The sequence below is a fragment of the Grammomys surdaster genome, unplaced genomic scaffold (assembly GCF_004785775.1).
Source record: "Grammomys surdaster isolate TR1022 unplaced genomic scaffold, NIH_TR_1.0 254, whole genome shotgun sequence".
Classification (NCBI taxonomy): domain Eukaryota; kingdom Metazoa; phylum Chordata; class Mammalia; order Rodentia; family Muridae; genus Grammomys; species Grammomys surdaster.
This window is the reverse complement of record NW_021604695.1, coordinates 2,804,179-2,875,502: the sequence shown is the minus strand read 5'-3', so window position 1 is coordinate 2,875,502 and position 71,324 is coordinate 2,804,179. Positions and strand designations below refer to the sequence as shown.

Genomic DNA, 71,324 nt, shown 5'->3' with positions numbered 1-71,324 from the left:
TGTAGTGTAGCCAGGACTACAGTCTCAGTGGTGAGTCACTATGTCAGGGTCCTTAGCTGGCTCACGTACTTGGGCTGCTGTTGGAAATTCACATGGTAGACATGACATACACTGTCATTCCCAGCTCACATCTGATGATGCCCAGACAGGAGCACACTCCCTACCCCGTCCCTGACCACCGTGGCTTGTCATACTTCAGCCAAGAGCGTCACTTTCCAACCTAGAAGCAGCTTGTTTGTCGTGGATACGCAGGCACTGTGAAGACAGCAGTGATGTAATGCTTATGACATTAATGGCGCTTATTCCCCACCCCCTTGCAGGACACAGATCTTTTGGCTTCATTTTCTGTGGAAGGCGATAAGCTCATGATCGATGCCAAGCTGGATAAGTAAGAGGCTCTGTGGTGGTGGGCTTCTGCTCCTCAGCACACATCTTCTATACTGAGGCAGCCAGTGTGGCTCGTGCAGGGCCACCAGGCCGGGGTTGATGTCAGCTATGTAGCTGTCGGAGCTGGGTAAATCCAAAAGGCTGCAGAGGTGACAGTGGTCCTGTCTGCTGAGACTGCCATGGGCCAAAGCCAGGAAAAGAGCCAAGAAAACTTCTGTGTCAAGAAGTGCATCAGGGGTCACCACGATGCTGGTGACAATGAGTTGCTAGATTACTCTTAGTCCTTTATCTACATGTTGTGTCCTTAAAGGTCTATGACATCAGGGCCTTCACTCTTTTGTTTTAGAAGTGAGAAACTAGGGCTCAGAGAGGTGGATGTGCTAACTCAAAGCCACCAGAGTGAAGCTAGGAGCCAGGGCTGGTCCAGGTGTCTGACACTCTGAATGGGGAGGCCTGAATCTAGAGTCCAGCAATACCATTCAGATCCAGATGTGATCACTGATTGGCCGTGTGATGCCAGCCAGCTGACTTCTCTGAGCTTCAGTCTTCTCATCTGGCGACAACAGCCTTTACTTCACAAAATCCACGAGAAAGACTGTCATTCATTGGGTGCCTCTGATGCAGACGCTGAAGCTTCTGGAAGTGTCTCTGTTTAATCTTGATCCAATTCTGTAGAAATAAGTGTTGCTATCAACCCCATTTCAAGATTAATGAGATGCTACTTAGGGCTGTCAGTCTACATTTAGTTCAGGATAAATTTTCCTTTTGATGATCCCTGTTTGTGAAGTCCAGCAATGGAAGACATTCATGTGTGGTGCTAGTTGGCTACTCAGGATGGACCAGTGGGTGGGGGAGGGGGTGACCAGCCATGAATAGTGAGAAGAGCAGGCATGGGCACAGAAAGGGCTTCTGGAGAGGAGAGCGGGGCTTTCCACAGTCTGCAGAGTGTCATGGTGTTTGGATAGTGTGTTGGGAGGAGAAGGCTGGGCATGGACCTCAGGATGTTCGGCCTGGAAAGTCTTCACATTGGGAGGCTGCTGCCACTCCAGGTGGAAGCTGAACCTTTTGAGCAGCCACAAATGCTCTCTGCCTCTGGGGAGAGTCTGTGAGTCTGTCAAGGCCAGACTGCGGGGTTCACTGAGACCCTGTTGGTGCAGAGTGTGAACTCACACCCAGGTCTCTCTTCTCAGAGTAGGACAGGAGCAGAACACACAGACTCAGGTTGAATCCTGTTGCCTATCTCTAGCTCTGAGGCTGAGCTGAAAGACAGTGAAGCCTCAGCCTGGGGTCGAGGGATTGCTACGAGGATTAAGGGAGATACAGGCAGTCAGTGTCCACATAGAGCTCTGGCTACGTATCACACGCAGACGTTCCGGCTGCATCATAAGGATCCCTCATCTAGTTCTGGCAGCCATCCCCTCTACGGGAGAGGAAGCTGAGGTGAGGTTCCTAATATCTCACAGCCAGTCTGTGCTAAAGCTGTAATCTCAGGCTTACATCTGTCAGCATGGTGCTTGAAACATTCCTAGTGCTCAGTACAGGAAAATGAACGGAACTATTCAGCTCTGCCAGGAGAGTCTTCCCAGGAATGCTGGTGGAGAGGCTGACAGTTGTTATGAGTTCTGGGCCACTTTGCTCTTAACGGGCCGTATTCTTCCTCCGCAGGACCAGCCTCAACCTCAGAACCTCAAACGTGGGCAACTTTGATGTGAGTATTAGGATTTAGGCGTCTTAATCCTAACTTGAGAGGCCCGTGTCCTCTGGGCCTAGCCGAGCCAGGCAAGGCTGGGGTTCACAGGAGCCTGGCAATGCCTCTGTCGCCCCTTCTCATGGATGGAGGCTGAGGCTGCAGCGCGTGAGAGAAAGGGGTGGGAAGTGAACGCACTGGAACGAAGGGAACGGCTGGAATGGCACTGCTGGTCTTAGCGGATGCCTTGGGACCTCACCCAAGTCCTACTTCTTCAGAAGGAGGAGGCACAAGGGCAACCAGGTGCTAGGGGCCCATGTCTCTTCTTGACGTTGGGGGGCCAGGGCCCATGTGTGACTGACTGTGAGCATTGCCTACTCATGCCGTCTCCATTTTCTCCAACAAAAGGGAACTAGATATGGACTCATTTGTAAATATCGGGCCCTAGTGTGCTGCCTATTAAGAGTTCACAAACCTGAGGTGCTTAGAGTCAAAGACCATTTCTTTTGTTTACTCTTGGTTTCTCCATCTTAGGCTTCGGAAGTGTGCTTACCTCCTCTCTTCCTCCCTCCCTCCCTCCCCCCCCCCCCCCCCCCTCCCCTCCCTCTCTTCTCTCTTCTCTCTCTCTCTCTCTCTGGTTTTGGGCAGACTTGAGTGCGATTTGCGCACACGCTGAGAAAGGCAGGCCCATTCTTCTTGCCACTTATTTGAGCTTCTCCAACCCCAAGCCCTGAAGCAGTGAAGTTGGTACCACCAGCTCAGTTTTAGGTAGAGCGGTCCCCAGCTTCGCAGCTGCCTGGGCAGAGCTCCAACTAGAACAGATGAGGAGGCTCCAGATGGGGAGGCATACCACATCCCATGGTCTCAGTGGATATGCATGGAGTTCCCAGGCACAGCATCAGCTCAAAACTAGCCTTTCCCTCCCTGAATAGCTTCTCTCATATAGTCCTCCCAAACATCTTGTGACTTAGACAGTAAATCCTTCGCCATTTCCAAATAAGAACAGTACACTCAGGGACTTTGCTGACTTACTGTAGGTGATTTTTCATTTATCAGAGACATGGAGGGGGCACTGGGGACTGGGTGCCCACACTTGGCCTGTGCAGAGCCCCATGGTAGGTATTTGCAGACATTGTTCTGATATTCAGTACCACCCCATTTAGTTGTCTACTCCTCTTGGAGGGGGGACCCATAGCGTAGAGAAGTTGAGGACAGTTGTGCATCTAGCCCTCAGCGTCAGTGAGGGACCAGCTCCGGGGCTCAAGATGGCCCAAATCTGTGTATGCTCATGGTCGGTGTGTAAATGGTGTAATGTTAGCACGTGGCCCGAAGTCCTCCTGTTTACTTTCCTTCTGATCTAGATCATGTGACATGTGACTGTGGTCATTATCTGCATAGTTTAGGGAATCTTGAAGAGAAGAAAGACCTGAAACAAATTTAGTGATGGTTAATTTTTGATGTTTTTGTTGTTGTTACAGAGCCTTATAATGTTAGCCCAGACTGCCCTTAAGCTCATGGCAATCTTTCTGCCCCAGCCTACACATAATTCTGTTTTCTAATATTTGCGAAGCATGTTGATTGACTCCCTAGAAGCAGGGTTCATGGGCATAGAGGCCTGACTATGTGACTAGTAGCTGAAGGCCAGGCAGACAGGATCCCCTTCTAATCCCTAGAGTCCTTGCAAGTGGATCCACTGACAAGGTCAGAAAGGTTCAGAGCCTTCCCACAGGCCCCTGGAGGCTGAGTTGGGATGCTCCCAGCCTCCTGGGAGGAGCTAGGTTTTCTTTGCCACTTGCCTCCTAGTCTCCTCCATTGGGTCCTTTTCTTCTCTGTCTGTACGTGAGCAAGTGGATCAAACGTACTGAGGGGCTGTGATCTGGAGCCCTTGGGGTTCTCTCAAGACAGCACTAGGCCTTTACCTTGGACTCCAGGTTCCTCAGGGTCTGTCAGAGCTGGCTGCAGCCCTGCCTGAGCTTTGTTCTTCTTCCTCAGGTGTTCATCTTGGAAATGTTGGTTGAGAAGATCTTTGACCTAGCGTTTATGCCCGCAATGAATGGTAAGAGTGGATGCCCATGCTTCTCTGGGGCATGTGGCTTGGGGACCTAGTGACTACTGGCTTATTGGGTATATTGAGTGTATGTACCCAATAAGGTAGCATTCCCAAGGACTTCTGTAAAAGTAGATTGGCTTAAGTCTGTAAAGGCAAATGCTCTTCAAGATTAAAAATGAATAAGAACTAATTTTAGATTGTCTTGAGACAGGGTCTCATTGTATAGTCCAAGTTTGTGGTCCTCTTGCTTTCTCTGCCTACATGTTGGGATTGTAGGTGTATGCCTCTGTGCCCAGTTTAATATCTTTATCTTTACTTAGCAAGAAACAAATGCGCCCATTTCTGTTGACAGGGTATAGCATTGCTGCCCAGCTCCTGCATATGTTTCATGTTTGGCTGATGGTTATATTATTCTGACTTCTGTCAGGATTGTATGTGTGTACATTTTCAAAACACAGAATAAGTTTTAGAAGATACCATGCAGGGATGGGTCATCTGAACATCCAAACATTTAGCATTTCCTTCTAAACCCTTTCTCTCCATTTCTGGCCCCTCAAGATCACCCCTGACTCTTTAGGTGTCACATCAGTCTAGCGGGGAGAGAGGGAAGTGTCAGGACTTGACACACCAGAGCTGGAGACTCTTGACCTAGCTTGGTACCCTTGAAACAAGTCCTTTTAGTTTTCCCAGATGCAATTTGTTACCTTTAAATGTGAGAGATTTAACTAGATCTATGCTTCCTAAAGTAGGTTCCAAATAATAGTGCCTTAAGAAAAGTGCTCTGTGGCCAAGAGAGACTGGGAAACAGTGTAGTGACCCCTGCAGGGGAGGCTCCAAGCATCCCAGCTGACAAGTCCTGCTGGGGTCCAGAAGGCTACCTTCAGTTAATTCCAAACTCTACCCACTCTTCCCTCTATTTTTCCTTTCCTCTTTCTAGAGCATCAACCAGCAAATCTATTACCCTCTGACTTTGTTTTTAAAGTTTCATTTAATACAACAACAACAACAATAACAACAACAACAATAACAATAATGATGATGTGTGGTCAGTGTATGTGTGAAGTTCTGTGTGCCACAGTGCATGTGTGGAGGTCAGAAGACAACTGTGTGAAGTTGGTTCTCTTCCTTTTTCTTTATATGGGTTCTGGGGATTCAACTCACACACATCTCCAGGCTGGTGCAGTAAGCCCCTTTACCTGCTGAGCCATCCCACCCTCTTCCTTCTTTTTTGATTCTGACATTCTCAAATCAAACAAACACCCACAGCAGTCACATATCAGGGGCCCACGTGTACCATTCTGTCTCTTCACTCAGCAAATATTTCTCCTTGTTTCTGGGACTAGGGACACAGTCTCTAAGGAATTGACATGGGCAAGTGTAACAGGTACAGAAACAGAATTAATGTGTTCTACTTTCTCTGGTGACAGGAGACAGGAGCAGGGCAGGAGTAGCAACTGCCCAGAGTTACCGGCTAAGGTCTACGAAGACTGTAGATGACAAGACTAGGGAATAGCTTCATGGGAGGCTCTGAACCCACAGGAGGGGCTGGGATGTAGCTCACTTGGTAGAGTGCTTTCCTGTATGCATGAAGACCTGGGTTCATGGTGGTGCACGCCTATAGTTTAAGTGCTCCGAGATGGAGGCAGGAGGACCAGAAGTTTAAGGCTATCTTCAGCTACTTAGCAAGTCTGAGGCCAGCCTGGGCGTCTAGTCAGGATCTACCAGGTCAAAAGCTGAGAGGCAGAAAAGACAGCTACAGTCTTGCAGATGTTGGTTGCTTTTGGCCAGGCTGCCACCTCTTGACTTCATGGATTACAACTGACCTGACTTTTTCCACCCTCTTTACAGCTATACTGGGTTCTGGAGTCCCTCTGCCCAAAATCCTCAACATTGACTTTAGCAATGCCGACATTGACGTGTTGGAGGTAAGAAGAGATAAAGGCTGGTTTCCCATTCAGCTCTTGCCATCAACTTGGTCCACTGTGAGAGGAAGTGGTGGTGGGTGGTGGGTGGGGTTTACAGGAGGACAGTGACTTAAGTTGTTCCCTTCAAAGCACAGGACCAGGGCCGAGGAAACAAGGCACAAAGCTGAACACTTATGCTTGTGCTTCCCATTTTCCAGCTGGGAAAGCTGAGACTCTAAGCAGTAACATGTGTGCCAATGAAGTGTGGCATAGTTCACTGAACACCTGCTTTGTGCCGCACGCCTCAACAGGCTGGAAGCGAGTTCAATTCTAGCTCCAACCCAACTCTCCCAGACCAGCAGAGATTCACACTCCTGAAGTAACTGACTCATTATGTACTGATGGCAGGTGCTTTGATTTTCAAATTCAGGGGCTTTCATTTCACTATAAAAGACACTGGGGAAGCATAGTGGAGGTTCTGCCAGAGTATCATTCAGGGAGACATTCAAACTGGAAGTCACCCCATCAGATACCTGCTGGTGTTTATTTGGATCTTTCTAAAAATTCCGCCTTGCTCAAGGTTCTGATGTGGAGGGCACTGGGCTTCAAGAACAAGGACCTCTGCCAGGTTCTGGTTGTGTGGCCTTGGGCAGGTTATATAACTTCTCTGAGTCCCACTTTTCCAATCATAGTCATGAGCCATCGGGTTACTTTTAGAATAAAAAGAGAATCCAAATGGAATACATTTGCACAGCCCTTGGTACGCAGTAGGGCTTCTGGAAGTGCCCGCCTTTACCAGTGCTACCATTATAATGCTGCAGGGGGCGCGTCTTGGGACTCCAAACCCAGAGTTTATCTCCTCAGAACACACTCCCAGAATGGATCAAATCAACCTCTCTTTCACATGGGGAATTTCCCTTAACGAATTCTGGGTATATTTGCACTGCTCTGGGTGTGCAAAGAACACACACACACACGCTAGATCTTGTCAGGGGATCAGTATTCCTTCCACATCTGGAGAGTATTTCAGGGAGGTGGTGGTGAGCTTGGGTGGACAGTGCAGGTCTGGCACCATCCCCAGGAGTGCCTGCCCTGACCCCATCCTTTGAGCATCTACAGGACGGATGCTATCTGAACTTGTTTTCTCATGAGTCAGTGGGGAGTGGCAATTTCCATCTTGTGGTTTGAGGGAGAAATCTCATGAGGCAGCATTTGCTGAATGGCTTTTGTCACCAAAGGACTGGGACACAGAACAGGCCTGGCATAGTTATTGTCCCTGTCATCATTTCACTGTTTGCCAAGCATGGGCCCCATGAGTTCAGTCCCAGACCCAGCCTGGGGCTCAGCATAACTTCCAGCTGACGTTTGGACCCTTTATAATGGTGGCCCTGTAATGGTGGACAGATCACACACTGGAGAAGGACTGAGTGTCAGTGGGGCAGACCACTTACCCAAAGCCACTTTGCTGGAGTTTGCAAGGAAACAATATGCAGTGACCCCAAAAGCTGCCCCTGCATGGGGCTGTCCCCACCCCCACCCCAGGGTTTTGGAACCAGGTAAGAATGGATTTGTCCTTCCTGAACAATGACTCATGACTGTTTTCCTGTCAAATACTTACTACTTCACATAAATGACTTGTCTTTATTTCTCCTTCATATCCCAGTAAGGGAACTGTATTGATTTGTAAATTAAGCTATGTGATTAGAATTTATCCAGAGTGATAAGGGAACAGCACAGTATTGTGCTGATGTATAGACATATATTGGGTTAGTTTAAAGGTAAGGTCAGCTCTGGGCCTGGCCTTGCAGCCCCTAATAATGTTTTTTCTCATTTTAAAAAAAAATCTGAATCTAGCCATTTATTTTATGTTTTTTAAACAACATTTTAAATTTACAGAAATTTTTGAGAAAAAAAAAAAAGCAATACCAGATCACTTGAGATGCCATCTTCCCAGCTTCCCCTCGTCTTGTCATGCTTACACAACTGGAGCCTGCTGGCCAAAGCTGAGCAGTGAGCACCAGTCCACGGCTCCATCAGCTCCCCGAGCGTCCTCTGTCCGGCTCAGGGTCTGCTCTGGGATGTCCCATGTTGCACTGTGTTGTCCTGTCTCCTTCGAGTCCTGCCACCTCATGGAGCCTCACTGTTTCATTGGCTTCATGACTTTGACATTTTCTGTTTGTGTGGGGGGCTTAATCTTAGAGGAAGCTGACGTTGCCTCGTGGTGCAACCAGGATTGTCTCGGCCACTGTCACCTGCCAGGACACAGTGTATCCACTTGGCTTCTCCTGGACAATCTGCCTGGTTGTCACTACCTGGTTCCTGCTAGGCTTCCCAACAGTGAAGCTGCTGTCTGTCCCTCTGACACTCACACATAGCTTGTACAGAAGCTCACAGATGGCTCCATGGCCATCTCACACTCACTCACGTTGGCTCCTGTTAGCAATACTTACCTCTATGTGTTTGCCTGCTGCTATTTTATGCATATGTAATTCCCTTTATGCTTCTTAATCAGAATTCTTACGAAAGAAAGAGCTGTCTCTTACCTGCCATTACTTAAGTGTTACTGAACCATCTGTTAGAGGAGAGACTCAATGGGCATTTTATTCTGGATTACAATCTATGGATTCTTTATTTTAGTTATGTGTCCTGGATTTGGGAAAGCTGTAAACAGGCATACACCCACTCCTCTGACTTGGTTGAAAAGGGAGATGGGAGCAAAAAGGGAATCATCATCACACACTTTGCCCAAAGTCCTCTGCAGGGCAAGATAATGGTCCACAGGCCATCTAACCCCATTCATCCCATAAGATGGCAAGCAAGTGGCCAAGGCTGCACTCAGTGATGTCCACCTGCTCACCCTGTTCTCTGATCTTCCCTGAAGGACCTTCTGGTGCTGAGCACGTGAGTGACAGAGGTAAAGGACATGAGAAGACGTCAACCAGCTTCGGAGAGGATTGTCCTAGACACCATCCTGGTCCCAAGTCTCTTCAGCCTTCCCCGCCCAACCCTCCCACCCTTTCTCCCTCCTGCCTTCAATCTGGGAAAGGATCCAGCCACTCCCCGTTGGCCACCAATGCCATGCTCAGGACAGCCTGGGGACTGAGATCTTGTGCTTTCAATAAAACGTTTCACTTTCCCTGCATTTGGAGTGTTTCCATGAAGGATCCTCCTGGGGCCTAGCATTCCCTTTCCTCCTTTTCTGTTCCTTGGAAATAGGAAGTGGCTAACACACTGAGGGCCTGCGGAGGAGCAGGTGGGGGTGCGGTGGGGATGGTGACTTGGATTTAGTGCCTTCCTTCTGCACTCACCTTGGAGCGTTCCTCTTGACTCAGTTTCCCCACCTCTGCTCAGTGCTCAGGGGAGGCCTGGACCCAGGAACAACAATTTCAAAACCATTGGACATCACATTACTAAAAGATTGTCATTGCCTCCTGATGTCGTTATGATCAGGGTTCCCGACACATTCCCAAACTTCTAGAAACAGCAGAGTGCAATGACCATGTCTTCATAATTAAAAATAACCACACAGTGTTCTACAGCGGCTCTTCTGTGAACAGGCAACCTTGTACACACCACATCAGGAACTCATTGAGAAAGAGAAAAATTTGGAGTTATGTTGTGGATAGCCCTGGTCTTGTATTTTGATGCTAATTCTGCCTTTCCAGGAGGGGCTGCAGAAGAGGAGTGAATCAGTAAGCAGGTGACTTCTTGTGACCTTCTCCCCACCTTAATTTGTGAAACAAAGGCTAGAGCCGGTGGTAGTTGGGCAGTAGAAGGGGAGGTGGAGCAAAAAAAGTTTGGGAGAAGAGGAGGAGGAGGAGGAGGAGGAGGAGGAGGAGGAGGAGGAGGGCAATGAGGAGAGGTGGAAGGGAAAAACCTCAAGTCACAAGGGATCATGGAGTAGTGTAGTGGTAAATCTGCCCAGTCTAGGCTGCAGTTTATATTTGTAATTACTGAGTTATTTGTTCATTGATCCGACCTCTTTGGGTTGGAGATTTGCTGCAGCAGAGTTAGAAAAAGGAAACTCAAGGAGATGGAGGGATGGCTCAGGGGTTAGGCATATATTGCATTTAAAGAGGACCTGAGGTCAGCCCTCAGTGTTCATGCTGAGTAGCTCATAACTACCTGGGACTCCAGCTCCTAGAAGATCTGACACTCTCATCCTTTTCTGGCCTCTATGGGCACCTGAACTCATGTGTACACACCCCAACACACACACACACACACACACACACACACACACACACACACACAGAGAGAGAGAGAGAGAGAGAGAGAGAGAGAGTTATTGTGAAGAGATACCATAACCAAGGCAACTCTTCTAAAAGACAACATTTAACTGGGGCTGGTTTACAGTTTCAGAGGTTCAGTCCATTATCATCATGGCAGGAAGCATGACAGCATGCAGGCAGACATGGTGCTGGAGGAGCTAAAAGTTGTACAATTTGATCCAAAGGAGGTCAGGAGGACTGGAAGGGGAATTCCAAAGAGAAAGATGGAGCTAGCCTCTACCCTACAAATCCTTCAAAGAACATCCTGGAGGAAAGGAACTTCATCACACATGGGAATCTTCTACTCATCTCCCCGTGAGACCCCGGAGGCATGTCTTCACCTTTGGAAAAGGCAGAGTGCACTTCTGTGATCACATGGTCTGCTCTCTAGTGCCCTGAGCCTAGGGCTGAGTACAGCTCTCTCTTCCTCCAAACCTCTCGATTCATGTGGCTTTGGTGGAGGCTGTGAGTAGTGGTTCCTCCAGGGCTGGGATCAACTTTCCAAACCATTCCAAGTTGTCGTCTCAAAACCTACATTTTGTTTAACCTTGTGTAGCCAGTGTTTGTCTTCCAAACCCAATTCTACACGACCCTTAAATGCTTGCATTTCAGCTAGAAGCTTTTCCAAAAGAAGAAAAAAAAAAAACCAAGAAGCAAAAGCGACTCTATTAATACAGTCAAAAATTACTCCCAAATAGTCATGTTCACTGGGGGTATTGAATTAGGCCTGCCAAGAATAATAATTTTATCACTGCAGAAAAAAACAAAAAACAAACAAACAAACAAAACAAAACCCACCAAGCCAGAATCGCAAAGTTATATAACTACCTTATTTTTCAAGGCAGAGTAAGTGTTGCTCAATGCTATTTTACATACAAAAGTGACACAAGAAAACAGTTATAGTAAACCAGCCTACATGTTTGGATAAGCTATAACACACTTACAGTAGACTGGTCAGCTAGTGGTCCCCCAAGGGGTGCCCGAGTAGTACAGACTTCAAATTTTTATGGTTGCACAGATTGCAACAGAAATCCCAAATCTCATTTCTCCACGTTCCTTATATCCAACCCTTTTCTGCTTTCCTGTGACACAGTAGATAGTCAACAGAACTCCAGATTTGCCCACAAGGCCTGTTGCCCAAGTGGCTGTCACTCAAGTGGTTAAAGAGCCCAGGTAGCTCAAAAGAGCTCAGAAAAGCAAGACTAGTCACACAGATGACAGATGGCACAAAAATGATGTTTGGAAAGGACACAAACAGCTCAAAGGAGTCTCCTCAGTGAGAAGAAAAAAGAAGGAGCAAGCTGTACCAGTCAGGGGGACCCAGCAAGGGTCAGACTTCAGGGCCAGGGGAATCCAAACATTCATGTTTTCTGGTTTACTGAATTAAGATAGAAGGCAGCCAGTGACAGTTGAAGCTGAAAGATAGGAAATGGTCCCAGGATAAAGTGATTACAACAGCTTTATAGGCCGATTAACTTTTCCTCTGTATCTGGGGTTGACTTGCTGCAATAGGCTTCACACTTGAAAGGTGTCTTTTCTTTTAGTTGGCATGTCAATTGTTACCAGAGATCTTAGGGTCAGCATCTGAAAGATACAAGAATGAGGGAGTTATAGAGGCTTACACCAAGGTTCCAGAAAGCAACTGGGGCCAGGTAATGTATGGCTAGGTTGTATTCCCCACATGTATGTGGGCTTCCCTGCAAAAGCTATGGCCAACAAAGAAACAATCTGCAAGAGACACGAGGGAGATCTGGCTCATGATGACTTAGTTATCTGGCCTGCTCCAAACATCCAGAGTCTGCCATGAGGCAGTTTATTTTGTCCACATTTAAGATCTGAACAATTTTGGAAAAAAGTTTGACAATTAATGACAATTAACTCTTATGTACAACAAAGCTGAAGTGATGTTTACATTGAAACTCTTCATAAAGTCTATCACGGTCTCTTATCCCTGTGCTAGTGCAGGGCTGGGAACACTGGCATTCAGACTCTGAACAAAGGACTGAGAGTGAGCCTTGGTGGTGTCTAAGAAGATCAGAAGTCCCTTCCAGTGTGTTTTCAAACCCAGAGGAGCATTGTGATTATGGCTGCTGTTGGTCTGTGTTTGAGAGACTGGTTCTGATAACAGCCTATCATGTGCTTCTTGGGTGAAGATCCTGGAACGGCCAGAGTGTTGAGCAACTCTGCTCAGAGAAACTCTCGTGGCTCCCACTTGGCAACATTCTGCACAGAAAGACTTTTTTTTTTTTGAGAACATTTATACCACTAACAATGACAGAGTCAGGCCTCTGATTGGTGCTGAGGTCCCACTTTGTCTGCCAGTTAGTAAATTATTTCACAGATAAAGGAATGAATGGGGAGAGAGCTCCCTCTGATTCCTTTGTGATTAATTACTATAAAATTGTATTTATAAATTATATGTGCTTCTAATGATAGCAATAACAATCTGAAAGATTGTGGTGTTTTCACATTTTCAGATTTTGTGGATTTTGTGTGTGAGGAGGGTATGTGTGTATAGAAGCCCGTGTGCCACAGCACTCACGTGGGGGTCAGAGAACAACATACAGAACTGGCTCTCTTCTTCTGCTATGTGGGTTCTGGGGATTGAACTCATAGAGCAAGGCTTGGTGGCAAGCATGCTTACCCACTGAGCCCTCTCACTGGCCCAAAGACACTTTAGATATTGAATATATTAAGTAAAAAGGAGATTAAGAAAAATTTAATCAAGATATGTAACTCCCCCTCTCCACATTTCCTCCTTGTGTTTTCCTTCTTTGATTCTTTCCTTCCCAGACTCTTCCTTTGTAGCTCAGGCTGACTTCAAATTCCCAGTTCTCCTGTCACCTCCAGGGTGCTGGGGTTCAGGAGTGTCTCCATGCTTGTCTCAAGAGGCATGCATATAATAATAATAATAATACACACATACATGTTATTCATATAGACAGACATGTGTGTTTATGTATATGTTTATATGTGTATGCATGTGTATGTATATCTGTAATTTCTCTCTCCCACTCCCTACTCCACAAGACATGTATTTTTGGTACAGGAAAGTCCTTGCATGTCTGACCCCATCCTCCTCACGGTTCATTCCTCTAACACAGAAGGAGCATTACCCATCCCAGGACCTTTGCACAGGTTGGACCTTTGCACAGGTTGGACCTTTGCACAGGTTGGATTGCTCACCCTCCCTCTACAGAGATTATGTTGCTCCTTTGTCTCCTGAAGTTGTCGGTCACTTTCTAAGTGATGGCTTCTCTGACTTCTGTATCTCAAGCATCTCTCTCTTCCCCCAACTCTTTCAAACCTTCGTGTTCTCTTTTCTCCACTTAGCACCAGACACGAGTGGCATATATTTATTTTGTTTATAATTAAGCCAGAATACCAGCTTTATGAAATCAGTTTTTAAAATCAGTTTAGTTCACCGGTGTCCCCAGCACCATGCCTGGCTTTTTCAACTGTAATGAAATGAACTGAAAAGTGAATAAAGGAAGAACAAGGAGTGAGCTAGCCCAGCAACAAGCTTTTGTGGACAAACGTACATTACTAGGGCTGGAAGTCTGTAGGAAGCTAGAAAGGCAAAGCAATTTCAAGGAGACAGGAGAGCTGCAGCCTTTCTGACTTCAAAGGGTGTACCCACATGTTTCAGTTGGATGCTGGTGATGATGGACCTATTAGGGTGTCCAGGCTCCACTGGACACATTTGTAAATGAAAACCAACCCGGAAGTCATGGTCCTGTGATACCTTTGTCTACAATCCTCCAAAACGATTAAAGCTCTCTACTGATGCTGCAGCGTTTGAGATGACAGTGTAAATAGGTAAGCATCAGGCACTACAGCCAGAATGGCTGCCACAAATAAGATGGGACTGCTCAGGGCTGGCCATCAAGACTTTAGTATAAGATGGCAGACCTTGGGAAACTGCCTTAGCAGAATCTACTACACTGGTCACTCACAACCCATGATCCAAGTGCACTGTGCACACATGGTACCAATGGGAGATACTGGGTGCATCCGCAGCAGACTTAATAACTTAATAATGGAGTATTATATGACAAGGAAAATGAACAAACCATGGCTGTATACACAGCATGGATAAACCTTGCAAACACAAAGTGGAATGAAAGAAACTACCCCAAAGGGCACATGCTGTACCTTTCACCCATGGGACACAACAGGGCAAGAGAAATGGACCTATGCGTCCATAGTATGAGATGTCTGAGCAGGAGTTATCCTTAGGGATGGTGATAGGCTGGGAGGGGCTCAAGTAAGACTTCTTCGGGGCTGGGGGTAGGGAAGATTGATCATGTTCTTGTCCTTGTTTGGATTTTAGTTCCAAGAGGAATTGGCCCGCCAGGGTTGTCATAAGCAAGCATCATGGTCTGGTGGCTACATACTAGAAGTGCATTTTCCTCTTCTTCTGGAATTGGAAGTCTGAGCTCAAGAAGTGGTTGACTCACTTCAAGCCCACCCTCCATGGATTGCTAATGGTCATCTTTCCTCTGAGTTGTCCCTCTCTATATATTGTAATATTGCCCATCGTGTGTGTGTGTGTCTGTGTCTGTGTCTGTGTGTGAGTGTGTGTGTGTCTGTCTGTCTTCTGGTTGACGAAGGTAGGATGGAAACTCAGGCAGAGACACAAAGCACAGGCAGTGCTCCAGTGTGCAGCTCTCAGGAGGCCTCACATAGCAGGGCCTGCCTCCTTAGCTCTGCCCATGCTCAGCCTCCACTAAGCAAGACTCGTGATGTCCAGGCCCTCAGGCCTGGTGCCACCCTCTCTGGTGGAGATGTTTTTCTTCCTCTTGCACAATAGGTGGTGAGATAGGTCCCTGGAGACACAGAGGTCTGCCAGCCATGCCCAGCCAGCCATGCCTGGTCATATACCCCATGGAATACCTTGTGACTGGTTACAGTGTCCTCAGTAATCTGAAGGTTTGGGACTAGAGTGTCTGGAAGAGACAAATAGTTCAAATTGCCGTCTTACAGTGCACACCTCGACACCCTGTCCAGTGAAGTGGTCAGTGCCCAAGGGAATTTGAGAATTCCTGATAAGAAGAAGCACAGTTAGGGTCCTACAGCTGGGTCCCGATAGAGCAGGATCTTCCCTGAAATGCTCAGTGTGAATCAGGTTCACTCTGGGTGCACTGAGGCTCCTTCATGCCCTTGGAGGAGGAGAACTGAGTGCAGCATTTCTAGAAAGGTCCTGGAATTGAGCCAGATCCAGTATTCCTTCAAGAATAATACAGGTTCTAGGACTGTAACAGGGCCCAGACCTTAGTAGGCCCTGAGATCTTAGTGTAACTGACTTCATGATAGAAGTGGCATTCTGCCTGTAACACTCAGCATGCAGGCAGCACCTCCTGCCATAACTAAAACAAAGACCTAATCCATCAAAATTCATACTTCTAGGAAAGTCTCTAAATGCACTAACCTTGCTTTTTGGCTTCTGTAGTTCTGCTTGTGGCTAACTGTTCTTGTTAACTCAAATGCACTAACTTAGAACTTAGTTTTTGTGCTTAAGAGTTCATTCTGGGAAAGACTTAGGCTACTCTGGGATCCCCAGTACCCAGTGTAGTCACAGACCTGCTAATATAGACTTTCCATTGGCTTAAACCCACATCCAAGCAGTCTTCTCTGGTGAATACCCCACAATGGAAACATTCTTAGGTTCCTAGAATCCCCATAAGACTAGCAGGAGCTGTCGTACTCTTCCACTTTCTCACAGAAGCAATGGTGTGTCCCTCTGACACTCAGCTCTGTCCCCATCACACCCAAGAGGAAAAGAAAGACAAACCAGATCAAGATTCTTTAAGAATTCATGTATCCTCTCAAGGATGTGTGAGCAGAGTTCTGAGGTAATTTCAGGATGTCTCTTAGGAACAGTCAGATCCTCACAGGAGGAGACAGTTTCCTCCATGACAGAAATTCTTCTCCTATCATAGAGACTCTCAAGAGCTCATGTGACAATTGAGACTGATTGCCTGGGTGGCTAGGGTACTCTGGGGAGTCAGGCCAAGCTGAAAACTCTTTCTGATGCTTTGCAGATGTTCAAACAGAACAGAGACATTGGTACTTTCACCCCCAATCACACACACAGACACACAGGCATTGACACACCTATGAACACACAGACACATTTAAGCCAGCCTGGATTTCTGCAATTTCAGGAAGTCACTGATATGTATGACCTATGGTCTCATTCTCCTCAGGTCCCCAGGGCACAGCCCTGCCTGCCTCACCTCTGTTCTGTATTATCAGAAGTGGCCCATCTTCCAACAGTCTACTCAGGTCTCTGGTACATTGGCCCAGCCCCCTTTCCTGACCAGTCCCTTGGACTGGGTTACCTACTATTTAAGCGTTCTTCCCCCTGCCTTCACTGTGGAGGCAGGTGCAAGAGACCCACACATCCCAAGTGGCTAGAGCTGTAACCCAGGTAAGGTCCCTGTATCCCCACTCCCAAAGAAAGGAGAGTAGGTGAGGAGGGACTTGAGTTCTGGGGTCCATCCCATCTTGTCACTGACCCTCCAGGACACCCTGGGACATTGAGATGGGAACACCCACCTTTGAATATCATGCCTGTCAGAACAGTTGACACCATACTTGAGAGAGATAAAATCAGACCAGCCCAGGACTCTTGTGCCATCTAGCTTATCTCTATGCAGACATTTCCAGGGCACAGACATGTATGTTGCTCTGAAATTGTTGCCCCTAATATTGCTGGGATCAGGTTTCTTTCTCTGACAGTTAAAAATAATGATTCTGTAAGTGTAAAAAAGCCAGACTAGCTTTGTTGAACTGGAGATAGCGCTCTCCTTTGCTGATGTGAGCCAAGTGCCAGCTCAGGGCACATAAACAGCGTCTTTCTCATTGTCACCGTTCAGTGGGGTCAGTGGGAACAGGGATGCTTCTTGCTACATCAGCACAAGTGCCACACTCACAGTCATTTGCGGAACTGATCTCAGGCTTCAGCAGTGGATGGGGACCGCTGAGTCCATGAGCCGAGAGCTGCTGTGGGGCAGTTACTAAGTTGGGCCTTTAACAACAATAGCTGTATTAACTCCACTTATCTGTCCAGTTTATAAGAGCAATCCTTTCCAAGCTTCATCTTCAGGGTCCTTCAGAGGGGACTGAAATGTCATCAACTGATATAGCAGCCATGCTCCTATAATGCGTCCATTTGTGAAATGCAATTCTACTTTAGGGTAAAATAAGGAAAAAACACATCTTTGAGCTAATGAGATGCAATACTGAAAATTGAGATGGTGCGGTACAGACGACCAAGGAGCCATGAGTGACTCTCCATTCTCCTTACTCTTCCTTTCCTCCCTCCCTTCATTCCTTTCTTCCTTCTTTCTTGTCATTTCATGTATTGAAGGTTCAGATACCATAAATAGCACATAAAACGAGCATTTGTTGGCTACTTTTGGTGTACGTAACTCACATGCTTCTGATTCCATAAGATTTTGCATAAGACTTGGACAAAGTTTAGACATACAGTTCTATGCACCTTTAGCAATGTATACATATGGTATTGGCTATATTAAAAATTTCTGAGTGATTGCTTATAAGGTGGATGTTTGAAATACTAACATAAACAGACACTTAAGTGACCCTTGGCTTTGTTAAGACTTGATTTCCTGAGTAGTTCAAAGTTGACAAAGTCAGAAAAATCACAGTCATTTTGATAAGGCATAAACCTTTGTCCTTCAAGTCAATTGTTTTCTAATGTCACTAAGAGCAAAACAATATTCTTGAGAATGCCTTGATACTTTAGACACAGCTAATTCAGCTCCGTTCAGTTTCACCAGCGCATTGAATCTTGACTTAGAAAACTTAAATTTATTTTGAAATACTTTCTACAACAATTGAATTCAGAAAAAATATTTTTTTATCTCTGCAATTCTTTATTAAAAAAATACTGCTATGCACATAGAGACTGAAAACCGGGTTAAAGATGAGTGACAGGTACTGGGATCGTGACATTAGAACTCAAACATGCTGGTGCTTTTTAGAGACAATGTTGCTGTACAAATGACAGAACCAAGGTCAGAGCAGAATCCGAGGGCACCCTCAAAGGTCTCTGCACTGAAGTACATACACTAACAGGACTGGGGATGGAAGTGAGTGACACAACATGATTTCAAGGGTTGTCCTTTCCGTGTTGTGTCTGTCATAACAGGAAGTTATGGTGAGTTCATATCCTTCATTCGATACTCTCAGATATCAAACTCTTCCTATGCACTAAATAGTAACTTTTAGACAACCTCCTATATGGGTTTAAACTGTGGAAAAGAGGGCTCCCAGAAAAAGAAAAAAAAAGCAAAGCAAAATAAAAACAGAAAAAAAAAGGAAATCCATCAAAGCAGAACAAGAGTTCTTTTGAAAGCCATTCCCACTGAAAATGAAATGAAAAATAAATATAAAACAAAGCTACAAAATATGCATCACCTGACACCAACTGTTTTCTGGCTGACAATATTTACGTATGAAAACTTTCAGCTGACTACCTTTTATACCCAAACCAAGTCCTGAGGTTACTAGGGGCTGAAGCAAACTAGCACTTCTGATGCAGACACTCTGGGTTTGTGATGTCAACCTGCCTTGCAGAGGGGAGTTTGCTGGTCTATGCGGAATGAGAGATTCAAGCTCTATTTTACCCCTGCCCTTCTTTAGCATTCACATAACATTGGTCCACAAATGAAAATTTTCAAAAAGTTCCCAGGACCCCAAAACTAAAATAGATGATCCCCTTTCATTTTCAAAGAAAACAATATTGGAAAAAAATCTTCAGCCCGCTTATAAATTAAGCATTTCATATTTCTTCCAGAATACAAGTAGTTCTTTTTTGTACAAAAGAATTACAATATGATTTGTCAAAAAACATATAAAAAGACAGCTGCTCTTCCTCAAATACATGAGCTAATGATAAAGACTTTTGCGTGTTACATTGAAAGTTCTTGTTCCCTTTAAATAAAAGGAAGAGCATGGTGGCAAATGTTCATTGTCCTTTGAATATTGAACATTATGTTCTTTTAAAATCCATCCAGATCAAATGCAATAATTGATTTTCTCGTTAACAACTGATGCTACCACTCGTGGATGCAGACGTGCTTGTTAGACGGTGAAGTGTGTCTCTAGTCCCCAAAGCTTTCAGTGAAGAGAGGTGCTTTTTCTTCATGCAAATTTCAACGCAGAGAAAAATCATTTTAAAGCTTATAAAAAGTGAACAGAGAAATGGTAAAAACTTCTCTGAAATATACAAATATATATACTTGTTAAAAATGAAGACAGTAACATCAGTTGCAAGTGCTTGGAGTCTGTCCTGACCCCCTCAGTCTGTCCTGAATCCCCACATTCATAAAAAATATTTTTATTACATATTTTATTTTTCTCACTAATGTAAATCTTAATTCTTCATGTTTTCTGAATATGTTAGATTTTTAAATTTTTATTTTATGTGTATAGATGTTTGACTCTGTATGCTTATATGCACTACATATGTGCAGTGCCCACAGAGGCCAGCATGAGGACTTAGATCCCCTGGGGTGTTATAGATGGTTAGAAGCTACCATGTTGGTGCTGGGAACTGAACCATGGTGCTCTGGGAGAGCAGCCAGTACTCTTATCACTAATCCTTCCCTTATTTCTGCTAATTAGTATTTATCTCAATAACCTTAGTCTTAGGGAAGGAAGACCTAGAGAAAAGCAATCTTAGAAACCATTTCTCTACACATTAGTAATTTATGAAAACACAGTTGTTAATGGTCTCAAATATATTACAAAGTCTAGCTGAACCTAGGTGGTATTTGTGAAGGAATGGGACACATTAAGGCCACCTGCAAGCCTCTTAGCAGCCAACAGCAACTTGGCTTTAAAATGACCAGTTTTGCTCTTTATTTTTCAGCCCCAAGCTAATAGAGAAACTCCTGAACGGCAGCGAGACCCTGGTTAAGATAAAGAGGAACCTCGAGTAACAGAATCAGCATGGAGGATAGGAATGAACAAAAATGTAGAGGCAACAGCCCCTGTACATTAACGTTACAAGGAAGACCCAAAACCATACCCAAAATATTTGTTACTTCATACATACATATTTTAATCAGGCATGACAAGAATAGCAATTTTATTATGTGATATGTTGAAAGTGTGCAAAAATCAAGTAGCCATATGTTTGCTACTTAGCTATTTTAAAGAATTCTAGGAGGAGGTGAAGATGTCCACCACGTTCTTCTGGGTTAGATGCTCATCTTGGTGGCTTAGCAAGAATGGACGCTAGGGGAGTGTTTGAGATCATTGCTGCATAATAGAAAGTCCTCCTTAGAGTGCCACAAAAGGGTCACTTAGCCCTCTTACATGGCTCAGGAAACTCCAATTGTGTGGAGTGTGGGTGACCAACCCTATGTGCACCTCTGCTGAACTGCTAGACTTCCTTCCAACTCAGCAATGCATTGCATGTACTTTTATTTTTTTGCAAATTCTTTTTTTATTGGATATTTTATTCATTTACAGTTCAGATGTTATCCCCTTTCCCCATTTCCCTCCCTGCCAGAAACCACTTATCCCATCCCCCCCCCTCCTGCTTCAGTGAGGGTGTGCCTTCACCCATCCACCCAGTCCTGCGTCCTCCCCTCAAATTCCCCTACACTGGGGCATCCAGCCTTCATGGGACCAAGGACCTCCTTTCCCATCTGTGCTCGTCAATGTCATCCTCCACTACATATACAGCTGGAGCCATGGGTCCTTCCATGTGTGTTCCCAGGATGGCAGTTTAAACCCAGGGAGCTCTGGTTGGTTGGTATTGTTGCTCTCCCCATGGGGTTGCAAGCCCCTTCAGCTCCTTCAGTCTTCTCTCTAACTCCTCTTTTGGGGACCCTGTGATCAGTTCAATGGTTAGCTGTGAAAATCTGCCTCTGTATATATCTGTATATAAGGCACTGGCAGAGCCTCTCAGGAGACAGGTATATCAGGCTCTTGTCAGCATGCACTTCCTGGCATCCACAACAATGTCTGTGTTTGGTGACGGCACATGGGACAGATCTCCAGGTGAGGCAGTCTCCGGACAGCCCTTCTTCCAGTCTCTGCTCCACACTGTCTCTGTATTTGCTCCTGTGAGTATTTTGTTACTCCTTCTAAGAAGGACCGAAGCACCCACACTTTGGTCTTCCTTCTTCTTGAGTTTCATGTGGTCTGTGAGTTGTATCTTGGGTGTTGTGAACTTTTGGGCTAATATCCACTTATCAGTGAGTGCATACCATGTGTGTTCTTTTGTGATTGGGTTACCTCACTCAGGATGATATTTTCTAGTTCCATCCAATTGCCTAAGATGAATTTCATGAAGTCATTGTTTTTAATAGCTGAGTAATACTTCATTGTGTAAATGTACCACATTTTCTATATCCATTCCTCTGTTGAAGGACATCTGGGTTCTTTCCAGCTTCTGGCTATCATAAATAAGGCTGCTATGAACACAGTGGAGCATGTGTCCTTGTTATATGTTGGAGCATCTTTTGGGTACATGCCCAGGAGTGGTATAACTGGGTTCCCAGGTAGTACTCTGTCCAGTTTTCTGAGGAACTGCCAGACTGATTTCCAGAGCAGTTGTACCAGCTTGCAATCCCACCAGCAATGGAGGAGTGTTCCTCTTTCTCCACATCCTTGCCAGCATCTGCTGTCACACGAGTTTCTGATCTTAGCCATTCTGACTGGTGTGAAGTGGAATCTCAGGGTGGTTTGATTTGCATTTCTCTGATGAATGAGGATGTTGACCATTTCTTTAGGTGCTTTTAGATCATTCAAGTTCCCTCAGTTGAGAATTCTTTGTTTAGCTCTGTACCCCATTTTTAATAGGGTTATTTGATTATCTGGAGTCAGATTTCTTGAGTTCTGGAGAGAAACTTGAAGCTTGTACTTTTAAAAAAATGCCTTTCCCGGGAGCTGTGATCATGTTCCCAGACCCTCCTGGCTCAACTCCAGATTGGCTGCCACCTTGGCTCAGGGATTGGTGGCCACGCTCTCACCCCTCCCAGTTCCATTTGCTCCATTAGGCTAAGCCCCAGGATCAAGCTCAACCATCCCCCAAACTGGCTTCTCTTTTCTACTCACCTTTGCTCTGAGGATGAAAAGACTCAGACAGCTTTATTACTTTAGCATTTGCCTAATAGCACAATTGCTGGGCACAGAATCTCCTGCCCTAAACTTATCAGCTAGTCTGTATTAGCCTGCTCCTGCCAACCTCCTCCATCTTGGCCCAAGGTGGAGGCTGTAGACCCTAGCTGTCCCAAGACTTTGCATGACTGCTGCTTTCTTTTCATTCCAATGCATGGCAGCAAAAATCCCTTCTCTTTCCCTGCATCTCTTTTTCCCCCTGGGACCTAAAAGTCCCACCTGTCCCTTCCACCCAGCAATTGGCTCCTGGCCTCCTTTATTGATCAAATGAAGAACCAGTTAGGGAACCACACCTTACTATCAGCACCTCCCTTACAGCAACAGGATAGGTCCTCATGGTGTGATTTTTATGAGACGTGAGGCATGTCATGGGCCTGTATACCACTGATACTTACTAAGACCCTAATTACCTACTGCTTGGTGTCAATGTCAACTTCCCACAACCTAGAATCACCTGAGAATGATGTCTGTTGAGGAATTATCTAGATCAGGTTAGCTTATGTGCATGTCTACAGGGACTGTTAATTGTAGTGGGAAGACCCATTCTAGATGTAGGTGCCACCACTTCATGGGCTCGACCTTAAACTACATAAGAGTAGAGAAAACAAGCAGAGTACTAAACAGCAACCTGCAAGTAACAGTTCACATGTTTACTCTTGGCTATGGATGTGGTACCTTTAGTTCGTGCCTTGGCTTCTATTCAGCAATGGACTCTAGGATGAAATAGTTAGCCAAACAAATCCTTCCACCTCTACGCTGCTTACAGCAACAGAAATTAAGCTATAATACCCATCATCACCAGACTGGGTCTGAAGAAGTACTGGTCCTTTCAGAGTCCAGGAGACTTTTTTTTCTGTGCTAAAAATACTGTGATCAAAAGTAACTTAAGAAGAAGAGGATTGATTTGGCTTAAGACAGCTCACAATATATCACTGATGGAAGTCCAGGCAGGAACTTAAGCAGGAACGCAAAGCAGAACCCATGGAGAAACATTGCTTGCTGTCACAATCATTAACCTCTGTATAGCCTAGGACCACATGACTAGGAATGATGCCACCCGGAGTGGGCCAGGCCTCCTGCATCAGTTGATAAGCAAGACAACTTTCCCATAGACATGTCCACAGGCTAACCTGATAAAGACAATTACTCCATTGAGAATTTTCCCCTAGATGATTTTATATTGAGTCAAGTTGACAATTAATGCCGACTAGGGCATGGAGCATGAGGCAAAGGGCACGAGCAATTGCAAAGTCCTGGTCAAGATGTGGTTTGGTTGATCATTGTCTCAGCTCTGGTTCTGATAGGTGACCTGGTCAAAGAAGTCTTTACCCCTGCCAACACTTGAAGTGATATGCCTGGCTCTCATAAGATAAATTTTGCTCCAGGGTATAACCTTATTATTATGGATAATTGCTCTCAGTTGGCAGGTAGACTATTCCCTGCGCTGTCCTCTTAAATTCAAGGTAAGTCAAGGGCCCAAGTGAATGATGAAGGCTTTTTAGCCAAAATAATTTCTAAGTGCTTTTTACAGGGGACAACATGGCAACAAATATGTCCCCTACTGTGGTCTTGTCCTGATGTACTCCCTCACCTAGTCTGTAAGAAAGGGTAATGGCTGTTTGTGATGTCCTCACACATCAACCTTGGCATTTTGGGCCCTAGGAGCTCGACAGCCCATTCCCCCCTCCCACTTGCCATCATCCTGTCCGAGGCCACAGGTTCAGGACCTTCAGGCTAGCATCAGATGTACTCCTAACCCCACTGTTCCATGCCCATCCTCCTCCTGCTCTCATCCTTTCCTCAATCTTCAGGCTCTCAGAGGCTACCTTCTCTTCCATCTGGCTCAGTTCCTCACAGCCCAGGTTTAATTCTCAAGCTGGCAATCCCAGGAGAGATGCGTGTAAGACACATGTGATGACAAAGTATATTTAACTGATTTTAAAATTTTGAACAAGTTGCCAGCATATTAAATCTAAGAACTTTAGTCCCTCCTCTAGTTCTCAGTGCTATAAGCTAGATCTCACTTCAGAGGCTGCAGACAAAGGAGTGGTCAAACCAACCTTGTCAAAAGGACATGAGACTTTGACATTAACTCTGTTTTGCATTAGTATGCGATTCCCTGGTTCTCTTGAAAGGGCAGCTGAAGAGTAGCATGGCTCCATTCCCCATCAGCGGCAGAAGGACTATACCCTTGAACCATTGCAGTAAACCATGTCCTAATGATCTCCTTCTTTCGTGAGGGTTGCTTGCCATCTCTTAAGATACTCAAACATTTAATTCCATCATGGCTAAGGCACTTTCATCATGGTCTTCACTCCCTTACTATGTGGAGTTTGAAAGGCAAGTAGAGAGGGAAAGGGAAAAGAAAAGATAGAATAGAAGCCATGCCCTTTTGATGCCATAGCCACTGGGTCACGAAGTCACTTATGTGTGCTCCATTCTTTGGGGTGATCATCAACCCTCACCCATTTAGATCTTGGAGTAGGAAACGTAGCCTCCTCCTCTTGGTTGGAGGAGCATTAGAGATGCTGTAAGCACACACATAGGATAAGAAGACTACCATGTGACCATCTCTGAAAAGCTCTGAAAACCTACCCCACCATCCCTCACCACTCTGGCCCAAATAGCTAAGAGTGAATTCACACAATAACATCTTGGTTGTCCTAGTGCTACCATTAGCCATGGAGGGACCCTTGCCAGCTCATTTTGTTTCCCTTTCATCTTAGGGTTGTTAGAAGGATTTAATTCTGCTAAGTTGTAAACAAAAGGCACTTAGCATGTAAACTAGTGCAGACTAGGTCCTCAGAATAGGGTAGCTTGTGTGACCAACTACTTCTGCCAGCTCCCCTGTTATATAATACAGTTGGGGTCTAGACTCAGCCTACCTGGCTTTGGATTCTTCTCTGTCACCAGCTGTGTGGTCTGGGAACTCATTTTACATCCCTATACTTTATTTCTTTCCAGAATTCTGTCTTAAAACAACTTACCATATTAACTGTCATACAACAAACTTGAAGGAAAAAACCCCACAAACTCCCAACTTTAACTACTTAAGTGGAGGAACTCACTGCCTAGGGGGTTTCTCCCATCACATCTGATGCCAGGATCTTCCAAATAAAGAAAGAAGTGGTTGCTTTTACAGATGGGGAAACTGAGGCTTGGCTAAACCACATAGAGAATGATTGTGGGTTTGCATAAGACCCCAGGACTCTGGGGTCACAGGTTACTGTTACTCCATCTACCAACCATTGTCTCCACAGGTGCTTGCAGTGACCATGAGACTCTTGTGGACATTCTTCTTCCTTGGCTGCCTGCTTAGCAGAAGCCATGCTTTATTGGAAGGTTCCATTCATGAACCAGGTGAGCTACCCCATCCTTCTTGGCAGTTTCATCCAAGGAAACCCCAGAAGAGACAAACTGACACCTCTTAGTGTATCTGACCAGCCAGAATAATGTAGATTTGCCAGTATCTGGGTGCTTTTGGAGACACTGTGCCCTCCCCCAGAGACACCTTGTCCCTTCCGGGGCACATCTTGGCACCTAGATCTAGTAAACTTCTTTCTTCCCATTATTGATCATCTCAACATAAACTTTGTTTTACACCCACTTCCCAGGTAGGTCTTTCTAGCCTTCAATTCTAATGATCTCAGACTCATGAAGCTTTGCCCTAAAGAGCAAAACCCTGAGCTCTGGCAGCTCAGCCGCCTGCCACATTGTGACAGTTAAAGACGAGAACAACGGTGAGCAAAGCAGAGAGAGGAGATTTAATTGACAAATTAAGATCCGGGAAGCATGAGCAACCAAAGTAGTCGCTCCCTCTTTGAGGCTTTATTCTGTTTGTCAGAGCACCACTGCCCATTGTCTTCTCTCTATACAGCTCTGCTCCATCGGTGATGGCCCAGTGTGTTTTGCATGTATCTGATCTTTCCTTGCCTCCTGGGTTCATGTGCAAGCCTGAACCTTGGTTTTTCTTTTGCAAGGAACCTGGCTCCAGGGTTAGGCCACTGCTAGCATGGAACACCTATTTTTCCATCCCTAATGGGAGCTTGTGCCCCAGGACTCAGTCATATGTCTTTGTCTCAGCAGACATCAAAAGCGGAGGTGGTGATACAGGATCGGACACAGGATTGCTGAATGATAACCAAGGTGAATACATTAATCTGGGAGATGACAGTGGGAAAATCCCAGCTTCTATGACCGTTACTTCACCTGTAAAGATCCCTGAGATCAATCCAGACATTGTGGGTAAAATTGCTCAACCTGAGATGAATAATACAGGAGTCTTGGACTCAAGTGGCATTATCAGCAAAGTATCCTTCGGGCAGCTGGGTCAAAAGAGTATAAACAATCCTGGCCACCATGGCTATAGGTGTTCCATAGAGTCTAGCCCTTTGCTGGTGGGTGTCTTGAGCTTTCCATTCAGGATGTGCTTCCAGGTCTGAGGTGGTGGTTCTGGTTAGTCTGAGGCTGTGTCACCTGGTGGCCTAGGTCAATCTGAAGCAAGGTCAACAAATACAAATAGACAGCCTTGGACTGGGTCATCTGGTGATGTGGATCAATACAAACAGTTTTAACAAATGGTTGGACTGACAATAGGTCATTCTGATTGCTGTGGTCAAGATGGTGCTGGATCAATCTTCTGGAAGATTTGATCAGGACCAATTAATGTCCACTGTGGCTTTAGGTCATCTAATGGTTTTGAAGGAAAGTCAATGGATGTTCAGTTTGAAGCTGGGTTATCTTGGGACTTATTCAGTCTGGAACAAGATTAGTAAATGGTCTACCTGGGTTTTAGTTCATCCAATGGCCATGACCAATCTAGACTAATGACCACTCCACAGTCATGATTAGTTTAGGTGTAGAGCATCTTTTGTCTCTGATTCCTCTGACTGTAGGTTACATAATGGTTATATCAAGTCTGAGGCAAGGTCATTCTTATGTTAGAAACTAAAACAGGTTCATTAAAAGGTGCTGCCAGGAATCTACCTTTGGATGAGTTTTATAAGAAGAGTTACAGGCGTATCACCCTAGGGAGCCATGAAAAGGCCCTGATGTGGGAGTGCATGTTGGGGAGAGTTAATCATTTTGGCCATAAGCAGCCATAATGGAGCCTTGAAGAGAAAGAGGGCCATTCCTTCTCATCTGGAGACAAAAGTGTTTTCTGCCTTACAGGTTTCCAGGGTTGGAGTTGGCAAGCTCCATGTCACATAACCTAGGCTTGCTTGTCTAGGTGTCAGAGTCTGTAAAGCCCTGATAAAAATGAAGTTATAATTCATGATTGTCCTTGGTCTAGATATCAGAGGTGTGGACAGGCTCCCAGCTGTGGGAGGAAGAGACTGAATGTGTAGGAGTTGTGAGGTCCAGTGTGCTCCCTTTTTAGCTCTGTCTGGAGACAGCTGTAATCTACTATCTTGGATCAAGGCTTGGTGTCTCTGACCACCTTGGTCTCTCTGAGGAAGTAATACTTGAATGTCCTGTCTACATGGGAACTCCAGTGGGTGATGGGGTTGGTTCTATTAGTTCCTCATAGTTAATATGAAGGCACTCTCAAAAGAGAACTAAAAAACCTCCTTAACCAATAGTTGCCAACACCTGTCCTCAACCAAGACATGCTGGCCCAGGAAGGGCTGTTGGGTGCTGTTATTCTCAACAACCAGAATCTAGTCACAGAAAGGGAAAAACTACAAACGCTGCTCCTGGGTGGCAAAGTATCATTAAGTATCAAAAATGACTTCCTGGAGGCAGCAGGGACCAAGGCTGTGGAAGGCCTGGTCTGCAAAGGCCCCCTGGGTGGCCTTTGTGGTCATGGGAGTCTCTCTGGCATGAATGATGTTCTGAAGACCATGAATTCTGGGAAACTCGACAACTGGTGAGTCTGAGGGGTTTTGGTGGTGGTGGTGATTTTTGTTTTGTTTTTGTTTTTGTTTTTGTTTCCATTGAGACTCCTTAAAGCATTGATCAGAGAAGATTCCAGGTACCTGAAAGGCATTGTTCTGACTTGTTCTTTAGGAAGTTTAGAAAGAGGTCACCACGTCCTCTTCTACCTCCTCTTCCAAAGTCAGTCTCTAACACAGTCTATCCTCTGGCTTTATGAAGGTTTGTCTGAGCCCTGCTATGTTGTAAGTCACACCAGGAAAGCATATCACAGATGCTCTAACCGCTTATCCCTTAGTTATTATCCGTCCCTCAGTGAGTAAAAGAACCTCTTCGTGACAAGCTAATCCCACAGTTGTCAGCTGAGGTTTTCAATATGACATCTGTGTTTTCTCTTACTATCATAATCAGATACAAACATCAGTCACTGGCTGGTGCTTTCCCGATCTGGGATTTATAGTAATGGGATTCAGAATAAACAGCAAGGATAGAGGGAACAGGCATGGGATGGAGGGAAGAGAAGCCACTGCAGCCTGTGTAGGGGGCCAAGGAGACCTGGAAAGTGGCTTTTGCACTTCACCTCACTCTTCTTGTGCAGGTTCAATGTCACCCGCTTCGACATTGTTCATCTGTCATGGAAGGTCTTTGCCTCAGCTGATCTTGAAATTAAATTTCAGACCAAGTTGACTATCAACTTCTCAGGGTGAGGAAAATGGGGGATGTTATGGTTTGGATCTGAACTGTCCTCTGTAGGATCATGTATTGAACTCTGCCGTTATTTTGGGATGCTGTGGAGCCTTTGGGTGATAGAGCCTGCCTGGCTGATGTATGTCACTAGAAGCAGGCCTTAGAAGGTCCTTGAGCTCTGGCTGCCTCAGCTTCTCGATCTGCCATGACATGAGCAAGTGCATTCTGCTATGTGATTCCATTGATCTGCCTTCCCCAGCAGATGAACCGAGGTGTCTCTCAAACACTGAGACCAAAACACCCACTTTCTGCCTTAAGCTGTTTCTGTTGGGCATTTGGCCACAGTGGTGCAAAGTAGCTGACTGCAGTGCGAGAAGGGAGTAGAGGGAATTCCTAGGGAGAGTGAGTCGTTTTATTGGTAGTGGGTGGTTTTCTTACGATGGCAGTGATGGCGGGACAGGAGTGGAAGCCAACCTTTTTGCTTTCCTGCCATAGTCTGAGGCTGGGTTGAAACAAATGTGGGGAGGAAATCAAAACGCAAAAGAAAACCTCGTCCAGTCTTACAACTGAGAGACACTGGCCTTTAAGCTCTCAGTTGGCTTCTTTGCAAATCTTTCCCACAACTATTCTGTAAGACAATAAGTGTTCCATGCCGCATATGCACCATGGTACTTGTGAGCTATCCTGTGGACAAACACCAGAATTGTTCACCAGGTCATTCATTTAAATAACTATGTGATTGGTACAAACGATAAATCTGTTAATTCTTTAATTATTAGACGGTCTCATAAGCACAACTTATAGCTTATTACTTATTACTTACTTACTGTGCCGGGTGATAACCCAGGACTTCACATGTACCAGGCAAGCATTAATTACAGAGCTAAACTCTACCCTATAATTTATAGTCTTTGATAAACATTGCCAAATTATCTTACAGAAACCTGGCGATGGTGATAAAATGTTTCTAACATTCTTGAGGACTTCATACAGTCCAGGTTCTGGGCAGTAGTTTCTTTGAGTGCTCTTCTCAATCCACACTGTAGGCTTCTAAGGGAGGGGTGGCTATTACATCCATTTTATCAAACAGTTGACAGAACCTCAGAGAAGTTCAGTCAGGCTACACATGGAGATGGGGAGAGAGCTCAGTTGGAAAAGTGCCCATGGCACAAGCTTGAAGACATGAACTCAGATCTGGTTCATGATCTGTGCCTGTCATCCCAGTGCTGGTGAGGACAGAGAGAGGCGGATCCCTGAAGCTCATTGGCCAGCCTAGCCAAATAGATGAGCTTCAGGTACACACCATTATAATACACACACACACACACACAAAAACATACACCCAATTACACACCTCACAGTTCAACCACACACGCACACGCCATCACACACATACCATCTCTCATACACGTACACATCACCGTCATCATATAAACACTCACACTCACAATTACACATGGTCACATATACAGCACATGTATACACCATCACATACATACCGTCTTTTTCTCTCCCCCACATACACACCATAACATATATTCACCATCACACACACACACACACACACACACATTCGACATGGCTGGTTGTACGTATGCACATAAGTGCAGGAGGAGATATAATACCGGAGATGTGCGTGAGCTTGGCAGAGCTCTAGGCAGACAGGGAAAGAGGCAGCCTTTCACTAGGCACATTTTAAAAATGAATCTTGAGCTATGAATAAGCATTTATTCCAATAGACGATTGCATTGACTTTATATATACATACAATAAAAACAAAAGAATATATAGGCCACCAGGAATCCTTTTTTTAAAAAGTATGTGTAACAGTTACCTCTCACCCATAAATGCCCACACCTGTTTGCAGGTTGCAGTGAAACCTTTTAGAGCATTCCTAGACACGCATTCAGCTTCTAACAGCCCTCTCCCGCGCAACCAGGGTGCTCTCATTCCTCAGTGGCTGCACAGTGGATGTGGACCTCGAGATCCCCTTGCATTTGGAACAGACTGAGCCTGGTCAAATCTCATTTTCCGTGAAGAGCTGCCGGGTAGTATTCATTGGGATCCAAGTGAATTCAGGGTAGGTACAAACCCAGGAGATCTGGGCACCACCCAGGGCATGGCATGGGATGGTGCCATGCATGAAGTAGTTATCAGGCTCTATGGAATCTGACCAAGATGCCATCAAACTATGCCACTAGTGTTTTAATGCCCTGCTTCCAGTCAAGCTTCTGTCTCAAGGAGCTTGGAATTCCAAGCGGAAGGGAACACGTGTGGGTCAGAAGTACAGACCTCCCTGGCAGCACCCACCTGTGGAGAAATTTGGGTGCTCCTGTTTCCAAGCTCTCGTGGGGAGATCCTGGGTAGGAACTCTGCCACATTGCTTTTCCTGCTGGGCTGCCATCTGCCGAGGCGACTGTGTGAGCTCTTAAAGGCAGAAGCTGCCTCAGAGGCATCATCATTTATTTATCCAGCACACATTGAGCCAATAGACACTGTTGTTCCTGAAGACACACTGGAAACAAGACCATGCCTGATATGTGAGTGAGAATGAAGGAGAATGAGTGGAAAGCTGATTGGATGAGAAGTGGAATGGGTGGGTGGATGGATGGATGGATGGATGGAATGTGAGTGCTCACACTCATGGCACACTCATGGGTGGATGGATGGACGGATGGATGGCATGTGAGTGCTCACATTCATGGGTGGATGGATGGATGGATAGATAGATGGATGGATGGATGGATGGAAGGAAGGTATGTGAGTGCACACATTCATGGATAGATGGATGGATGGGCATGGATAGATTCAGGGATGGATTAAAAAAGAATAGATAAAAGGCATATTAAAAAGACATTAGTGTTCTACCTGAGAGGTCTAAGTTAGGTTCACTGAAGATGCATACTTGCTTAATTTAAAACAGTGGTTCTCAAACCTCCCCCGACTCCCTGGTGCAGTGACCACACTGTGGTGACCCTTCACACATAGAATTATTTGCATTGCTACTTTATAACTGTAATTTTGCTACTCTTACGAATTGTAATGTAAATATCTAATATGGAGGATATCTGATATATGACCCCTGTGAAAGGGCCATTTAATACCCAAAGGAGTCACAGCCTACAGGTTGAAAAGCACTGATTTAACAACGGAGACCTAACCACTACTAAGATTATATAGCAGAGAAGACCTTAGTGGTAGTGATCATTTCCAATGTTTCCCTTTCCTTTCCTCAGTACATTCTCCACAATGATGGAATCAATGTTGAAATGGTCCTTGAACATCTCCTTGCCCAACATAGTAAGTCTGACAACATGGCCCTGGCAGACCCTGAGCACAAGCTGTGGAGAAGGCGCTGTGTCTAGTGGCATGGGGGGGGGGGGGAGGGCAGCCTACATGAGCAGAGGCAGCCAAGTGGGATAGCTTTATTACTGAGTTATGCAGCCTCTAGAGGCTAGAGTCACTCTCCTGTCCTTTGTCAAAGTTCCTGCATCTGAAGAAGGGACAGAGAAAAAGACAGTGGTAGAGGGGTAATTGTGCAGCAGGCAGCTTAGGTCTGTGTAAGAGGGAGATTGTGATATATTTACAATAGACTTTCTCCATCTCATGTCAGAGACTTGTCGGGCAAAGCATCTTAGATTGCAAAGGATTCAGCATGTCTATGCTGGTGAGATATGTTTAAGTACCCTCTTAGCAAGGCCTCCGATCCTTTCTATTGCAGTTGTGCCCAGTGGTCCGATTCTGGTTCTACATCGTCAACCAACAGTTGACCATTCTCAAAAGTAAGTAGACCTGTTGCCTGAACACTGGTTTCTTGTGTCTACTGGTACAGTAGCAACTGTACTCCTACACAGCTGCTAGAGAGAGCTTTCTGAGTTACAGCTCAGATCTCCCATTTCCTGGGAGATCAAGTGGAGACCTCAGGACATGCCATCAAGGTCTTTCCAGAAGCTAAGTTCCCAGTGTTCTCATCCTCCTCTAGTGGAGTGACCTAAGCCACCTCCATATACCCCACAATGTATGGGGACACAATGGCTGAGTTCTACAGGACTTCCCACTCCAGCTTTCTATGCCTGAAATACTCCATCTCCCAGTGTAATCACCATCTTTGGTCCATCTTAAAGCCTTTGGGGCTCTTTCTCAGCAGACCCCCCCTCCTCAGAACTTCTATGGCCCTGGGCACACCCATTTGCCATTCACTGTACTGTGTAGAAATGTCTACTTCTGGATTGTCTGTCCCAGGGTCCCAGAGCTCCTTAACAGAGACTTGGTTGAATTTGTCCCCAGCCCCCATCTATTTATCTGACAGTCCAGATTGGGTACAGTGTAGACCTCCCCCCAAATAAATTCTGCTGGTGTGTGGAGTGGAAAGGGAAAGAAGGGATACGGTGAGCATGAGTGGGTGGGAAAGCAGAAATGTGGAATGAGAGAAATTAGTAGGGAGATAGCAGAAGAGTGATGGACACTTAGGAGGAGGGGAGTGTGGGGTTGAGTGGGACGGTAGAAGACAGAAGGAGTGATGGAAGGATATAAAAGACAGACAAATGAAGATAGACAGAAAACACAAATAAAAGAATTTGAGGAAAGATGGAAGGAAGGATTGACAGACAAACAGCAATGGTGTTGCAGAGTGCATGTGTGGTATATCATCGGTGGATATGTGAGGAATGGAAAGAGGGGTCTGTCAGCAGATGTGTGTGAAGATGAAGGGAGGCGAGATGGACTGTGATCAAGTGAATGGGAAAAAAGCCACTGAGATGGCAAAATAAAGGGAAAGAAAGAGGGAAGGCAAAAGGGCTGACGAATGGAAAGAGGAATGGAAGGTAATGGAAGCTGCTGGGCCTGGATAGGATAGGCCTGCTTGTCGGAGAGGTGGATTGCCACTGCCAGGGCGCGAGCACCCACCACCCTGCCCTGGATGACAGTGGGGTTCTGTGCCCTCAGTACACACTCAGCAGATGGGAAATGATCTCTCTTTTAGATGTGCCTGCTTGTGACAGGAATGGACAAGTGAGTTTTACAAGCCCCTGTTTCCATCAGTTGAATGCTTTGTGTCTTCTCTGACCTTCCCATTGCTACCTCTCCCCTTTTCTCCATCAGATATCGCCTCACTTGGGGTGCCGGGGAATAGCAACCTGCTCGATACCTCACAACCCATGCTGTATGAACGCACCTACAACATAGACTTTAAGGTATGAAGAGCCAATTCCTCCTCTTCCTCAGAGACGCCTCCTTGGCTGGGAATGTGCCCAATCTGTGCTATCAAGAGAGCCAACCTGAGGTTTGATTTTGAATGATGGTGCAACCCCGAGCACCACACCCTCACTTCCGAACCCCAGTTTTCTTGTCTGTCAGATGGGGGTGACTTTCATAGCCGCACACACTTTTCACCACCTGTCTCTTCCAGCATACATGTTTTTCTGTATCATAGCATACCCAGGTTGGTATCTGCTGTTCAAAGAGATAGCTTGGTTTAACTGGAAAGTTTTACAATGTCTTACTGGCCCATTACGTATTCTGTACTTGAAGTGGTGGTGTTTAATACCCTGAATATGAACTAAGGGTTAGGTGAGAAAATGCCTGACATACATGGGTCAGAGAAGGAACTCAAAAAACTATTGGCTTGTTCTGATTTGTCCTTGTATTTAAAAGATTTAAACAACCATGTTTATTGTTTGGCATGTTCATACATGGAGCCTTCATGGTGCTGGGGCAGTGGTCCTGGTGGCCTTGGCTATATTGCTCCCCACCCTAAATCTTTCCAGGCTGTGGTACAGCCAGGAACTTTGGGGAAGTTCCTAGATTCTATCATAAAGCAGGATCTTAGGGTCAGCAGTCCACTGATTCTCAGCCTTGAGCTGTGCAAAGACAGAGTCTCTCCTGCCTCTCAGCCGAGGACAGAGTCTCAAGTCCCGAGTTTAGCAACAGAATTGTGAAAGTTCAGTGTTTGACCTGAACAAAGCCATTCCCACCTCCGAGTCTCCTTTTCTTGTCTGTTATCCTCATTTGCAAAGTTAGTGTCAAGTTTGCAGGTGACACAGAGCCTGGCACACAGTAGTTATACACTTACTGTGAGTTTTCTGGTTTTGTTTTTCCAGAACAAAAGCTTCCCGGCTACTTTCATCAACTGGTTGATTAAAAGTAAGTTTTCTTTCTCATATCCATCCCAGAATCCCACAATCCTACCTATCTCTTCGGTTTTGAACGTACTTTGGGAAGGGTAATGAGAGTGAATATGAAACCCCTAGCCACAGAACCTATGCCTGGATAAACCCTGATGCTGGGCTCCTGAAAAGTCAACTCTGCAGTATTTCAGTGGGTTTCCTGGATAGTCCATTGTATGGGGGTTATGTGTAAGCAGGTGTCTAGGACAATTCACTGATCTATGCTAAAGAGAAATTCTTGGAGTTGTCTGGTTCTAGGTGGCTGATGCCTTAGGGGGGTTCCTGAGCTATTTTATACTTCAGTTATTAAGGTTTCTATGACTGGAGGATATCTTCCTCATTGACCAATGTAGGTTACTGAGATAGCTCACTCCATAGCAATTATGATTACAGTAACACTGATGCTTTCCTATCCACAGTGATTTTTGTTAAAGTGAGATTCCAGAAGAAGTTTCTTCCATAGTGGGAAGTGCTAGGCTGGAGTTCCTGGGACAGCCTACTTCACAGAACAGCCATACCTATGCTGGGAGTTAGGGATGGAATTAAATCCCAGTTCAGCCAGTGTCTTAGTTACTTTCCTTAATGCTATGAGCAAATACCTGACGATAAGCAATGGCATGAAGGAAGGGTTTCTTTTGGTTTGAGGGTACAATTCGTTGTAGCAGGGAAGGCATGACAAGCAAGAACATGGGGCCACGTGCCATGATCTGTGATCATGGTAGCATAGGCGAATGCTAGTGTTTCTCTTACTTTCTCCTGAGTAAACTCTGGATCCTAGCCTGTGGAGTGATGTAGGACACATTCAGGATGGGTCTTCACATCTCTATCAATTCAGCTTGTAAACTACCACCTTAATGGACCCAGAGGTAGACCCAGTCTAGACTGGCATGTTGATGATCAGGGTTAATCACAGCCACCACCTTTCTGTGGCTCTTCTGAGACCGGTTTTCCCTCTTCCTGGTCTTTCTTTTCCCATCTGTTAGGAAGGCTTTTAACTAAGAGTATTGGGTGGAGAGGGGAGCAAGATCAGATGCCAGAAGAGGTTCCCCCAAATTCCAAGCCATGGCAAGTCTTTCTCATGGTGGACAGCATCTTCTAAGATCTGCTGTCCCTTATTTCCGTCTTCTAATCTCTTTGCTGTGGTATGTAGAGCTCAGTGACTCTCCATCCCCATTTCCTGTGGGATATTGATAGGACCAGGCAGGCTCTGGCCTTGATCTTATCTCCAGTAATTGCCCATAGCCACCCCTTATCAGCCCCTTCTCCAGAACTTGGGCTTCCACTTACAGAAACTAACCAGAGGAAAGCATCCACAGATCTGTGTGTTAGCATGAAGCTGCTTCCGGTAGGCCCACTTGTAAGAACTAACCAAAGGCATGTGCTTGGGAAGGGACAAGACAGTGAATGGCCTTCCATTTCAGACAGTAGGCAGGACTTACAGTCCTGACAACTCTTGGAATCATCTGAAGCTGATCCTGCATCCATCAAAACAAATGGCGTTCCAGTAAGGTGTGTCAACTAAGAGGTGGGCCCCATGTTTTAAACAGATGCTGGAGGAGATGCTACAGGAAGCTCTTAACCCTGAACCTCAATTAGCTGTGCCCCTGTACCTGACACTCCTCTCTTGTGTGAGAAACATGCTTGCAAGCTGTTTTTTTTTTCTGTTCAAAGGTTCACTGTGGGGGTCTCTCTAGGGGTAGGTAGAAGGCCCAGATAACGAATGTCTTAATTACTCTTCTCGTTGCTGTAATAAAACACCCTGATAAACATAACTCAAAGGAGAAAGGGCTTATTTTGGATCAAACTTCCCAGTGATAATCCGTCATGATGGGAAGTCACAGCAGCAGCAGCAGCAGCAGCAGCAGCAGCAGCAGCAGCAGCAGGTCACATTACATCCGCTGTCAAGAGACAGGGTGATAAACGCATGCTGGTGCTCAGCTAGCCTCTTTATGCAGCCTAGGGAATGGTGCCACTAATAGTGGGGGGTCCTCTAACCTCAATCAAGACAACCCCCCATAGGTATGACTAGAGGCTGGTTTCCTGGATGGTCGTAAATCCCGTTGAGTTGACAGTTAATATTATTGCAACATTTTTTGAATTCTAGGAAGTCAAAGTCCTGGCTTCAGAGGCTAAAAAGTCCCAAGCTCTTGAGTAGGCGTGTCAGGCCTATGATTCTGTTACTGTTGAAACCTGAGAGTAAGGAAGGCACCTGCCTCATTGGGTGGCCATGACAAAGATGGGGGACAAATTTAAGTTCAGAACTTGGACAGTGGAGCAAACTACCTCTATAGCCAGATGGTCTGACCTACAAGGAAAGGGAAGGTCTGGAGCAAAAATCAGAAAGGGCAGTCACAGAGGTAGAAAGGGGAGACCCTGGAGGCTCAGACAGGGAACCTAGGGGCCGTGAAAAGACACATCTCACTCCTGTTCCTCACAGACAGGCCTGAGTGAGCAGAAACTGAACATCACATGCACTTCAGCTGCCTTTCTCCCTAACTTTAGGGAGGAGCAAATGTGGCCAAGGCAAGGCACCAGCCTGGGCTGGACTGGCCAAGGCTGGTCAGTTCCCAGATAGGCCACTAGGGGGAAGCCATGAGACTGCTAACACATGTTTTTTTGGATTATGACCAAATCTGTGGGCTGGAGTCAAATTTCTTAGGTTCCAATTCCAGTTCTTTTGGCAGAATAGAATATTTAACCCCACAGTGCCTCAGTCTCTTCACTGAGGACAATAATAGAAATAATTCATTCATTTTTACTCTCACCAACCAGGCCATTAAAAAAAATCAGTGTATATTGATTGTAAAAAGTGGAAGTTTTATAATGGTATCCCCACTCAGGTGCTTTGGCCACATTGACGTCCCCCCCACCCCCCACTGCCCCCACAATCCTCTCCTTCACCCAGCACTATCTCTTTTCTACTTTTACATATATGTGGATTTCATATGATTAAAACAGATTAAACAGTTATAACAGATTAACACATTATTAAGAATAATTTTCATGGGATAACAGGACATTTAGAAGTGTTTGAACATCAAAAGGAAAGATCACCAGAGTGTAGTGACAGCAGACAGGATGGAAGAGTATCTTTGTCCGCTGAGTCTCCAACAAAGGAGTACTGTTGACCATGTCGAAAGAGCTAAACAAATTAATTAATCCCTCCCCCCAAAATCTTTCAGCCACTAAGTCAACAAAATTGTTGTACAAGTTCTCCAAAGGAGACATACAGAGGAGCTCCTATAGGGTGGCCCTGGCGCCTTTTTATGGCGTGGCTGCCGAGGAGACACCTGCACCTGACTAAGAAGAGCGATGGTGTTAGTTGAATGGTGTGGGGTAGGGTGGTTCTGTGGGGCAGTAGAAAATCGAGAGGCATGTGCCATTTAGCAAACTGATAGAAGCCATCCTGAATGACCGGGATTGTCAGTAAGGCCAATCCATTTCTAGTTTGATGGACAGCCAGATGGTGAGACAGATGCACCTGCTCAGTTGGAAGGGAGGGAGAAGGATGAGGACAAGGGCCAGCAGTGATTGAGAGGCCCTCACAAGCGAGAGGCCCTAACACACACACAACCACCTCACTCTAGAATGCTGCTGCCAAGGGCCAAAAATGTTCTCAGTTAGAAATGACAGTTGGCTCAACCCCACAGCTTACTAAGCCTTGTGTACTCTGATTGAGAACTTTATGTGTTTCATTTAGTATTATAAAAGGACAATATTACAGATTTTGTTGTATACTGTGTCACATGTGGAGCAATGAGTCTTTAAGTAAAGTACTCTTTAAAAATGGGTCCTAGATATTTTTTCCCTTTAACTCAACTCTCTTGTTGTTTAAATGATTCTTATTTTGTTTAATATGGAGGAAAAAGAAGCCCAAATGGACAATATATATTTGGAGGAAGATGGTTAGCTATCAGAAAAATATATAAATGAAAATCACACCAAGGCGGCGGCGGCACACCCCAGTCAGATGGCTATGATCAAGAAAACGAATGACACTGGAGCACTGGAGGCGTGGTGCATGCCTTTAATCCCAGCACTTGGGAGGCAGAGACAGGCAGATTTCTGAGTTCGAGGCCAGCCTGGTCTACAGAGTGAGTTCCAGGACAGCCAGAGATACACAGAGAAACCCTGTCTCGAAAAACCAAAAAAAAAAAAAAAGAAAACGAATGACAATGAGCAATGGCAAAGATGATGTACCAAAGGGAAACTCTCCCCTTGCCTTTGTTGTTGTTGTTGTTGTTGTTCTTCTTCTTCTTCTTCTCCTTCTCCTTCTCCTTCTCCTTCTCCTTCTTCCTCTCTTCCTCTCTCTCTCTCTCTCTCTCTCTCCACACACACACATACACACACACGAGTGCACACACACACATGCACACACACATAAACACACATACACACACCACACACACACACACACACACACACACACTGGAGCAACCACTGTGGAAATCAGCATAAGGAGTCCTTAAAAACATGAAGACAGAGCAGTACATGGTAGTGTCCTCTTTAATCCCAGCACTGGGGAGGCAGAGGCAGGTGGATCTCTGAGTTTGAGGCCAGCCTGGTCTAGAGCACAGGTTCTAGGACAGCCAGGGATACACAGAGAAACCCTGTCTTGATTAAACCAAACCAAACCAAAATACTGAAGATAGAACTTCAGTATTCCACTCCTAGATATATATCCAAAAGAGACTAAGTCAGAAAGACCACAACCAGGCTGTAGAACCAGCCTGGGTGCCCGTAATAAACGAATGGATAGTATCCTTTAAGGTAAATAGATTCTGTTGTGTAAATGCCTCGAAGTTTGTTTATTCACTTTTCTTTACCAGGTGTCCATTCAGGAGTCACATGGTAGTTCCATTTAGTTCCATTTTTTTTTTTGACTCCTGAAGATTTTACTCTGGTTCCCACAGTTTACACTTTTACCAGCAGTGAATAAGGGTTGCTCTATCCTTGCCGCCATTGGTTGTAATTTTTCTTTATGGCACCTTTTCTGACAGGGATGGAATGTAATATCAGTGTGAAGAAGTATAACTTGTTTTCTAAGTATTTCTTAGCCCTTTACACTTCTTCTTTTGAAAACTGCTTGTTCCCAACATCTGCTCAGGTATTGACTGGGTGTTATTTCTTTGGTGTTTGAGTTCTTATGCATTCTAGATGTTAAACCCCTGTCAAAGAGTCTCTCTTGTTTTGTAGGCTGTCTCCTCACTCTGGAAATTGTTTCCCTTGTTTTGCTGAAGCCTTTTTACTTCATGGAATCTCATTTGTCAGTTTTCACTCCTAGGCTATAGCCTGAGCTGTTGCAATGGTTTTAGAGAGCCCCGCCTGCCTGTGCCTGTGTCTTCTGCTGGTAGTTTCAGAACTTCATTTCTTACATGTCGATCTTTGATCCACGTTGGACAGATTCTGGAGCAGGATGAGAGAGATGGATCTAGTTCCATTCTTCCGTATGTGGTCCTAGTTTACGCAGCATCGTTTGTTGAAGAGCTTTTATTTTATTTTTAAATAATGTATCATCAAAAATTAGCTGGTTGTAGCAGTATGGGTTTGTTTCTTTGATCAGCAAAGCACCTCAGGAGGTGGGAAAACACAGCCTAAGATGTGGGAGGCTGAAGCTGGGGTTCCTAAGCTCCCGGGCATCCAGTTGCCACTGGAAATGGCATGGAGTCAGGAATGAAGAGTCGGGGGTCCACAGACCCATGTTGAGGAGCCTGGGACTGGGGTTTCCCAAACTCCTGAACAGAGTTGGGGGTCCATGGGCATCATCTGTGATGATGCTTGGGCCAGGGGGAAGAGAACTCCAGCTTTGCTAATTTGTGAAAGTCTTTAGCTCAGTGGCAGCTGTCTGGGAGCACAGAGAGGCCTTTTGTAGGAGGCTTAGGCAGTGCGGCTCTGTAGGTGAAGGCCTTCTTCATGCTCCCCGTGGCGGTTGTGATGAAAGAGAAAGTCCTTAGTTTCAAACTGTTTATTGACTATTCGTTGTGGAAAATGGGTGCATTACACCTTCTCAGGGTGGACCAGAGATTAAACACCTTTTGCAGGAAGGAATGTCTGGGAACGGAAACTTTTTGGCTAAATCCTCAAGGCCTCTATATACCTCATTAGCATGGAGAACTCTGTTCTGGGCTACTTGACCACAGGTCACATTTCCTATGTGGCAAATGTGGTGCGTACTCCAGGCCAGGAATCTGGTAAAGAGCAGGGAGCCGCCTACTGTCTCAGATGGGTGTCTGGGTGCCTGGGTGCCTGGGTGCCTGGGTGCTTGGATGCCTGGGTGCCTGGGTGCTAGGGACTCTGAACCTGCTCAACCTTTACAAGTTTCATGGCAGGGTTCACTGTCCCACACAGAAGTTGGAGGTGTGAGGGTTGTGTTCTAGTGAAATGTCTCATGCTGCTTTGGCCTCAGTTTGTCTACCTGTACCTCATCGGTTTGGGTATATAAAGTAGGGAATCCTTTAGCATTCTCTGGTTTTCTGACTCTGCCCTGGGGAAAAAGCATCGTGGCAGCCCAGAGACCATACCTTGAGGTCCCTGCACTGAAGGGACACCCTAAGTCTCTGGAATCTCTACCCCACAGAGCTGCCAAAGCCTAGGCTCTTTTGAGGATAACAGAGCCATGCTTGGTAAGCAGACAACAGCATTTGTTTTCTCAACCTTCTTTTGTCAGCTCCCTCTTCATAAACAAGTTGGGACACCCTGCTGGCTCGAGGAAGACTTCTAAAGTCAGACAACTGTGCAAGGAAAGAGAAGGAACAAGCCTTGATGTAGCCCTCAAAGTCTCCAAAGACCAGCCATGAAGGCTCAAGTGGAGGGCAAGACCTGCAGCAGCCGAGGATTTGCCAGGGAAAGATCTTGGGAACCCGTCTACCATGACATACATCTCCTGCAGGTCACACTTGACAGGCCATTGTTTATGTGGATTTATCATGGTGTCCTGCTCAGCATTAATGAAGTGTCATGCTGTGAACAGAAAGTTAAATAAAGCAAGGCCCTTCCCCTCCATCCCTGCTGCTAAGAACGTAGCATCAATAGGCTCAAGCGTCTCTCTATTCAGAAACAATAAAGGTCACCTTGGACTCAAGCCTTCCAGTTTCCTCCTTCCTCCATCTTCAGTTTTCAGCTGAGCTCCTTCTGAGCCTTGGTTACCCATATCAACTACCTGGATGCTTGCTACAGCTTTGGGCAGAGATTCCAAGGTGGGGAGAGACTGGTGGTACGCAAGCAAAATGATCATTTTAGGTACACCCACGTCTTCACCTGTGTGGGCCCTGTAGTCAGTCCTGCAGACAGGCTCTCAATGGGCTTTCCATGGACAACACATAGAGAGAGGCAGTAGATGGGAACACCCACACCCTGGCTAGTTCACCCCTGGCCATGTTCTCTGCTCTTCATCCCTCCTCTGCCCTCTGCCGTGGCTTTCTCTGCAGGAATAATATTTTCATATTGAAACACAGGTGGTTTTCTCACCCTGGATAGGATGTTTACTCTAGAGTTCAGAGCATGACCTTTACAGGGCTGGTGGGAATGAGTTCTAGAAGGCTCAAAGGGATGCTAAGGAAGAGATGTCCTCTTACTCCTGAGGTTACTAAGTTCCTGGTGGTTGTTTCTGCCTTCCCTTTGTTAAGTCACCTAGAAGCCAGTGCAGAAAAAATCAGAGCCCAGTCGCAAAGTAAATACGGTCCTGAAGATTTCCTCTGAGTGCCTGGAATCCATGACATTTCAAGGATTCTCTTTGTTCCTTAAGTCATTTGAGGTTGTATCTTCTACTTTACAAGTAACCCAAGGACCCTGAGAAATGCAGTTGACAAACACACTTCAGTTAGTTCTGTGTGAGTTGTAGTGGGAAACGAGAGAGAAGTAGAAAGCAGAAGTGTGTGTTTGTGTATGGTGTGTGTGTGTGTTTGTGTGGTGTGTGTGGTGTGTGTGGTGTGTGTGGTGTGTGTTGTGTGTGTGGTGTGTATGTGTGTGGTGTATGTGTGTGTGTGGTGTGTGTATGTGTGTGTGGTATATATGTGTGTGTATGTGTGTGTGTGTGTGTGGTGTATGTATGGTGTATGTGGTGTGTGTGGGGTGTGTGTGGTGTGTATGTGTGTATGTATCAGAAAGTGAGGTGGTTACATAAGAGGTGCTCTAAAGGACAGAGAGGATTTGCAATTGTGACATGTGACATCCTCAGGCCTCGCTCTGGTGCCAGGAGGAACTGATGCAGAAAAGAGAGAGAGGTCATTTCCTGGAGACTGTCACTGTAGGGGAGATCTTCAAATTCGTTCCCTCCTCCGTGCCCTGCTTGAGGATGGACATGTGCTGTCTGTAGCTGAAACAGAGGTTTGGGATGGAGAATAAAAGTTCACAGGGAGACAGTGGGAGATGGATGCTCGCTGGGTTCTGGGTCTCATCACCAGCTCCCAATCACCCAGTCAGCTTGTCTGCTTATTCCTTAGCGTTCTTCTGCCATTTTTACTCAGTATGGTGTTTATTGGGACCCACCAGAAGCCAGCCCCAGACTGACAGCTGTGGTTATAGAGGACAGCATGAGGGTCCTCAGCCTGAAGAAGTCAGAGACTGGCAGAAGAGAAGACCGGCACATATTCCTTCAACCAACTCTGTCTTAAAAAACAAATATATTATTTCACATATATTGTAGATATGAGACAGCTAAGAGTTACTCAGGTAGCATGACTCCCTGTGGGGATCCCTGCAAATGTTATGGGCAGCAGAGGAACAGCCCACATGAGGCAAGAAGGAAATCTGGTTCAACGCGGCTTAGCTATCTGGTGTTGGTTCAAACTTCTAGAGTTTGACCACAAGCAGTTTATTTTTGACATATTTAATCACAGTACAAAAGATTTCTTATGAAAATTATCACAATAAAGCTTAAGGCACGACTACATTAAAATGCCTTTGCAAAGTGTAAGTGCCTCTTCCACAAGAATGGTTCTACTGACTGAGGACTAATGTTCAGGATAAAGATGCAGGAAGGAAGGATCTAGGATAAGTAAAATACTAGAAGGATCCAGGATAAGTAAAATGCTAAACTTATTTGCAAAGTGCATATGCCCTCTTTTCATAATATGGGTTCTATTGACTGACGAAGAGTGCTCAGGAGTCTGGGAAGAGTCTAGCCTAAACATAACAGTCTGGAGATTTTAGTGAGGTCTAGTCCTACAGATAGCAAAAATCACCAGGTTATAAACTACATCCATTTCCAGCTTCCTGAGCAGACACAGGTATAAACATCTCTTCTATTGAAGAGAAAAGCCCACGTGTTTAAAATATCTGGTTTCTCCAGTGCTATGAGCAAGAAGACCTGAGCCCTATACAACTCCCACCTGGAGTGAAATCCTGTCTCATGGTACATTACATACCTAGACATGTTCATCTCATAGACCTGGGACTTTGTCTCCTAATCTCCACTTCTCATTCCCACTCCCCACCTCTGCCTTGGTAGCATCATTTTCTTCACTGCCCTGGTGACTACCATGTTATCCTCTGTGTATCTGAGTGTTATCATTTTTAGATTTTCCTGTATGCACGATCACACAGCCTTTGTCTCTCTGTCTGGATGTATAACTCTACACAATGACCCTTCCCTATTACTCAGATCTTTCTCCGTGAACACGTGGTGCTAGAGAGGCTACAGAGCTTCCCTTCAGTGGTGAGCTGCCTGACTACTGGGCCTCGTAGACTGTCCAGAAGGGCCCCCATGCTGGGACAAGAACTTAGATTCTTAATCATTGACTCCAACACAGCACTCATTATCAAGCAGAGGCTAGTGGATAGTTACCAACAGGATCAGAGGTTCCAGTGCAAGACACTTTAGCATGAAAGAACAGAGGAAGGAACAGATGGAGGCATAAAGGCAGGCCCACTGCCCCAGGAAGGACCTGGAAGCTGATGCAGGGCAAAGGACAGGCTACAGGTCAATGGGGAGTCAGCTAGGAGTACGGAGGAGCTTAACCAATGGCTGGGGGCCACCAACTCAATCCTCCCTGTGGAAGCAGCTAAGCTGCCAGTCAAGGGTAATAAACAGTCTTTTAGCCTGTTTAGGTCCAGCCTTCAGTACCTGCCCTCTCAAGGCACTCCACCATTGTGTCTTGAAGAGGCTAGGGATCCTGGGTCCAGCCTTCAGTACCTGCCCTCTCAAGGCACCCCACCACTGTCTCTTGTCCTATCCCTTCTTCCTCTTCTTCCCTTTCATTGTCTCTTCTCTGTTTCTTTCTTCATTCTCCTTTCCCCCTCACACCCTCGCTTTAGTTCTCCCCTTCCCCCCTATGTTGCCATTACTCTCTGTCATCCCTCCACTTTTCCTTTTCTCTCATGCTTCTCTCCTCCCTCAAATACTTGTCACTCACTATACTTCAGGGGCCAGCTCTAGTGACAAAGATGTTAATAGCAAGGCTCTCAGACATGCATCAGCTCAGAGGAGCCAGACCCACCAAGAACTCTCTCCAGGTCCGCTTTCAGGTTTCTATGAAAGCTTTCAGCAAATGCTCAGGGAGCATTTCCACTGAACAAGAAGACACAAATCCCAGTCGAGAGTGGGAAAGACCCTTGCTTAGGTCCCAGGGGCTCTGTGTAACTCGGATCGACAGGGCTCAGAGCAATGTTTTGTTTTGAAGATTTATTTATTTTATGTGTTAGTATCTTTGCTTGCCTGAGTTTATGTGTATTGTGTGTGCAGGGCCCTGCTGAGGTTAGAGGAGGGCTTTGAATCCCCTGAGGCAAGAAGTTACAGGAAATTGTAAGCTGTATTGTGGGTCTTCTGGCTTTCTGGACAGAAGTAAAAGCTCCTCAGTGCAGAACCATCTCTCCAGGCCCAAGAGGCATTGTTTTACATATACAAATTGTGTATGTCAACACTGTTGAAAGCGAAATAAAAACCTCTTCAGCTGCTAAGGTTGTATGGTTTCACTAATTTGCTACTTTTAGTGGTGATAAAATGGCAGGTGTTTCAAGATTTTTTTTTTTTACTATTTTTTATATGCAAAAACTTTCCTGTTGTTGGATCAACTATGAGAACTGAAGTAAAGCGGATGAGCTCTCTCTGTCTCTGTCTCTGTCTCTGTCTGTCTCTCTCTCTCTTTCTCTTTCTTTCTCTCTCTCTCTCTCTCTCTCTCTCTCTCTCTCTCTCTCTCTCTCTCTCTCTCTCTGTCTCTCTCTCTCTCTCTGTCTCTCTCTCTCTCTCTGTGTCTGTCTCTCCTTGTCTCTCTCTCTGTCTCTATCTGTCTCCCTCCTTCCATCCTTAAAGAAAAACAGCATTGCAGCTAGGTTATAGCTCAGCAATACAGAACTTACAGAAGTGCAAATCGACATTGCATTGCTGGGTGGTGTTAAAGGCTGACTTTGGGTTGTCCTGCAGGAAGTCTGGGGACTAGTTGTTCTGTCATTATAAGTGCGGGAAGTCTGGGGAGCAGAATCCCCAACCTTCAGCCTGGCCTGATTCCTGTGTGACCCCAGCCTTACCACTTGGCCTCTCTGGTCCCAGTAGCTTTGTCCAAACTGAGATCTGAGTGGTGACTGGGAACAAGTACCAGCTCACTGCTTAAGTGCTGGGGTTAGTGAGAACAGGAAGCTGCCATAACTGGGATTAGCAGTTATATTGGATGTAGGAAGTCCTACCCTGGGACAGCTAATCCTTAATGCCTCACTGGAGATTTTCAATGAGAAATTCATCCCTCATCCCCTATGGCCCCAGTCTTTTGTCCTCAACAGCCAAGTGCTTTTCATTAAAGGAGACTTCCTGTACACATTCTAAGGTGACTCGGAATAGTCAAGTACAGATCTGGGAAGACCTCTGACAGCCTAACCTCTCCCCAACAAGAGCCCTCTATGTTTGCTAGGTAACACAATAGCAGACATTGTCAGGAGTGTCTGCAGCACAGCCTGCCCAGTGTGAGGGCACTCACATAGGTTTCCCACCTGTTTTATCTACCCAGGGGTAGCGAGGAGGTAAGCTGCAGTTTCCAGACTCACTTCACAGAAGAAGAGAAAACCCCATCCCAGGTCATGTAGCCAGCAGTAAAAAGAGTGAGGATTTGAACTCAGATCTTTCAAGTCCCATTGACAGGCTCTGAGGATTCCCCGCAAGTCCCCTCACCACCCTCATGATGCCTTAGACACTTGCCTGCCTTTTATACTAAGGAGATGCACGTACAAGGTGTTTCTCCTCATAGCAGCTGAAGCATCTGGGGATAAATCCCAGCAGCAAGCCTGATGTCCCCAGTCTAATGCCAGCATTCCCAGTCTGTGTTCCCAGGGTGTGAAAATCCCTACTTAACAAGATTTCATAGCAGTCCTTGGCTCTGTGATCCATAGCTGGAGGCAGGATTCTCACGGATTTGTGGAACATGGTGGCAGGCAGCCAGAAAGAGGGTCTGCATACAGAAGCCATCCATGGTAAGGCCACAGTAGACTCTGACTACCTTAGCTCACAGAATTACAAGGTCACAACGTCCTCTGCTTTGATCACCTCATGTTAAGGACAGGACCTAACAAAGATGGGGCAGAGACTGAAGGAATGGCCAACCAATAACCAGTCCAACTTGAGACCCATCCCATGGGCAAGCATCAATCCCTGACACTATTAATGATACTCTGTTTTGCTTGCAGACAGGAGCCCAGCATAACTGTCCTCTGAAAGGCTCCACCCAGCAGCTGCCTGAAACAGATCATATACCCACAGGCAAACATTGGATGGAGGTCAGGGACTCTTATGGAAGAGTTGTGGGAAGAATTAAAAACCCTGAAGAGGATAGGAACCCCACAGGAAGACCAACAGAGTCAACTAAGACACCCATGGGCCTCTCAGAGACTGGATCACTAATAAAAGAGCATACACAGGCTCTTCTGAGGCTCCTGACACATATGTGCTTAAACTCTGTGTGGGTCCCCAACAACTAGAGCAGAGGCTATCCCTAAAGTTGTAGCCTGACTGTGGTATCCATTTCCCAACAGGGCTGCATAGCTTGACATCAGCTGGGGAGGATGCCCCTAATCCTACAGAGACTTGATGGGTGGGGAGATACCCAGGGGGGAAATCCACCCTCTCTGAGAAGGGGATGGGTATAGGGGAGGGACTCCGTGAGGAGGAGACAAGAACAGGGCAGCATTTGGGATGAAAAAGCAAAACCCAAAAAAGGCCAGGCCCTTAAAGGCCCAGCTCTGTCCTGTTCCTTAGCCCAAGGCTCAGCTCCCAAATGTTTCTGTGTTGTTCTGGCTTTTCATGGGCCTAGGCCTTGGTGACTAGTTCAAACAATGGGGCTCTGAGGAAGACAGGATATACAAGCCTAGCGACACTCCTGTTCTGCTGGCTATACATAGCCTGATGTAGGTGGAAGGACCCAAGCACTGGTTTCTATCCTTGTGCGACCTTGACAGCTGCAGGCCTCTCAGAAACCCATTCCTTCCACTGAAAATGAGGTTCTCAAACGAACGTCCTGACAATCAGCAGGCTTATTAAACAAGTGTATCTAACCTGAAGGACCGACAGCAGGCAAATGTCTACATCTTCTCCCGAGGAAGGACAAGAACTGCTCACTGCTGCCCCCAGGAGGCCATTTGCTGAAACAGCTGCTCTCATGCTGGCCTGGGGCACAGGCCTTGCCCTCTCATTGCAACAAAGCCCCTTCCTGTCTGAACCTCTTGCTAGGTCACTGGGAAACAGAACAAGATGGAGCAGGACAGCTAATGGTAAATAAAAAAACGTCAGCAGTGGTCACTGCTGTTTATAGGGGCTTAGGCTTCTGCAGTCCACACCGTGAAGAGCTGTGCACACAAGCCACAGTTTTCAAGGTAGAGTTGGGGCTCTGAAATTCACAGTGGGGTGAGCTCAGCAAATGTGACATAGAGGTCACTCATGAGATTCATAGTCCTGCTGTTTCTGTCCCCATATGCTGAGGACATGACGCATCAACTTTGTTCAGAGGCCACAATCTATTTGATGTAAGAATTAACAATTTTTTATTTGTGTGTGTGTGTGTGTACTGTTCATGTGTGAGCAATAGTTTTTTTTTATTTGTGTGTGTGTGTGTATACTGTTCATGTGTGAGCAATAGTCTTTTATTTGTATGTGAGTGTGTATATTGTTCATGGGTGAGTAACAGTTTTTTATTTGTGTGTGTGTGCTAGTGCACATATTATAATGTACATGTTGAGGTCAGAAGATAACGATTAGGAGTTGTTCCCTCCTTCCACTTTATCTTGGACTCTGGAGAACAAACATGGGTTCTTATGCAGGTGGAACAAGTGCCTTCTAGGCTGACGCATCTTGCTGAAATACATTTTATCTAGAAGATGGAGTCTCCATAAAAGTATTGCTTTAGCTTCTTACTGATGGCAGTAACCTCTATGACCATGTAGGAGCTGTGTCTCCACGCACCCCTCTCTGTCTTCACCAAAAGGTTTTCAGTTACTTTATCTGGTAAAGTTCATCAGAGAATGAATCCAGTATTAGGACATGGAATCGTTTGAAGGCCTGGATCCAGCAATACGTCATGCTAGATGCAGTCTCTGAGTTTTCCCCTAGCTTCTGTGGTTTATTCTAAAGCCAGGGGAACTGGATTCCTCCCTTCAGACCATAGCCATCCTGGCTTGTGAACTCACGTATCATCTACTTCCAACCCGATGGAAGCATGTGGCCCTCAGAGACACTCTACAGTCATGACCAGTGTCAAGGTAGGACAGATGTGAGCCACTCACTCAGTCATGCTGGCTTCATGAAGAAAGAATAACTCTCTGCAGCACAGTGGCCATGGACCCACCTTTTCTCTCTTCTTACTTTAAGTGTTGCTGGAATGTTCTATTCTGAGAAATAATAACCTTGAAGGAGCATTGAACAAAAATCATCTAGGAAGCTGGTTTAAAATACAGATGCTCGAGTCAGTAACATGTGGAAGAATGTCATTATTGCCCCTCACTGAGGCTGGCTCTGCCCAGCAGAGGTGGTTACAGCTCTGGGATACCGGCCAGCTGCATAGGAAAGGTGGTCTGGGCGACCTGAGAGTCATAATTCTACTGTACCCACTGGACAACCAGAAACCGTTGGCTTTTCTATGAGTTCTCAAAAGATGACTGGGCTAGCCTAGGCAAACACTGTGAGTCATCCCAACAGAACATTGTTCTATTGATTCATTCTGGATCTTTTTTCCATACAATACTGAACAATACCCTTGTCAACAATACCCTTGTTGACAGCCTCAGGTTTGACAACATAGGACCTTGGTCTTGGCACAAGGTTCATCACCGTCACTCAAGCATCCTGGGTGACCTTTGGGTTGGAATACCTTGGCTAACCTTAGGTATTTTCTTTGGAGTCTCTTTAGAACATATCGGAAATGGGGCTTGCTTCTCATCCTGAGACCACAATATAAGGCCACGGTCACCCCAGAATCCCAGGAGACTGTGCAGAGAAACAAGGATTTCGTGTGCATCCTTCTCTAAACAGGTGAGTAGTGGCTCCACTAAAGTGAGTTCCCACCGAGAGTCCTCAGGAGGCATTAATTGTGGGTTTTTGTTTCTTCTTCCTACTATGACTCTCCATTTGTCAGAACCAAAGATGTTCCAACTTGGGAGCCTTGTTGTCTTGTGTGGCCTGCTCATTGGGACCTCAGAATCACTTCTTGGTAATCTTGGCAATGCTGTGAGCAATTTGAACGTTCTGGATACTGTCTCAGGTGAGTTATATGGGTCCCTTCAGCTAGCTGGTCCCAGGAGAAACTCTAATAAACATCATGCCTGCAGTTGCAGAGGCTGCCGGGAGGGGGCAGTGTTGTCTTTTATGGGTGGTTCACTGAGAAATGGGATGCTATTCAATTCCTGCTTTGCTCTTATCAGTTAGAAAGAAACACTGCTGGGACATTACTCTAATTGAGACTTGCCAATATATATTGGCTCAGGATAAATTCTTAAATGTGAGATTCCAAAATTTTAAAGGGTTTGAATTTTAAATTATGGTAGCTGTTGACAAGCATTCCCTACTGGCAATCCTGCCCTGACTGGGTTGTTGCAGGGACTGAATGACACAGCAGAGGGAAACTGACTTCTCAGAAACCAGGAGGTTGGAAGTCCCTAGTGGTGCAGGGTATTGACTGATGACTGTTTTTGACAGATGTCCCTCAGAACCTGAATCTGGATGTGGAGTCACTTCAGCAAGCCACAAGTTTGACATCAGTCAAGGACAACATTCTAGCACCATTGAACAATATTAACCTTGGAAATTTAAATCAGCTTACATCTTTGAATGGTTTATTGTGAGTTGACATTCTTTGCTTCCAGAAAAGGGACTACCTGACTACTCAATATCGACAACAGATGGATAAGCCTCTTGTTTCCCTCCATGAGTGCACTGTGCCTGGGAGTGTGGAGCCTCACAGTTCTGCACAGGATATAGGGGGACAAGAGGGTGATGAGGAGAGATGCAAATGCTGCAAAGAGGCAGGATAAGAGGGCACATGTGTGTTTTGGGCAGGTTGAAAGTCAATAAGCTCAAAGTCCTGGATATTCAAGCTGAGCTGTCCTCCGATGGCAAAGGCGTTGACCTGAAGCTGCCCCTGGTTGTGGACATCTCCGTGGTTCTGTGAGTATATGTCACTTGGATTTTGAGACTGTGGTGCAACATGGCCAATTTGAATAGGCATTTAATTCCCAGCTACTATGTGACTTCTGGCTCTAGCTTCCTAATCTATAAAAGAGAGACTTTCTGAAGCCTAAAATTCCAGCCTTTAAAGTATTCTAATGAAGATTGGGCATGTTAATTCTCTTTCAAACAAATGTTCTATGTAGTCTACCTTTGTGTGTGTGTTATATGTGTGCACTCATGTGTATACAGCTTCATGTATGTACTCGCACGTCGAGGAGTTCAGAGGTCTACATCAACAATCTACCTCAATGTGGTGGTGTGCCACATTAATTTCTGAGATAAGATCTCTCACAGGAACTGGAAATCATTGATTTGGGCTAGACTTTTTGGATAAGTAAAATAAAATTTTAAAGATTGTAAAATTTCAAATGAGAGACCTAGAAAAATGTCCAAGAATCACTGCAAAAGACGTTCTAGAGATGGGGGAGAATCTTTCAGAGAGAACACTTACCTAGTATATGTGTGACCCTGGCCTCAAATAGTCACCATTGGTGGGCCAGGGATGTTTGTATTTGATGCACTTATAAAGGCATGAGATGTAAGGTCCTGGGGTAGTCCCTTCACCTCTGTATGGCCAGGATCTCTCACTTAAAAAAAAAAAGGAGTATGATTCTCTCCTAATACTGTTGTCATGATTAAATGAATTAAACCAGGTACAATACTTAGAAGTGAATGCCCACAGGCAGTTCATGCTATGTTACAACTACATTACAAAATGTTAGCAATTGTTTTAAGTATTAGTCTCATCCAAGCAAAAATCTTGCATGTACTAAAACATGCATGGCCCAAGGAAGTCTAATATAAATGTGTAAATTTTGTAGAGAATATGTAACATGTTAATACTACTGTTACAATGTTGACATTGAACACATGTCACTCATTTATAACATTGCACCCATAGACACACTGGATTAGGTCCACACGGATAGATGAAAACTAGGGCAACCTGCAAAGACTTCTAGACCTGAGTCTAATGTGACTCTTGTTCTCTGCAGGCCTGTTGTTGGCAAGACAGCCGACTTGGCTGTTTCCTTGGACCTCATAAATTCACTCGGTGTTCAAGTCAATGCCCAGACTGGCCTTCCCGAAGTGACCGTAGGAAAATGCTCCAGTAATTCAGACAAAATCTCCATTTCCTTGTTGGGCAGGTAAGGCTCACTCATCCCAGCAGAGCTGTGCTCTCAGAGAGGCTTTAGGACCCCTGAATTTAACCGTATTCTTACACCTGGGCAGCAGTATAGTGGAACACACAATCGGAGTAGCCTCAAGAATCAACTGTGTTAACATTTTCAACTCTGTTACTCTGCAGCTTCATCTTCTGGGGCTTCAGTTTCCCTATCGGTGCATTTGAACAGTAGAGATCCTCTACTGGGATAAAGATATGAGAAAACATACATGTTTAGCAGAGAGCCTGGAACATCTTAAGAGCTCAAGAACTATAATCCACAAGACGCTAGGGATGATTCCTTTCCATTGCTGAAGCAGGAGGATGGACCTCTCTAGCCACAATCATGTATTTAGCTATGGTGTCTTTCAGCTGGGTCAATGTGCCTCATGCCTCTGAAGCTGTTAACATTACATCCTTCTGGAGGTTGGACATAGTTGGAAAATTAGAAGCTAGCATAGGCTCTGATTGTCCTGAAGTAATCTTAACCCTCTGAAAATTTTCTTCAGTGAGATCCTGGCATCCTATCCCTGTCTTTTTTCATCATGGATCTCCATTGATCCTCAAAAATCTGTGCCTTTATTTTTATGCTTAATAAAGCAGTTTCAGCTCTTGCAGGGGTGGGAAGAGGACTGGGAGAGAAAACATGGCCTGAGAGTCAAGGGCTGGGGTTGGGGATCTTTGGTCAGAAATGGAGGTATGGCTTCTCTTTCCAGTCTTGATAGCCAGGTCCCAAGACTACCCATTGTCCTCTACCAATGATCTGATCTCAAACCAATGACAGGACCTCAATTTGCCCAGGAGCCCCAGGAAGCTAATGCTGTTCCACTGGTTCGGAATACACATGGCCAAGAAGGCTCTCATAATGTGCCTTTACACTTAGACAATGGCTTTTGTTTGGGGCTTCATACAAGGTTTTTCCTACTACAGTACCTTTGCATGGACGTTCTGTTTATGCAAAACATGTTTCTTCATACCCCAACTCTTTTCATATTTTCATCTTTCAGGGCCTTTGCTAGATTACTTCTCTTTTCTTATAAGAAGACACCCTTAACCTCCAAGTACTAGTCTCTGTTGTCTTTTGTGTACATACGTATTTTGAGACATGGTCTTATTGTACAGCTCTGGCTAGCCTCAGTCTCAGAGATCTACCTGCTCTGTCTCCTGAGGACTGGGTCCAAATGTGGGTGACATCATACAAGGTATCACTCTGTATTTAATTGGACCTGTCCTTACTTATTTTGGGTTGGTGGAGTGTGTTTGTGTGTGAACACACACACACACACACGTCAATGGCCTGGAGCTCACCAAGTAGGCTAAGCTGGTTGACCAGTTAGTCCTAGGAATCTACACATTTCTGTCTCTCCAGTGCTAGACTACATGTATTTGCTATCAGCTGGAATTTCTTTCTTTTTAAAAATATGGACACTAGAAAGGGAACTCAAGTCTTTATGCTTACAAGGTGAATATTTTGTGGACTGAGTTATCTACTTGTCCCCCTAACTCATTCTTGTAACAAAAAAAAATCTGCTCTGTGCTAGGCAGACATTGTTCTAAGCTCTGGAGAACCATTTGGTGAAAACATACAGGCTCTCTGTTTCCTGGGACATATCATGAGGAAAAGGCATTGAGAAAAGTATTTGAACTGTCAATGAATTCAAGAACAATGAAAAGCCCTACACAGACCATCATCATACTTTGCGGGATATAAGGAAAGAAACCCTTCACTTCAGTGCACACTCAGCATGGGCTGCCCCAGGAGATAACAACTGGATGAAAGTTGAAGGTGGGAGGAGGCAACTTCAGTGAGACCTGTTTATGAAGGAGGTTAAAAGCTGCCCGGTTTCCCAAGGCTCAACCTGGTGCTCTGTAAATAGAATCTGAGTGAATAGTGCCCTGTCAGGGCTTTGATGAACACTCAGGCACCAAGGAAGCAGCTATGTAGGCATGAGATGCTCAGATGCCCAGGGATGGTCCATCCTGACAAGTTGAAATGAGACCAAAGAGCAAGGTTGTGGGTCACCTGATCTCCAGAAGACTCTCTGATCTATACTGAACTCTTGACTAAGCTTTGTAAGTTCCTTCTTTTCCAGACGATTTTTCTTCATCAACAGTATTCTGGATAGTATATCTTCCCTCCTTACAAGTACAGTGTCAACCTTGGTACAAAACATTGTAAGTCCTCAGCTCTTGGTACCTAGAATCAGGCCTGGTATGGGAAGGAGAGTTATCTGTAGGTGTGGTTGGGTTGGGTTCTCTGTATACTATTTTCTGGGAGGGGTAGACTTCTCTTTGAGAGGTCTATAGGCTCCTCCTCCTCCTCAGTAGCTGGACTGCAGAGGCAGAAACCACAGGTCCTGCCTTGAGCTGTTACCACATATATGTATCACATCTTCCTTTAAGCTAAGGTTTTCTTGCAATCAATATGCCGTTATATAGACATCTGTATTTAAACACTGATGAATGAGAACCCGCAGGAAACTAGGATTCGGGCCTGCCCAAAGACTTCAGCCTTCTGAGGATCTTAAAGTTCCAGGGTTCAAGAGTTCAAGGTTTTTAGGAGTCCAGCGTATTGGGGTTCTGGATGCTAGATCTTCAGATCCTGAACTTCTGATGTCCTGAGATGGTGGGTTCTTAGTAGCCTGGGACAGTTCTGATTCAGATTGCAAAGTTAACTGTTCTCGGATCCTGGAAATGAGTCCCTCTGTTTGGAGTAGGTGGGTAATGTGTTGCCAGCAAAGTCTCATCTGTTTTCCTTCTTCTTCCCCTTCTTTCTCCTCCCACTTTCTTTTTTGTCTCTCAGCTATGTCCGACGCTCCAGCACATCGTCAGAAATCTGAATGCAGGTGTTATTCAGGGTCTCCTCTGTAAGTCACAGTTTGGGGATGGAGAGCTTTTTATGGGACAAAGCAAGAGCTATAGGAGTACCCCATACAGGGATACAGGGATGCAGGGATGCAGGGATGCAGGGATGCAGGGATGCAGGGATGCAGGGATGCAGGGATGCAGGGGTACTGGGGTACAGGGGTACAGGGGCACAGGGGTACAGGGGTACAGGGATGCAGGGATGCAGGGATGCAGGTATACAGGGATACAGGGATACAGGGATACAGGGGTACAGGGGTACAGGGGTACAGGGGTACAGGGGTACAGGGGTACAGGGATACAGGGATACAGGGATACAGGGATACAGGGAAACAGGGATACAGGGATACAGGGATACAGGGATACAGGGATACAGGGATTTTGTATCCTGACCAAGGTGGGCCTTTGGCTCCTCCTCTTCTCGCTAGAAGCTTCATTTGAGCCTTATCTTCTCATACTTGACAGAGTTTCTGGGACAACAGGAATCAGGCACTAGGTGTCAGGCTCTGGAGGTGGTTCTTCTATGGATATGTTCCTTTACACAGTCCTTCTGTGTCTTGCACTACCTCATTGGGTCCTCACAAGAGTTTGTACAGTGGGGCACAAATGAATAGCAATCTACTTGATTGAGGTCACACAGGTGACAGAGTGATGGGCTGGAGGGAGGAAATGAGTTTAGCGGGCTTCTGTTCAATTTGCCGTGACAAAGACTGAGGCTAATCTTGACTTGGTTTCTTCAGCTAATCTGACAGGACAGTTGCCAGTTTCCATCTGAAGAGGAAGAACAGGAGGATGCCATGACAATCCCTGCTGGTATGGGCAGTGTTTTAGTTACTTTTCTATTGTTATTAGAAAACAACATGACCAAGGGGAATTGTAAAAGAAAGCATTTAGTTTAAGACTCGTAATTCCAGAGGGTTAGGTCCCATGGCCATCATGGTGATAAGCATGGCATCAGGCAGGCAGGCATGGCGCTGGAGTAGTCGCTGAGAGCTTACTTACTGATACACAATCACCAGGCAAAGCGAGCTAACTAGTGATGGCATGGCCGTTTGAAATCTTAAAGCTCATCCCTAGTGACACTTTCTCCAATAAGTTGAAACCTCCCAATCCTACTCAAATAGTTTTTGTAACTGTTATTACAAAATATAACTAAATTATATGAGCCTATGGGGGTGGTTCTCATCAAACACAAGTAGGCTCTGTGCTCTGTGCACAGCAGCCTGTCAGGAAGGCAGGGCAAGCCTAATTTTGTTTCTGTCACAAGACTAAAGAAATTGAGACCTGATCTTGACTCCAGGCTGAACTCTGAGTTTGAGTACACCCTGAATGCAAAGTCAGCAACATGAACCCAGCATGAGCCAGGATCTGTGTTACTAAATGAATTGGGAGGTTCTGACTGAGTTCTAGCTTTGTGCATAGACCATTGACCATGGTTTGAATCCTCACCCTGGCTTGGGCGTGGCCTTTACTTAATCTTTTTCCAAGTGTATTTGCTCCAGAGGAAGGGATGAAACGTGGCCAGGACAAGGAGCAAGAACAAGACTGAAAATCTGATTCTCTTCTCTAGATGCTCCAGCCATGCTGGGCACAGTAGGCCTGAGTGGACACAGCAAGGCTACCATGGACGTAGTTCATGCCCAGTGAATGCCTACTCCCTCTGCCGCTGAGGCAGACAATGTCCTGATGCTCTCCCTGTTTACATTCCAGGTTACTCACCAGTGGCTTCGTCTTACTTCCAGTGGCATCTCTCTCTAGAAAGTGCTACTATCATCCACACACAATCTACCTGAGACCACCCAAAGGACCCTCCAAAATTCCCTTCCTCTCTGAGTAGTCTCCACACCTGTTACCACCATCCTACCATTAAAATCTTCACTGCACCCTGGCATGTGGCTTACCTCAGTCCTTGCAAAAGGAGTTGTTGGCAGGGCGTGGGGTATGTGCCTGGTGAGATTTCAGATGAGTGGCTGAAGCCATGGCTGGAAGGAACTTAGGGGATACCTCACAGTTTAAAATAAATGAACAAAGTTGCAGAATCGTTGAGAGAGTGGGCACACAGCTACTGTCGAATATGGCAGAACACGATCTAGCCGGTCATACATACAGACGTGTATATTGGCGCCATCATGAGACCCAGGAAAACAGACAGCTGGAGTTAGGAGGCCGTGGCCTTTGCTGGATGCCTCTTCCTAAGGGGCATCTCAAGACCTCTTACTCTCTACCTTCTCTCAGCCTTCCATTGCTACTTAGTTTCTGGATGCTATCTCCAGATTAGTCCCCCGGGAACATCAGTGATCCTGGTGATACCCAAGGGTTCCTGATTCTGTCCTTGTCATGGAGGCTGCAACTAGAGAGGTCTTCTTAATATTTCACATCCCGATGCCACGAGAAAGACACTGAGGTAAACTCATTCATTCAGGTCATGTAGTGAGCAAGGGTCAGAGCCAGGGCTATACTGACCCTCATCTAACATGTTTGTAATTGTGGTTTATGCCATTAGCAATGTTATCCCTGAGCTTCAGCACCAGGAGACTCCCAAGCATGAGCTCACTCCTAGGCACGAGCCAAATGAAGGGACTCTGATGCTCTGCACTGATTAATTAGCATGGAGGTCTCTATGTTTCCCAGATGTGTGATTGTCTCACTTTCCATATAGGCTATGACGGGATGTGAGGAAATTTCTTTGGGACAGAATTGGAGGACAGTCCACCTCAGGAAGCCTCTATCTGGAGAAGCTTACAACTCAGGGACAGTAACTGTTGGCCCAGTCTTTGGTGTCCTGGAAGGGTTTGAATCTGCAGTGCCTTCCATGGCCTCAAAGGGTTGAGCATGGAGCCTCCTCCTGTTAACACTGTGTTGGAGGCTTTTGAGACTGGATGCTCTTTGGCCTCAATTTTTGCTACCTCATCTGTCAAGATATGACCCAGGCATGATACCAGCTGCCACAGACTAGGCCTCTCCAGCGTTCATGTTCTCCCCACCATGAAAGACTTGTATCTCCTAAAAATGGAACCAAAACAAACTTTTCCTGTATTAAGTTTTTTTTTTTTTTTCTGAAAAGTGTTTGGTCACAGTAACAAGTGAACACTTAATACAGATAATAGTACCAGAGTTGAGATTCATTGTTCTAGCAAGTTTGATCCTGTCTTTAGGGCTTTGGAACTGATTTGTAAGAGATGTGTAGAAGAGTCTGAAGCTGTGGGCTAGAGAAGTGTCACAGCTTTTGAAGAATAGTTTAATACACCATGGAAACTGTGAAAATCCAAATTCTCACACAAAGGCAGACAGGAAAACCTGAGCCTGTGACATTTGAGAGAACATAAGAAGGAACCTGTGGAGAAATGAGCTAGAAGCCATTCAGCTACATTTGGGCAAGTTTGTGGCTGTGCTTGGCCCATCCCCTGACAATCTGAATGAGGCTAAATTTTAAAGTAGAAGACTAACTTTGTTGTCAGAGAAAATATCAAGACAGAACACTACTCAGGCGATGTTGTGTTTGTGAGCTGCTACTTTTAGCCAGCTGTATTGTGAAATTCCAGAGCAATTATCAGAGCATAAAGATACATACAGTTTAGTGAAGTAAGGGAAGTGGGTCTCTATGTGGACGGTGCATAAGTCTATGTAGGTGATGCCCAAGTGACACTTGATAATCCAAGAGTTGACAAAGCCAGCAATGTAGAATGTCTTCCAAGAAGACCTATAGATACCCATTTTAGAACTTTGCTCATGGCTGTAATAAATAACTGGCTATTCTAAAGAGGCTAGTCTGGATTACAGTTCCAGGGTAGCCATTCAGTGATGGCAAGGGAAGCATTGCAGGCAGGAGCCAGAGGTCAGCTGGTCACATTGCATCAAGAGTAGAGAATCAGAGTGATCAGAAACAAGGGACAGGTTATAAAACCTCACTGTCCACTCTCAGTGATCCCCTTTCTTCAATAAGGCTTTACCTTCTAAAGGTCCTAGTCTTCAAAACCAGTACCAGTAGCCTGGAAACAGAAGTTGAAACAAATGAGCCTTTATGGGATTAAAACATGGCAGCACCTAGGTGGAACCCTGTGTGCACTAGTAAGTGTTTGTAAGTATGTGTAGCCTCTGTGTCAGGAATGCTCAGGCTAATAAGGACTCCTCTATCTGAAGGACCCTATGAAGATTCAACAAATATCTGTGAAAATTCCCTGTAAATGGAGGCTACCAATTTGACAGTTTAGGCATGCTATTGTGTGCTTTTTTTATTGGGCTTTTCCATCTTCTACCTTTCCAACCCTTGTTCCACATTAATCCCTTCTAGCACCCCAACACTAAGTTGGAGAAAAGGAAAGTTAGAGGAGAAAGGGATTATAGATCTGTTGAAATTACTTCCTGCTGATTAGGGGTGTCAGGTTCCCAGGGACAAGTCCAGTCGTCATTGTCAGGATATCTCCAACCAGCAACCAGCAAATCAGAAATAGCAAAAGCAGCCAACACAGCAGCAGTAATCAGCAGCATTGGGGTCAGTAGCATGGGGAGCAGCCACTACTGGTCTTCTCAGGGCTTTGGCATTTATAGCCTCTCAAGAATCCCCATAATTTTAAACATAAACTAACTGCAGCTAGCAAAAATCACACCCCACCTAGAGCGCAAGACAAATGTACAGTCAGTGGCTATGGACAATCTGAAGCACACCTGGGATTAAATCAAAACCATATTCACATAACATAACTGAGTTTTTAAAGAAACCAAAATTCTCACTGCAGACAGGTAGGAGGCTGAGACAAGGAAAGATCCTGGGAGCAGTCCAGCCTCATACAGCAAGGAATCAGCAGATCTGGTTGGCAGTGAAGGCTCCAGGGTCACAGGCCAGAGATCTGTGGCTAGGATCTCCTCATCCTCCACAGTACAGGGAGCAGTGTCCCTGCCAAGGTCTTAGGATCCCTCTGAATCCTTTGCCTAGGTAAGTCTTCAGCCCTTTCTGGAGCTCTCCTCACTTCAATTAGTAGAGATTTGCTGGAGGCCCCAGAAGCCCTTCATTTGTCACTCAGATTTGTGGCTTTGAACCTTATGAGAGTAAAATTACAGCAGAGAACTGATTGTCCTGTCTCTTGTGTTTTCCTCCTCTATATATTCATTCATTCATTCATTCATTCATTCATTCATTCATTTTATCCCTGATCACTGCCTCCACTCCCAGTCTCCCCTCACAGAGTCCCTCCCTACGATCTTCCCTCCCTTTTTCCTCTGAGAGGGTAGGGGCCCCCTGGGCATCCCCTCCACCCTGGTGCTTCAGGTCTCTGTAGAGTTAGGCGCATCCTCTCCCACTGAGGCTAGATGAGGCAGCTGTTGGGGAACAGATTCCACAGACAGGCCACAGTTTTAGAAACAGTCTGCACTGCAGTTGTTGGGGGACCCACAAGAACACTGACCTTCATATCTGTTACATATGTGCCAGGGACCTCAGTCCAACCCATGTATACTCTTTAGTATGTGGCTTAGTATCAGAGATCCAGCAAGGGTCCAAGTTAGTTGAATCCGTTGGTCTTCCTGAGGGGTTGCTAACCCTTCCAGGGCCTTCAATTCTTCCCCCAATTCTTCTGTAAGAGTCCCTGAGCTCCCTCTAGTGCTAGGATGTGGGTGTTGGCAACTGTTTCAGTCACCTGCTAGGTGGAGCCTCTCAGAGGATAGTTGTGCTAGGCTCCTGTCTACAATCATAACAGAGTATCACTAATAGTGTCAGCTATATAAAGGCAGACCTATCAGAATTACACCTGACTTCTCAACAGAGATTCTAAAAGCCAGAAGGGCCTGAACCTAAGAGACCCTAAGAGACTACAGATGTCAGCCCAGACTACTAGACCCAACAAACTTTCAATCACCATAAATGAGGAAACCAAGATAGTTAATGACAAAACAAAATTAAACAATATCTTTCTACTAATCCAGCCATACAAAGGATACTAGAAAGAAAAATTCAACACAAGGAGTGTAACTACACCCAAGAAAATAATAAAGAAATTAATAATCTCATGGAAAAACTAAAAGAAAAAAATATACACACAGTATCATTACCAACATCAAAGTAACAGGAACTAACAATCATCGGTCATTGTATCTCTCAAGATCAGTGGACTCAACTCACCAGTCAGACACAGGCTAACAACAGAGCAGATGCATAACTAGGTCCCATCATTATGCTACATACAAAAACCATACCTCAGCAACAAATATAGATACTACCTTAGAGTAAAGGACTGAAAAAGGTTTTTTAAGCAAACAGACTCAAGAAACAAGCTGTACTAGTCATTCTACTATCTAACAAAATAGACATTCAACAAAAAGTCGTTAAAAGACATGGGGAAGGACACTTCATACTCATCAAAGTTAAAATCCACCAAGATGGCATCTCAATTCTGAATACCGTGCCCCAAGTGCAAAGGCACCCACATTTGTAAAAGAAACATTACTAAACCTCAAATAACACATTAAACCCCATACATTAATAGTGGGGACCTCAATATACCATTCTCACCAATGGACAGGTCATCAAAAAGAAAACTAAACAGAGAAACAATGAAACTGACAGACATTTTGAACCAAATGGATCTAATATAACACAGAACCTTTCACACACACCCCCAAACAAAAAAAAAAATGTACCTTCTTCTCAGCACCTCACAGAACCTTCTCCAAAAAAATGACCATAAAATTGGGCACAAAACAAGCCTCAAAAGATAAAAGAAGTTTGAAAAATCCCTTGCATCCTATCAGATCACCATGGATTAAGGCTGGACTTCAATAACAGAAACAACAGAAAGCCCACATAGTGATGGAAACTGAATAGTTATCTATTTAATGATAACTTGGTCATGGAAGAAATAAAGAAAGAAATTAAAGGTTTTTTCGAATTTAATGAAAATGAAGGTACAACATACCCAAACTTATGGGACACAGTGAAAGCAGTGCTAAGGGGAAAGTTCAAAGCACCACATGCCTTCATAAAGAAGTTGGAGTGATGTTTCCTGTCTTAACCAAGAGGAAGAAGGAGAGGAACACAGTAACAGAGAGTCCTTGAGTGGATCAGCTTACTGCTCTCTCAGACTCTCCAGATTATGATACAGGAAGCTAATCTGGATGGGGTTACCTTGTGGTTAAAATCATCAAGACCAGGGATGCAAACATCTCATGATTCTCTGTAGGGAACTAAAAGCAAAGAGATTGGGCCTAGAAAAACGATTTATTATGAGCAAGTGCATAATGGGCATTGTGTAGTAGTCTCAAAAGACCTCCGACATGTGCATCATTACCCTCTGTACTCTAAAGATGAAGGACAGGGGAAAGGAAATAAAAATTTGACTGTGTATAAAAAGAAGATGGCAGAGTCAGAGAGAGCCCACATTGCTCAGCCAGAGATGCACACTGTAATCCATGCACTACCTGGAATGTTGAATTTCATCAGATCTTGATTAGTAGTTCCACTATCAAGCATTTGCTTCCTCTGAATTGCCAGAAGTGCAGAAAGAATAAAGAACTACTGCCAGTGAAGTGGTCCAGACAGTCAGTGGCCAACCAGTAGCTCTTGTCCCAGGTCTCCAGCTCCAAGAATCCTGCTCTCCATTAATTGTTGCAGGAAAAAGCTGTTTCAGCCACTCGCATTATTCCTCTCCTTCACCAACATTAGAGGTCTCTTTTACATGTTAGGTACAATCCTGCAGCAAAGCAGCAGCTGAGCCCCTGAACTAAGAGCCTCAAAGCAAAGGGGCAGCGCATGTGTCGGTGTGGTGACAAACCAGGATGTAAGAACATCTAGAGTGATGTATTCTGACCTTTGACATAATCATGTATGTCACTCCTCCTTTTACTCATCTGTAATGTTGTAGTTAAGCATCAGCAAGGTGCCAGCCACTGTTCTGGATTCTAAGGTCACCACAAGAAAGAACACAGACATGGCTGTCTGTGTTCCCAGGGATTTTGTTATAATCTAGCCAGAAACAATGAATGGGGAAATTCAGAGCTCACAGCATCAGACAGAGTACTTGATGTTTTAGGAATACAAAGCAAGAGGTTATGAAAGCAGGAAGGTACTAACTGTTAAGTTGAAAGAAGAGAGAAGGCTGTTTGAGGGTGAGAATTTCTAGATGAGCAGTGAAGGACAACACAGAAGGAGCCCTGCTAGGACACAGGTACAGTAAGAGTATGTGTGAAGAATGTGAGATAGGCATAACTTAGCTTTCCCTTTTAACCAAGGAATGAAAGAAAAGTGTTGGCATATAGAGAGAGCTAACTGAAAGTGGGGATCTCTAGATGAGTGATGTTGGGGGAGGTTCTCTAAGAGGAGCTGAGACTATTCATCTCATGGCTCATGTATTCATGAGTGACTTCTCTGTGCTGATTAAACTCTTCTCAGATGCCACATTTTAAAATCTGTAAAACGACACATCAGAACTTGGGACACATCTTAGCCTACAAAGTGTTAACCCTGCAAGCATGAGGACTCAAGTGTACTCCCCAGAACTCTCATCAGAAGGCCAGGCCTGGTGATGATGTTTGTAATTCCAGTTCTGGAGAATGATGGAGCTGAGAGGATCCCTGGGGCGCAACACCAGGCCAGTCTTGCCTAGTCAGTGACTTTTGGGCCAAATGAGAGACACTATCTCAAAATTAAGTGGATGAGACCCAAGTACCAACACCCAAGAGTGACTGCCCGTCTCCATGTGCACATTCCTGCCTTCCCACCTTCACTCACTCACACTTTCTCTCACACGTACACTCACATACACACACACATCAAGCACCATCTGTCCATCCATCTGTCCATCCATCCATCCATCCATCCATCCAACCATCCATCCATCCATCCATCGTCTTCTGTGGTTTCCTTTTTTCATCAACCCCATTCCTGTGACTTCTGGCACTCTCCCTTGCTCTGTTTTTCTCTCCCACACTAGAATATGTGCATCTCCAGACAGAAAATATATGTCATTTACTGGTGTATCTGAAATGCCAACATTAGTTTTAGAGTCCAAGCCTGGTAAAAGAGAAGCAATTAATGCCATCTGGTTGCTGTCAATGCTCACTGTCAAGTTTTATGGAAACAGATGAGTGAGCCCAGCAGCCATGTCAGGGAATGCAGGCAGCTTTACTGAGATTACAAGGTCTGACAGCTAAAAACGGATAGGAGAAGTTCTCTGAGGGAAGTCCCATTGCCATCAAAGGGCAGAACACAAGTCCACAGCAGTAGGACAGGACCTTGTTGTATGGTAAGAGAATCTGTGAATGAGACCACAGGCATTGTGGACAGGGGCAGCCTCCTGATAGGAGTGGGTTTGAGTTGGTAGTCCTCTGCAAACCTGTTTTGTGAAGGCAGAATACATATTATGACAAATGTGTCACTAAACAAAAGTATACACCGTGACAAGAGATATAGGAAACGGAATGTGAACAGCACAATTATGTCTTATTCCTTGACTTACACAGCTCACCTATGTCATTTTTCTGCCTCAATGCTACCCAAGTGAACTATGTTACAAGACATGCATGTAAATGTGAAATTTCAAGTGGTTCTTAAGTGGCACAGCGGTGCTGGGAACATAGATTAGTGGGAGACTGTTGTTTAAAGGATTTAAAGCCCAGAATCCAAGTTCTGACATACAGAGAGAATCTCTTACATAGTGTATGGAAGTATCACCTGCCAATAAAAAGCTGATGGCCTATTAGCAAAAGGCAGGAAGTAATAGATGGGAGGTCTGGTGGGGAGAAAGGAACTCTGGGATAGTGACAGGATTGTGAACAGATTCTCCCCAAACTCTGAGGAGACACACTTATGATACTAAGAAGAGGTAACCAGCCAGGTGACACTCATAGATTAGAATAAACAGGGTAACTAAGGTGCAAGCTAGCTGGAGAACAAGTACAGGCTTATGGCCTAGGCATTTATTCATAAATCATTCAGTCTTATGGTCATTATTTTGGGAACTGGGACATGGGTGGAAAATCCTGTGGTTATGATGACATTCACAACTAAAAGTAGTAAAAAAAAAAAAACAAAATTAAGTCTCAGAAATATATTTTCCTTTAATAATATTAAAAATATGTTCAATTCAGCATGTTTTTTTTATAAAACTCTGTAACATTTTAATGAAACATAATACATTCTATTTTCCTGCTCAGACTTTCACGTCATGAGCAATTAATTCTTGGGAAACAATTTCAGTTATTCATCTGCAGAGCTACCATCTGTTCATCCTGACAGGAGATGTTGAAAGGCTTAGAACATCTCATTTTATCCCTGTTTTCTATACACACCAGCATCTATCATGGACATCCCACCAACATCATATAAGCTGTGACTCCAAATGACAGACAGATGAATTTGGTTTATCCCAGCAAGAGTTTTATCAGTGTGAATGAGTTGCCAGTGTTAAAATAAATACTTCGTGGCCAGTAGAGAGTCTGGTGATGCTTTGAATATTTGGGTCCTGAAGGAGACCAAAATGAAGTAAAGAGATATTGAAGTAAAGTCATTGAAGAAATTAATGAGCAAACAAATCAAATGAAAATGAAACCACAAGTTATCAGGACCCTAGTGATCTATCATTTTGTCTTTGAACATCGTGATCACCTTTTAGTTCTCTGTCTGGTGACCACCATTTTTTTTCTTTTGCCATGGTAACCATCATATTACTATGTATGTACTGGAATTTTTTTTTCAGATCTCACTTATAAGCAAGATCATACAGAATTTGTTTCTGTCTAGCTGTTCCCCTCTACACAACAATACTTCTCCATCACTCAACTTCTGCTCTGTAAAGTCATGATGCTGGAGAGGCTAGTGGACTAACTTCAGCAGTCTGCTGACTACTGGCTTTGTTGATTGGGATTAGCAGTTGTATTGGGATTAGGAAGTCCTAGTTTGGGAATCCTAGTCCTTAATGTCTCTGGAAATTTTCAGTGAGAAATTTCTCTTAAGACTCACATGACCCAGCTTTTGTATCCAACAGCTAAGTACTTTACATTAGAAGAGATTTCCTATATACTAGAGGGATTCTTTTTTTTTTTTTATTGTACAATAAAATTTATTATTTCAGATTTTTTTTTATTTCTTTTTTTGAACATGAAATGCTTTTTTATAGCATGTTTTACAAGGGGAGGGGGTAAGAGGGTCCAGGTGGTGGAAAAGTACAAAATCTTCTTGGCCTGTGCCTTGAAACATGTCATGGTCTATATGGTACACTGCCTTGAATTATGATCTACCTGCAGTTCTTCAGAAGATATGGTACACTGCTTGAGTTATGGTCTCCCTGCTATTCTTAAGAAGACATGGTACTCTGCTTTGAGTCTATCTGCAGTTGCTAAGCAGGATCTTGCAGTTGCCAAGCTTCAGAGGACATTATGCAGGTGGGGAAAGGTAGGGGGTAAGGGTAAGGGCGAGGGTCCTGGCTTCTGGCATCTCCCCCTTCTCTGTTTAGTTAGAGAAGGCGTCTTATGTTCAATCCTAACTATGTGAGTTTTGAATTTGGATGTCTAATTATGGGGGGTCTTAGACAAGTTCACAACCCCAAAACACTGATGTGAGACGAGTCACATCGATGGTCGAAGGCTTTAGGCTGTCGACGATGGGCAACGTCAAGGGACTCTGATGTGGGTGAAAGGAGGGTGAGAGCCCTGTCTTAGGCCATGTAGGCTGCACCCACTCCCAGCACCACGCACTCCTTTTCGGCTGCATTGGGTGGGCCCCTGGGAAGTGGACCTACAATAATCCCGTCATTGGGCTAACTCACAGCCATCCTAGTCTCTTGTAAATGTTCAAGTTACCAACCATTTGTCAGTTTGGGGTGTAATATTGTCATAAAGGAAGGCTCCCCAATGTTAGCGGCCATATCAAGGGTGGCCTTGGTTTAGGAAAAAGCCAATTTTTGTTGTGGTGATCAAGAGGCCAAGCTCTCTAGCGAGAGAAATGAGGGCAAAGCCAGGCATACCAGGAACCCTTCTGGAGGGCGTGGAAGTCTAGGGGTCGACCGTAGGGGGAGGCAGGGGAGCTGACAGCTGTGTCAGTCTCCTGCGGAGTCACTTCTGGATCCTCTGCAATTTTCAGCTGATGGTAATGAACTTCAACTGCCTTCTTGATGGCAGCATCAACCTGGTTCCGTGGACGACAGGTCACGGGCGATGATCTCTGTCTTGCTCAATCATGATTTCGTGCGCACATCCTCTCAATGAGGGTCCGTCCGGATGGGTCCGTGCATCGAGCCCCACGTCTGGGTGCCACTTGACCCGACCGGCGGGTCCTGGTTATTCGTGGGGGCGAGGAGGACTGCAACCTGCTATTCTTCAGAAGATATGGTACACTGCTTGAGTTATGGTCTCCCTGCTATTCTTCAGATGATATGGTACACTGCTTTGAGTCTATCTGCAGTTGCCAAGCAGGGTCTTGCAGTTGCCCAGCTTCAGGGGACCTTGTGCAGGTGGGAAAAGGTAGGGGGTGAGGGTAAGGGCGAGGCTCCTGGCTTCTGGTCCATCTGGGTTAGAACTTCTAATAGCAGGCATCACGGGTGATTCAATTTTACCTGGGATGCTGCGTGAGTTCAAGCTCCTGGGAGTCCCTGTTTTTCTTGGTTTTCTGCGGTTGGGTACGGAGCTGCTGCCTGCGACCTGCTCTAGGCTCGGTCCCAAACCGGAAGTCTCTACTAGAGGGATTCTTATTCCAAGATGTCAGAGCAGTTAACACAGACCTGGGATGGCCTCTGTCCTCTCAACTTCTCTATAACAAGAACGTGTGCAATGTAATGTAATGGCAGTCCTTGTTATCACCTGTGTCCACAGCCTTCCCAGTGGAAGGACATTCCTACCTGCTTTATGTTAATGTCTAAGCCAGGGAGATAAGCTGCAGTTCCCAGTCCCACTGCTTGCAGGATAAAGCTCCATCCCAGATCATGCAACTAGAAGTTGGAAGAGTGAGGATTTGAACCAGTGCCCTCCCATTCCCAGTGCCAAACTCTGAACACACCTCTCCAATGCCCATACCCCAAAGATATACAGGTACAAGTTGTTAGTTAACCTACTTAGCAGGCAAGACAACTGTGGCTGGGGCTCAGTAGTAGTCAAACATGGTGGTGGCAGCAAGAAAGAGGGGGTGCATACGACAAGGCCACAGTGCACTTTTCTATCAGAGCTCATAGAATCACAAGATCATAACATCCTTTGCTTTGGCCACTTCACGTTCAGGACAGGCCCTTAGGGCTAGCTAAATTGCAGTGGACCATCTCCATGCTGCCCCAGCCTGAGGCCCAGCTCCAGCTTCTTTCAGTGCTGTCCTGGCTTGATATAGGCCCAGGGCTTGGTGACCAATGTAAATAATGGGGCCCATGGAAAATAGGACGTGTAAGCCTAGGGACAGTCCTGCCCTGGCAGCTGGCCACGCTTAATGTCAAATTGAGTATTTACCTTGTGCCACTTTGACAACTGTGGGCCTCTCAGAAACCTGTTTTTTTCCACTGGTTATCAAACTAATGTTCTGAAAATCAACTGGCTTATTAAAGAGGTACATCTAATCTGAAGTGCAAACAGGCAAATGTCTGCATCTACTCAGAGGAAGGACAAAACCTGCTCACTGCTGTCCTAGGAGGCCATTTGCTGAAACAGCTGCTCTCATGCTGGCCTGGGGCACAGGCCTTGCCCTCTCATTGCAACAAAGCCCCTTCCTGTCTGAACCTCCTGCTAGGTCACTGGGAAACAGAACAAGATGAAGCAGGACAGCTGATGGTACATAAAAAACAGTGGTCACTGCTGTTTTTAGGCATTTATGCTACTGCATTCCACACCATGAAGAGTTGTGCACACAAGCCACAGTTTTCAAGGTAGAGTTGGGGCTCTGAAATTCAACAAACGTGAGATGGAGGTCACTCATGAGATCCATAGTCCTGCCACTTCTGTCCCCATATCCTGAGGAGATGATGCATCGACTTTGTTCAGAGGCCACAATCTATTTGACATAAGAATTATCAGGTTTTTTTTTAAATTTCTATTTGTGTGTGTGTGTGTGTGTGTGTGTGTGTATGTGATGTTCACTATCATGTGCGTGCTGGTACATGTGTGACTGTGTGCCTCTTAGGTCAGTGGATTACTTCCTGGAGTTATTCAGTCCTTCCATCATTCAGTGGGATCTGAGGAGCAAACTGGAGTCATTAGGCTCATGAACCAAATAACTCTTGTGCTGTCCTACCTCACTGACTCAAGAAGAGCCATGGGCTAGCATGAAGAAAACATACTTTTCTGGCTGCCAGGTGAGTTCCCTATGATAGTATTGCTTTAGCTCCTCACTGAGGGGAATAAACTACCTCTCTACCTATGGAGGAGGTGGATCTCCACAGAGTCCACTTGTTTGTCCTCATCTGGAGACTTTCGGTTACAATTGTCTGGCAAAGTCCACCAGAAAGTGAAACTAATAAAAATCTAGTTTTTCTTTAAAAAATTAAGAGGGTGAAAAAAAAGTATGATTTCAGGACCTGTCTCCTGTGCCCACCAATGCCCCAAGGCACATGGAGTCTGTGAGTTATAAACAGCTATCCTGGCATGTGCGCTCGCACATCGCTTGCCTCCTGCCCAGTGATAACATGTGGGTCACACAGCCACACTGTAAAACTGGTTGATTTCAAAGGAGGAAGGCTGTGAGTCATTCAGCCAGCTCTGTTGGCTCATAAAGCAGCAGCACACCCTCACGGCAGCACAGTGCCTGTGAACCACTTATCTTCCTCCACCCCCCACCTTTTTTAGTGTTACTGCAATATTCTACTCCGAGAAATAGAAGCCTCGAAATAAAATCAACTAGGAAGCTGTTTTAAAATGCAGATGCTCAAGTCAGTAACATGTAGAGGGATGTCATTGCCTCCTCACAGGATCTCTCACAGAGGTTGGCTCTGCCCAAGAGTGGTGATCAGGGCTCTTGGATACAGGATGGGTACATAGGAAGGGTGGTCAGAGTGAGGTGAGAGCCACAATTCTACCCTGCTCACTTCATGACCACACCTGATGTCTTCCCTTCTCTGAGTTTTCAAATGACTAATGGACTAACATAGGCACACATTAGCAGCCTTCCCAACACAACATTCTCCCATTCATCCATTCTGGGTCTTCTTTCCAGACAATACTGAATTGACACATCTTGGCAGCCTCAGGTTCCTCAACTCAGGAGTCAGTCTTGGCAGGAGTTTCTCTCCATCTATCACTGTCACTCAAGCATCCTGGGTGACCTTTGTTGGAAATACCTTGGCTAACCTTAGGTGTTTTCTTTTGAGTCTCTTTAGAGCATCCCAGAAATGGGGCTTGCTTCTCATCCTGGGACCACAATATAAGGCCACAGTCATCCCAGAACCCCAGGAGCTTGTGCAGAAAAACAAGCATTTAATGTGCATCCTTCTCCAAACAGGTGAGTAGTGGCTCCACTAAAGTGAGTTCCCACCAAGAGTCCTCAGGAGGCTTTGGGGAAGAAGCAGAAGGA

The 71,324-nt window shown here is 45.3% G+C and overlaps 3 protein-coding genes across 3 annotated transcripts in view; all 3 read left to right on the top strand.

Moving 5' to 3' along the window:
• Bpifb4 (BPI fold containing family B member 4) overlaps positions 1-8,959 on the top strand; it is a 23,041-nt gene extending 14,082 nt beyond the window's left edge. The window contains 5 exon segments of the mRNA XM_028775335.1: positions 321-388; positions 2,053-2,095; positions 4,067-4,130; positions 5,973-6,049; positions 8,910-8,959. Of these exon segments, the coding sequence (XP_028631168.1) occupies positions 321-388; positions 2,053-2,095; positions 4,067-4,130; positions 5,973-6,049; positions 8,910-8,933 (276 nt within the window). The 3' untranslated portion in view covers positions 8,934-8,959.
• Positions 8,960-16,699: 7,740 nt separating this feature from the next.
• LOC114627419 lies at positions 16,700-42,270 on the top strand. Its single transcript, XM_028775220.1, has 11 exons — positions 16,700-16,732; positions 25,725-25,824; positions 26,551-26,774; positions 28,047-28,333; positions 28,937-29,041; positions 30,965-31,105; positions 32,262-32,325; positions 32,747-32,807; positions 34,126-34,217; positions 35,124-35,166; positions 41,857-42,270. Exons 2-11 carry the CDS (start codon positions 25,740-25,742, stop codon positions 41,868-41,870), a joined length of 1,116 nt encoding a protein of 371 aa, XP_028631053.1. The 5' UTR covers positions 16,700-16,732; positions 25,725-25,739; the 3' UTR covers positions 41,871-42,270.
• Positions 42,271-50,742: 8,472 nt separating this feature from the next.
• On the top strand, positions 50,743-56,630 carry Bpifa2 (BPI fold containing family A member 2). Its single transcript, XM_028775221.1, has 7 exons — positions 50,743-50,860; positions 51,295-51,436; positions 51,655-51,762; positions 52,821-52,973; positions 55,084-55,165; positions 55,794-55,857; positions 56,596-56,630. The coding sequence occupies exons 1-7, from the start codon at positions 50,743-50,745 to the stop codon at positions 56,628-56,630; spliced, it is 702 nt and encodes a 233-aa protein (XP_028631054.1).
• Positions 56,631-71,324: the final 14,694 nt, after the last annotated feature.

Coding starts and splice junctions, on each gene's coding strand:
- LOC114627419 (XM_028775220.1), top strand. CDS start 25,740: ATGAGACTCTTGTGGACATTCTTCTTCCTTGGCTGCCTGCTTAGCAGA. Junction 26,775..28,046: donor CAAGTGGCATTATCAGCAAA/GTATCCTTCGGG, acceptor CTTAACCAATAG/TTGCCAACACCTGTCCTCAA. Junction 31,106..32,261: donor GGGATCCAAGTGAATTCAGG/GTAGGTACAAAC, acceptor TCCTTTCCTCAG/TACATTCTCCACAATGATGG.
- Bpifa2 (XM_028775221.1), top strand. CDS start 50,743: ATGTTCCAACTTGGGAGCCTTGTTGTCTTGTGTGGCCTGCTCATTGGG. Junction 51,763..52,820: donor GTGGACATCTCCGTGGTTCT/GTGAGTATATGT, acceptor TGTTCTCTGCAG/GCCTGTTGTTGGCAAGACAG. Junction 55,858..56,595: donor TGTTATTCAGGGTCTCCTCT/GTAAGTCACAGT, acceptor TGGTTTCTTCAG/CTAATCTGACAGGACAGTTG.